We start from the raw sequence: 72089 nt of genomic DNA, 5'->3' as shown, positions 1-72089 counted from the left end.
CTTCTCTCCTGTGCCAATCTAGAGAAGACAAGGTGAAAAGTTCCAAGTCCTTTCTCTTGAGCTATGGGGGTGAATTTATAACAGATAAAGTGACTATCCACCTCCCATGTGACTCTTGACCTCCCTCATGACTCTTGAGCTTCTACTCTAAATTTTCAAATTCCTATGTGACCTTCGAACTTCTACATGACTCTAGAACATCTTAGTGACTTTTCACACTTCATGTGGACCCTTAGGCTTCCACACATTTTATATTTTCTCATTTTTCTATAAATTACATAATTACATTCCATGAATGATGTGGCAAAATACATTGACACACATGAATTTTGTGGTGACACTTTGAGAAACCATGACTTAGCGATGGTAACATAAAAATTCACTTCACATTGGAGAAATTTTGAGGTCTAAAATGGGCCTCCTGAGGAATATTATAAAATAATTATGGAGATAATAAAATAGGATTAGATTACATCATCAAATTTTAGAGGGAAAAAAAAAACACTACATTTTCAACCCATATTTTCAACTTATCTCCCTATGGTTTTACTCAAATTTCAAGCAGGAGCACTCATTAGACGAAAAGTTTGATTTCTCATCCAAGAAGTACCCATGCTGTATACTTTCGATGAACCCTGCTCCACGAAAATGAGAAATACATGAAAAACCATGATTGCAATCATGTTTTTCATGTATTTCTCATTTTTTGTGTAGTAGGGTTCATTGAAAGTATGAAATATGTCTACTCCTTGGATGTGGAATTAGATTCTACGTCCAACGAGTTCTCCCGCTCAAAATTTGAGTAAAAACATAGGGAGATAAGTTGAAAATACGAGTTGAAAATTTATTATTATTTTTTTTACTCCAAAAATGATGAATCATCCCCCATGGTTGACATCATCATCTTGAATCCTATTGGTTCTTGTAAAGTTGATTTTGGTTGTACGTTTTTGTTTTGAGGCCCATTTTAGACCTCAAAATTTCTCTATAGTCAATGCCAAGCTCTTCCCTTTGCTGCTATGACTTTGATGTCTACATGATATATCTTTACTTGTACTTCATCTTTAACCTCCAAAGGGCCTGGACCAACATTGGATCCTTCCAAGTCAACATGAGTTTCCATCTCTTTGTCATGGTCCAAGATTCCTTCATGTCCTTCATGATGGTTCTTCCTTTTGCTCCTTCTTCGAAAGTAATTTTTTATAGCCTCTCCTTGATGACTTCCTTGAACATCAGCTTGCCATGTTGCAATGATGACATCTCCAAATAAATTTCACTCATGACAAGATAACATCAGCCTGTAAATCATCTATTCTACCTCTTCCTGCTCATGGAAATTTTTGACTGTGATGGGACAATGGGGAATTGTTTTGAGAGAGGGAGATTAGGAACTACACAATTGAGCTCGATAGTGACAAATGGATGACCATGTTATCCACTGGAACAATGCAATGCATAATAAGGGTAGGCTCTTCAAGGTTTTACGTAGTGAGAAAGTCCAGGAGACAAGGGTGATGAGATTGCTGACTGAGGATATGAAATGTGCAATGCTCAAGGAAGATGAGGTAGGGATTGCATAATTGAGATTCAGAGGGACTAAGGGATGACCCCACTTTCCACTAGAACTACACAATTTGCAATAAAATGTAAGATAGGACAAGGTACTACATAGTGAGGGGTTTTAGTCAACAGGAGGGACAAGACTAGCCATTATAACCGTGCATTGCACATTGATTGAGGAGTAGACTGCCGGATTATGTGGATGATAATTGTAGTGCCCTAGAGATAGACTTATTATCCATTAAAATTATGCAATTCACAAAATAAGGCTCACTTGGTGAAGGGATTGCATAGTTGACTAGTATAAGCAGCAGAAGGCTAGGTCAATGTACCTTGAGGACGCTCACTTCAACATGAAGGGGAGAGAGCCTTTGTATTATGTAGTTCTCTTTAGCAGTGATCAGGAGGAGGCTCCACTATCCACTAGAATTTTTCCATGTGAAATGGAGGTAAGAAAGAGTTATTCTTGGGCACAGTGAGCAAGGGTAAGCAGGAAGAGATTGAGGCACTGTGGTTCAAGGTTGCACAATGTGTTTGTAGAAGAGGCTTCCCTCATGGTGGAGTAGTGCACAAATATAATAGGTAAGGGATGCATCCTTGCTGGTTAATAATGTGAAATGAACTCATCCAGTAGCTGGGAGTCTAGGTATGCAAAGTGTGAACACACGAGAGAGCCCAAAAACGGCTAATTGTTGGATCAATGGAACAAGAGAGAACACATGATATACACAAGTTCCAAAACAGATACACACATATGTATACCATCAAACACAAGCCAAGAGAATCCACAATACTAAATATCCACATGACCACCTTGAAACGATACCAAAGTGGCACTTATTTCTAAGTGTGATAGTTGAAACGTAGCTTTGTGAGATTTAGAATACAAGTTACGACATAAGTCTCGATTGCATCCAAAAAGTGTGTTGAGCTATGGGAGAATGGTTGGTGCATATTCTTATGATATATAAGATCATCTAATGTTGACGAGTGAACTAGATCACCTCTAATGGAGTGCCAAAGTGCGACACATGCTAGAGTGAAAAATCAAAAGTGACACTTGGGACAATAAGAATCAATGAAAACGACACTTGCCAAAGCTAAAGAAAGTGAAAGTGACACATGCAAAATCTAAAGGAAGAAAAAGCGACACTCAGAAAAGTGGAAGCAAGAAAAAATGTAAGTCACAAAAGTGAAAGTGACACTTGCAAAAAAAAAGCGATATTTTATAGTTGTACTTAGACACAGCAAAGCATTATAGTCTTTGAATGGTAGGTTGTGTTCATCGAGGTAAATCTTGGGTTGGGATAATAATTCGTGCAATCTGCTTTTCCTATTATTTTAGGTTACGTATGGTAAGCCCACGCAATGCAAATTGACACACACAGACACAGACACATATCGTTTGTGTGTGTGTATTGTAATGATGTAATTTGGAAGTTAATTTGGAAGGAAACTGTGTATTGCTGGAACATTTATATGCATTGTATGTGTGTGTGTGTGTGTGTATGTATATAGTTGAGGGTGAAATAGAGATGGCATATTTTCTTATGGATATCAATAGAGGTAATAATATCTTGTTGTGAACAAATCTAAGCACAAATATTTTAGATTGCCACACATGAAACCTATAGGCCTGTGTGTATCTATAGGGTGAAGGCATGAACAATATACTTAATGTTCTATGTGACGATAAATTCATAACTAATGGTAAGACATACATAAACATATGTCTTGAGCATAACCAGAGTAACAAACATTAAATTCGTGTCACACACTAAGGATTGGTGCACTATAAATGATTCAAATGGAATTGCATTCACACAGGTGGATAACATCTAGTATGTTCTCTCGGTCACATGACGAATCATGTGACCAATAAGGAGAAAATTAAGAGTTTTTAACATTTATGATTATAGTGTGGGGCGAAAGGAACAACTCCATTATGGAAGGGATTAACCTTTGTAAGGCATTTCACCGAGAGGATGGGTTAAAGAGCATGTTATAGGAATTTTTGTCACACCTGTCTAGTGAGCCTCCTAATGGGATCAATTAACATCTTATTCCCCCTTTTCACCATCTTGCATAAAGCCCTAAGCATGTTCCCTTCATCCCCAAGAATTTCACTCCTCAAACTGCGTCATTTGAGCCAGTTTTAGGACCAACGCTCCTTGTATGGTTACTAGGGTGAGATCACCTATAGGTTGCTCCATTGTGGCCTACATTTGTCACTAGTAGGTTGCTACCCTTTTCCCCTACGTTGGTTCTAGAAATTTACGAGAATGATTGAGATTCTTGAAGCTTACCCTTCTAGGAGTTTCTAGAATTTGTTTTAACTACTTACCTTGGATAAAACATTCAGATCCTGTCCTACCCTGCTTTGGAGTTTTCACCACTTATTATTTGATCCTATCCCTCCATCAAAGGTGGATCTGAAACCCTAGATTGGTAATTGGATGACGATCAAGTGCTCAAAATTATGCTCAAAATTCAAAGTCGTTAGAGTGGTGTGGAACCTGAATGACCACGTAGTTCTCGTCATCTTGAATTCGACGCAACTCGTTGCACGTGAAATGAACACTGTATGCCCCCAGAAACGTGTTCTATTCACTTTGTCAAACAGGCAAATTTACAAAAAAATTGGACAACCCAATCAATAGTTTGTACTGCTGATGTGGCATTGACTGGGTAGGGTATGAGGCAGTTGATTAGGTCTAATATTCTTAGCGAGTTAGATTGTGCCAAGTGGCACCCTCTGATTAGTTGAAATTGTTGGTTTTTTATTGGATGGTGAGGTGGCCAACCATGGTCTGACACGTGGATCAACCAGACGCTGCCACATGGTAGCCTGGGAGGCCACCAAAAATTGACTATAGATTGGGCGGAGGCAACGGGAGTCAAATCGTCGAGCTTCCATCACACAAACCAACAACTTAATCATTGTGCAAACACTTTGTCACTTAACAATATACTATGGCGAGTTAATGTTAAACTTTAAGGCCGCAAGGTATGGGGGGCCGGGCGGACTTAATCGCCCCTCGTGTGAACAAGTCGTCCAACCACGTATGTAATCGCAACCATTAACTATTCCGTCAAATATTAAATGCCTGACCGCCAACAGTCTTGGCATGTGAACACTCCAACACTTTTTTATGTAACCAACGAAGGGAGGGGGCCAGCGCCGGCGGCTAGCCTATGAGTGCATGGCCCCCCATATGCCCCTAATTTCCAATTTCTAGGCCTCGATGGGAAAGTTAGCCATCTGACAATTCTGCCTGGATTTCGACAGATCTGGTGGTTCGTTAGTGGAAAATGGGGTGAAATTGTAGGGTGATGCCAGATTTTCGGCAATTTGTGGAGCAAATAATGGGAAAACTAGGGGAGGTCATAACTTCTCTAGTTTTCGACCAAATTAGATGCAGAAAGAGGCTAGGTAGCCATTTTTGGACATTTTGGACTCATTGGAGTAGGTTTTAGAAGCATTTGAGCATTTTAAACACATCGTTTTACACATTTGAGCATAATAGAGAGGCCCAAGCCATTGGAAGCTAGACCAAGAAGACGTAGCCTAGGAGGGATGAACTCCTTCATCATGTTCCTGTTGTGATGTGTTTTTGGTGATGTTCTGTACATCTTTATGCTTCTTTTTAGTCTCTTATTTATGTTAAAATTGCTCATAAAATTAACATAAAAACTCCTCTTACACTTGCAAAACTTATGAATCCTTAAACACATGAAAAACATTTTGTTTCTAATCTGATAAGGATCTTAGCACAACAAACTAATATTATTAATCACATCATTTTAGTATCATAACACTAGGTTTTTTTTTGTGTAAGAAGGATTTAATTGTTTGCAAGTTTATGTCATGATTACAAGGTTAAAACACAAAAGAGGAGAAGGGAAGTTGGTTGGAAGCCTTGAAGTTGGGTTAAGGGGAAGGAGGGCAAGGTTGCCACAATCTCCAATACGAGTTCATCTTCAAGTTATACTTGAGACTCCAAGGAGCATGTCTCATGAAGGAGAACCTACAAACATGACAAAATATGATAAGGTCTTCAAGAAGGCTTTCTTTGATATGACAGAGATGGCGAAGGTCCTTTATGAGGAGAGGAATACCAGGCTGCAAGGTGAAAGTCTGAAACCTCTCAAAGGAGAAGGTTCTTTAGGAGGAGGTAATGGAAATGGAGACAAAACTCCACCCTCTCCACCATCTTCTTCATATTCTTCTTCACAAGCATCTTCACCATCTTCCACTAACACAACCCTTACTCATACTCATCAACATACCTCAAAAGGAATTGGTAAATCACCCTTCTTAAAACTTGATGTTAAATTTGACCTACCGATGTATAATGGTGAAGTGACTACAAAGAAGCTTGATAATTGGATTCGTCAATTGGAGGTCTATTGCAAAATTCGAAACCTTCAAGAGGATGACATAAAGATTCAGTTAGCTTCCTTGGGAATGGAGGGTGCAACACTAGTATGGTGGGAATCAAAGGCACAAGAGGAGATAAAAAAACACGGTAAGATCTCAATTTCTTGGTCTGATTTCATTGCTGCAATCAAACAAAAATTCTACCCTCTAGCTTATATGTAGAAAGCCATCATGAATTGACAAAACTTTAGATAGCTTAAAGGTCAAAATGTGCAAGATTACACCCAAGAATTCAGAAAAAGGTCTTTAATGGTAGGTTTAGACTTGCAATCACAAGACACATTGTTGAAGTACATAAGGGGGTTTACACAGTTAACTTAGGCACACTATCTTAATGTTTAATCCCAATAATCTAGATTATGTATGTGTGCAAGCCACTCATCTTGAGGCAAGAGGGAAAAACATTCTAGAATAAGGTAGTAAAAATCCATTTAAGAGTAAGGGAAAAGAGAAGTGTTTCAAAGGGAATGGAAAGAAAAAAGCATCTATCAAGAAAGAAGGAGATAAATTAACATGCAAACATTGTTCCAAAGAGCATCACGATGAAGATAATTTTTGGAAGCTTCATCCCAAAATGAAACGAAAAAAATTCAACAACAAGGGAAAACAAAATACAACTACAGCCACTCAACATGATTTGGGATTTGATTCGGGTGATGAAAATAAAATTACAGCCATGGGTATAAAAGGAAAAGAATCCATTGCTAGCACTAGTTCTTCAAATTCACAAAATCAAACTTCAAATGAAAAGAGGAGGATAAAACTTTTTCACATAAGGGTGATCTCAAAACATAGAAAGATTGATACACTTTTCAATAGTGGCTCTCAAGACAATATTATCTCTGAAAACATTGTCAAGAGTTTAAACTTGGAAACCATTCCACATCATAAACCATATCCACTTGGATAGGTGTGTGACAATGCACAATTGCAAGTTACTAGAAAGTGTAAACAAAAATTCACCATTACTGCAAATTTCATAGATGAAGCGGAGTTTTATATTGTGCCATTAGACATATGTGGCATAGTTTTGGGCAGCCCGTAACTCTATGACAGAAAATCTATCGTCCATAGACATGAAAAAAAATACCATTTCTTCAAATATGGAGTAGAATATATTATGAGAGCTCATAGCAAGAAACTAAATCTTTCACTTGTTAATGCGGGGCAGATGAAAATATTAGTGAATTCAAACAAGAATTTTGTGCTTCTAATGATGAAGCCCAGGATTGATGTTGATAATGAAGCTTTTAAAGGTTGTGATTAAAAATTGAAATCTGAATTGTTGTAGTTAACCAATATGATGAGATGTTTTAGGAACCAAAGGGGTTACCTCCCAAGAGAGGAATCCAACATGAGATACAGTTGCAGCAAGATTGTCCTCTTACTAACATTGGCATGTACAAGATGTCAGTGATGGAAAGTGAAGAAATTAAGAAGAAAATTCAAGAGTTGTTGGATAAAGGGATCATCAAACCATCTTCCTTGCCATGTGGTTCACCTACTGTCTTGGTTCTAAAGAAGGATGGAACATTGCCATGCATGTGGACTTCTGTGCATTGAACAAAATTATGGTAAAGAACCATTACTCACTACCTAGAATAGATTATTTACTTGATTAATTGAAAGATGCAAATTATTTTACTAAGTTGGACTTAAGGAGTGGATACCATCAAATTAGAATAGTTGAAGGAGACATTTGGAAGACAACATTAAAAACATAACAAGGTTTGTTAGAATGGCTAGTTATGCCTTTTGGTTTATGTAATGCTACTGCTACATTAATGCGTGTGATTAATGATGTGTTGAGGCCATTTCTTGATGAGTTTTTTATAGTCTACTTAGATGACATCTTAATTTTCAATAAATCTCATGATGAACATGTCATGCATGTAAGAAAATTACTTAATGTCTTGAAGAAATAACAATTGTATCTTAAGTTGTCAAAGTGTGAGTTTGGAAAAACTTCTTTAGTTTACTTGGGTCATATTGTTGGAGGAGTTGAGTTGAAAATAGATCCCTCCAAGGTTGATGTCATTTTGAATTGGCCAAGGCCCAAGACAGTTATTGAGGTAAGAAGTTTTTTGGGAGTATCCCAATATTGGAGGAAATTCATTGCCAACTTTTCTTCTATAGTAGCTCCTTTGCATGCATTGACAAGTGTGAAAAAGGTTTTTCAGTGGGGAGGCAAATAGCAAAAGGCATTTGATGCATTGAAGGAAAAGATCAATCCAGATCCAATACCTTCACTTCCAGACTTGAGATAGTCATTTGAGATTCAGACTGATGCTAGTGACTACGCTATGGGTGCAGTCCTCATGCAACATGGTAAGCCTATGTGTTTTAATTTGGAAACTTTTAGTGGTGCAATGATTAAATATCCTACATATCACAAGGAATTGTATGCATTAGTGCAAAGTGTGAAAAAGTGGAAACACTACTTGATGGGTAAGGAAAAAATCATTCACACTAATTAGCAACCATTGCAATACTTGCAATCTCAATCAAAGTTGCAATAATCAAGGCATTTCCAATGGATGGGTTTTCTTCAACAATTCCACTTAGTAATCAGGTATAAGAAAGGTATCTACAATAAATTTGTTGATATGATTTCTAGGCCTATTGCTAGTGCAACTACTTTACTCAATCATAATTTTGTTTTGCATGAAAGTTATATTGAGCAATATGCATTAGACAATGAATTTTAAGATGTTTAAGCAAGCTTGAGTCAAGGTAACCAAGTAGAGGAATTGGATTATCATTTGCATGATAACTTGTTGAACCATATTAGCTGTAGGAATTTACAGGGTAAGTTCCTCAGAAAGAATACCAAAAGGACACCGCTCACAACCAGATCTCAAATCAATACACCAGTATTTTTGACGTGGTTAAAACCCTCAGAGTGCAAGGAGGGAAACAGTCCACGGCCTGTCCCAACGTGGGTACAGACAATTTATTAATCAAAGAATGAAAATTTACATAAGCTTCTCTCATGCTCGGATTACCCGAACAATGACCCTCCATGCGCTTTAAATAGAACTCATGGACCAATCGGGTGTCAAGCCACGGATCAAGTGTCGGTAATACCGAGGTGAGAGTGAACCGTCGGATCACTACATATCGTGACCGTCGGATTGTAAGTTACAAAATGTACAACGGTAAAGAAACACACTTTACCTAACTCTAACCTAACTCTATACTAGACCAAGTTGAACTTAACTATATCCTATGTGTCGGAATATCCTAACATCCCCCCTTAAGAACAACTTGGGATAGGATTGAAGGATTTACAAATATGACACAATAGGAGAAGGAAGGAGGCACTAGAGCCTATCCCCCCTTAGTGACAACTTCCTGAACTCCAAGCATATATCGAAGTTTAGTGAACTTCGCCTCTGTGAGAGCCTTTGTGAAGATGTCTGCAACCTGATCATCTGTTGGACAATATTGCACTTCAAGAACATGGTCATGAATGAGCTTTCTGATGAAGTGCATGTGTAGTTCAATGTGTTTGCTGCGCTGATGCTGGACTGGATCTTTGCATAGCTGAATGGCACTTTGATTATCACACCAAAGTGTGGTTGGATGCTGCTGCTCAAAGCCAAACTCTGATAGGATCTGACGAAGCCACAAGGCTTCCTTACTAGCTTCCACGGCACCACGATACTCTGCTTCTGCTGACGAAAGAGAAATGGCAGCCTGTTTCTTACAAGCCCATGTAATAGGTCCTGAACCAAGAGTGAAGACATAACCGGCAGTAGACTTCCGATCATCAAGGTCACCAGCCCAATCAGAATCAGTGAAACCAACTAACAGAGGAGCTGCTTTGGCACTGTAATGAATCCCAAACTGTACTGTACCTCGAACATAACGAAGTATTCTTTTAGCTGCTTTCCAATGACTTTCACGGGGGTTTTGCATAAAACGAGCAACAAGGCCAACAGCAAAGGAAAGATCAGGACGAGTATGGGTTAAATACAAGAGTTTTCCGACAAGTTGACGGTATAAGGTAGCATCAACTTCAGGAGAAGTACAAGAGACTGAAAGTTTGACTCCAGACTGAAAGGGAGAAGGGGCTGGCTTACAGTCTTCCATGTGAAAATGACGAAGAATATCACAAGCATACTTGGACTGGGAAAGGAAAATACCTTCTTGGGATTGCAAGACTTGAAGACCGAGAAAATAGTGTAAGTGTCCTAAGTCTGTCATTTCAAATTTCTTTTTAAGGCTGGACTTCACATGGTTTATAAGGTTGGGATCACTACCAGTAAGAATAAGATCATCAACATAAAGAACAAGGATGATAAGAGAGTTGCCCACTTTCTTGGTGTAGACAGTATTGTCAGAATGACACCTAGAAAAGCCAGATTCTAAAAGAAAGCTATCCATTTTGGCATACCAAGCCCGAGGAGCTTGCTTGAGGCCATAAAGGGATTTCTTAAGTCGACAAACGAGGCTGGAGTCTGTTTGTATGAAGCCAATGGGTTGTTCCATATAGATTTCTTCCTGCAAGTCCCCATGCAAGAAGGCAGATTTAACATCCATTTGATGGACTTCCCATTTTAAAGAGGCAGCAAGGGAAAGAACAAGGCGGATAGAGTTCATTTTGGCAACTGGAGAGAAGGTTTCAGTGTAGTCAATGCCTTCAACCTGTGAAAAGCCCTTAGCAACTAGACGAGCTTTATGTTTATCAACTTTCCCATCTGGTCCATACTTGGTTCTGTAAACCCATTTGCATCTAACAAGTTTGCGTCCCTTTGGTAGAGGAACAAGATCCCATGTATCATTTGTCATCAATGAATGATATTCTTCATTCATAGCTGCTTCCCAATGTGGATGGCCTGAAGCTTCTGCAAAAGTGTCAGGATCATGATTTACTGGAGCTTGAGCCAGTAAAGAAGAGGCTCTTTCAAACTGAGAACGTGTACGTCGCTGATCTGTAGGATCACCGGCAAGATCACCTGCTGCATCCCGAGTAGCACGGACCCATCTTGGAAGTTGAGGATCCTGAGAAGGTGGGGGAGGATTATCATCCTCGCTTTCATCATCAGAAGAAGAAATGTTTTCAAAGATAGAAGAGATAGGAAGAGGTGGCACATCCGCCGGACTAGGCTCGCAGGCCGATTTATTTTCATCAAATTTTACATCTCTTCTAATGATAACATTTTTGGACTTAAATGGAATAAGTCTATAACCTTTTACATCTTCAGAATATCCAACAAAAGTACATTTCTCACTCTTAGGTTCTAAAGCTTTATGCTTTTCATCTGGAATATGGGCCCATGCTTCACTTCCAAACACACGAAAGTGACTTACATCTGGTTTAATGGAACTCCAAGCTTCTTCTGGAGTGATATTCTCTAGAACCTTAGTAGGAGTGCGATTGATTATATAATTTGCACAATTAATTGCTTCGGCCCAAAAACTAAGACTGAGTCCTTTAGATTGCAGCATACAATTAGCCATTTCCTTTAAGGTGCGATTTTTCCTTTCAGCTACACCATTTTGTTGTGGAGTGTATGGAACAGTATGTTGCATTTGAATTCCATTTTCGGTGCAAAAGTTGATGAATGCGTTTTTAACATATTCTCCACCATTATCAGTTCTTAGCTTAAGAATTTGATGTCCAGATTGTTTTTCAACAAATGCTTTGAAGGCCAAAAAAGTGTTAAATACTTCGCTCTTGAGTTTTAAGAAGTATACCCAAGTGCGTCTAGAGAAATCATCAATGAAAGTTAAGAAGTACTTGCAGCCAGAGAATGAAGCAACAGGAAGAGGACCACATAAATCACTGTGCACAAGCTGTAAAGGGGCTGAGGCGTGCCAAGAGGCACGTTTGTCAAAACTGTCCCGATGATGTTTTCCGAGTACACATCCGGAACAAACACCATCTTTGCAAGATACCATAGGAAGACCTGTCACCATATTTTCTTTACATAGATGCTGAAGGGAGCGATAGTTTAAGTGACCAAATCGCTCATGCCAAAGTTTGCTCACTTCATCATTATGAGCAACAAATACTGAGGGAAGATGGGATGACCCAAAGTTGTGAAACTTATACAACCTTTTGGAATCATCAGCAAGACCAGTAGCTAGAATCTGTTTAGGATCTTTTAGATCCTTGATTACAACATCATGAGGTGAAAATTCAACAATTTTACCTTCACCTGAATGAGTTATCTGATAGACAGATAGAAGGTTGCAGGATAAGTTTGGAACACATAATACATCATTGAACTGACCATTGTCTAGATGAACAGTTCCAGTCCCTACAACATTAAGAGATCTATCATCACCAACATATATATTTTTGGTGTTACAATCATTTAAAGAAGAAAACATGGCTTGGTTTTTGGCCATGTGACAAGAGGCTCCAGAATCAATGAGCCACTCATGAGAATGAGAAGAAGAAGAAGATACATTTAATGCATAACCAGACTGAGATGATTGACGATGACATGCAGAAAGTGCCGTTCCGGAAGTTGAAGTTGAAGTAGGCTCCAGATGGATGTTATGTTTCTTCATTGCGGCTTCCAAGGCTTCCATCTTCTTAAAGCATTTAGATTCTAAGTGGCCATCTCGATTACAAAAGTTACAATGTCTGTCAGTCCTCTTCCATTTGTTTTTATTGGTCTTGTCATTTTGCTGAAATGATCTTTCATCTTGAGGCTGAGTTGGTTTAGGACCATTCCTTTGAGGATAAGACTTCTTAGGATTCTTTGAATTTGGTTGCTGCTGGGCGGCTAACGCTTTCGAGGAAGAGTTTCCAAGATTAAGAAGACCAAGGTGTAAGAGTTTTTCTTGTTCTCTTATTAAGGAATCACAAAAGGAGTCAAAGGAAGGGGGTTTGTAGTCTTTGCCTTGACAAATGAAAGCTTCCCTTGTAGAATGGAAAGTGGAAACAAATACAGAGTAGGCTGGTCCCAACTTAGTAAGGATGGAATAAATAAGGTTACCATCTTCTTTCTTAACTTTAACACCTTCCAAGAGATATCTAAGGGTCTTGAATTTGGACAAGAAATCTTCAATGCAAGAAAAATTATTAGGATCCAAAGTAAGCAACTCATTCTCAAGTTGATGGGCTCTAATTTCATTTTTAATCCCAAAAACTTTAGCAAGTTTTTCTAATGCTTCATGAGGAGTTTCAATTTCTGCAATGTGGAATCTAAGATCAGGAGAAACAGACATTCCTATCAAACCACGTGCTTGATCTTGTCTATTTTCCCATTTTTCGGCCTTGTCTTCATCTTTGGGTTTCTTCTCTTGGTCTGTGGCTATTCTGAAGAGACCTTTACTTCTAAGTAAATCTCCCATGTAGGCTACCCATTGGAAGTAGTTAGTGCTGTCAAGAATGACTTGGCATGGACTTTCCATTTTTTGAAAAAAAACTGAAGCTGAAGATGCTGAAAGTAAGTGGTCCAATGGATAGATCTCGAAAAAATAGGCGGTTTTAAAAAAAACGGCTCTGAAAAAGGCTTCCGGATGAAGAAGTTATGGCTTTTTGAAAAAAAATTGTTGACGTTGCCGGCAAAGTGCGCGAATGTGCGGGAATGAAAAAATCCGCCCCCACAAAATGGAGACTTGAACCCAAGACCTCTACTCTCTTAAAAAGTCTTTGAACCAATTGATCTATACAAAATATTTGAGAGAGAGAGAGAGAGAGAGAGAGAGAGGGGGGGGGGGGGGCCTCGATTTGCGTGCTTGCCTTGGGAAGGCTCTTTTCCCCTACAAAACACAAAACACAAAACCCAACACGAATATGCAAAGAAAAACGAACCTTACGGCTCAAAGTTAGCTTTAGCCAAAAAACTAGAATTTTTAAAAAAAAATCTCAAAGTTAGCTTTTAACCGAAAAACTAAATATTTTTCTCAATGTTTCTGATTTTCCAAGATCACACTAAGGTGCAGGGAAAAGAGCATACGCATGAGAAAAATCCTTTCTTTCTGTTTCTGATTTGCCCAGATCGCACAGAGTCGCAGGGCAAAGAGCATACGCAGAAATGAAAGGTATAGATCCGGGAAAAAAAAAAGGCTAAATAAACCGAAACCGAAATAAGCAGAGAGAAAATGACAGTAAACTGCAAAAAAAAACACTGTATACCTCCCGATCTGAAAAATGACGCAGCTAGGGCTACCGGAAACCTTTTCGCGTGAAACGAAAGGGGTTCCTCACTGAAACAGATGCTCCGAACGCAACAGAGCAGTCCTCTCGGCCCGAAAGCAGTCAGAAACAGCAGATCTAGGAAACGACAGCCGCATGCAGTTCTACCGGCTTCAGATTTGGATCACCAACGGACGCGGCCCTCAAATAGCTCTGATACCATGTAGGAATTTACAGGGTAAGTTCCTCAGAAAGAATACCAAAAGGACACCGCTCACAACCAGATCTCAAATCAATACACCAGTATTTTTGACGTGGTTAAAACCCTCAGAGTGCAAGGAGGGAAACAGTCCACGGCCTGTCCCAACGTGGGTACAGACAATTTATTAATCAAAGAATGAAAATTTACATAAGCTTCTCTCATGCACGGATTACCCGAACAATGACCCTCCATGCGCTTTAAATAGAACTCATGGACCAATCGGGTGTCAAGCCACGGATCAAGTGTCGGTAATACCGAGGTGAGAGTGAACCGTCGGATCACTACATATCGTGACCGTCGGATTGTAAGTTACAAAATGTACAACGGTAAAGAAACACACTTTACCTAACTCTAACCTAACTCTATGCTAGACCAAGTTGAACTTAACTATATCCTATGTGTCGGAATATCCTAACATTAGCAAGCTTTGTATTCCATGGGGATAAAGAGTTAAAATAATAAGGGAGGCACATACTTCTCTTATTGTTGGTCATTTTAGTGTATGTAATAGTGGCACATCTACAAAGGTATTGTTATTGGCCTCGTACGCTTGAAAGTGTGTCACATTTCATTAAAGGATGTTCATTATGTGCAGTCAGTAAGGCTAGCAATAGGAAGTTAGGATTGTACACACCACTTCCTGTTGCTTCATGACTGTGGGAGAGTGTTTGTATGGATTTTGTAGGAGGTCTTCCATTGTCAAAAAGAGGTCATGATTATTTGTATGTAGTTGTGGATAGATTCAGAAAAATGTGTATTTTCATGTCATGTAAAAAGAAATTTATAGATGAACAAACTGCTTATTTATTCTTTTAGAATGTATGGGTGCATTTTGGATTTCCCACATCCATTGTTAGCGATTGATATTCTCACTTTGTTAGGAATTTTTTGTCAAGCTTGTGGGGATTCATGGACACAAAATTGAAAAAGAGTACAACTTTTCATCCACAAACATATGGTCAAACACAGGTGGTGAATAAAACAATGATACATCTTCTTTGTGGGTATTGCAGCAAGCATCCTAACTTGTGGGATGAACATTTGCACTATATTCAACATGCTTACAACTGGGCCAAGCACTCTTCAACTCAAACATCACGATTTGAGGCATGTTTGGGATACTTTCCTAAATCTCCTTTGGATTTCATTTTTGGCAAAGATGTGTCTATTGATGGTCATAGTGACATAGATAAATCAAGTAAGTTCATTGAACAAATCCAATTGGTACAACAAAAATTTCAAGAACAACTTGAAAAGAGCCAAGGCAAGTACAAAGCAAGGCATGACAAGCATCGAGTAGATTACAAGTTCCAAGTCAGTGATGAATTTTGGCTTCAAATTAGCAAAGAGAGGCTCCAAGGAGAAGGTAAAAAGCTAAAACCAATTAGATAGGGTCCATTCATAATTTTGGAAAAGATTAGTAACAATTCCTTCAGGTTGGATTTTCCTTCATATATGCAAATTTATGTTGTTTTTAATGTTGAAAATTTAAGGTTGTATGGGCCTCCTTTGATTGAAGATCAAGGAGAGAATGTTCAAATTCCATCTATTGAATAATTTTCTCCAGAATTACTTGATGAGCTTCAACAAGACACTATACTTGACAGAAGAACAAGGACATTGAAAAGGGGAAGTGTCGATTATCTTCGAGTGGGCTCAAGGGAACAAATCCTTCAAAAGTCAAATGGATAGAGATTAGAAAGATGAGGGAACTGTACCCTCACCTACTAGACAACTAAAAGTGATCTTTTGGGTTCTAGAAGGCTTCTAGTGGGGAGGAATGATCAGGTGCTCAAAATTATGCTAAAAAATCAAATTCATTATAATGGCGTGGAACTTGAATGACCACATATTTCTCTTCATCCTTAATCTGGCACAACTAGTTTCATGCAAAACGGACATCGTATGCTCCCAGAAACATGTTTTGTTCACTTTGTCAAACAAACGAATTTTAAAAAAATGGACGTCCCAGTCAGCAATATGTACTATTTACATGGCACTGACTATGTAGGGTAGGAGGTAGCTGAGTGGGTCAAATATTCTCTGTGAGTTAGATCATTCCAAGTGGCACCCTCCAATTGGTTGAAATTGTTGGTTTTTTATTGGATGGTGAGGTGGCCAACCACGGGCTGACACATGGCCCAACTGGAGGCCACCACGTAGTAGCTCGAGAGGCCACCAAAAATTGGCTATATATCGGGCGAAGGAAACGGGAGTCAAACCACCAACCTCCCATCACACAAACCAACAACTTAACCATTGCGCCAACGCTTTGTCACTTAACAATATACGTGGCAAGTTAATGTTAAACTTTAATGTCATAAGGTATGGGGGGCCGGGCGGACTTAATCACCCCCCATGTGAACACGTCGGCCAACCACGTTTGTAACCATGACCATTAACCATTTCACCAAACATTAAATGCCTAAACGCCAATGGTATTAGCATGTGAACACTCCAACACTTTGTTATGTAACCACCAGAGGGAGGGGGTCAGCGCCGGGGGCTAGGCCCTGGGCAGATGGCCCCCCATATGCCCCTAATTTCCACTTGTTAGGCCTCGGAAGAAAATTTAAACATCTGACAAATCCGCCGGATTTCGGCATATTTAGTGGCCCGTTAGCGGAAAATGGGGCAAAATTGTAGGATGATGCTGGATTTTGGGAAACTTGTGGAGTGAACAATGGGAAAACTAGGGGATGTAATAACTTCTCCAATTTTCGACCAAATTGGATGCAGAAAGAGGCTAGGTAGCCATCCTTGGAAATTTTGGACTAATTGGAGTAGCTTTCAAAAGCATTTGAGCATTGTAAACACATATTTTTACACATTTGAGCATAATAGAGAGGCCCAAGCCATTGGAAGCTGGACCAAGGAGGCGTAGCCCAAGAGGGGTGAACGCCTTCATCAAGTTCTTGTTGTGATGTGTTTTTGGTGATGTTGTATACATTTTTATGTTGTAGTTCAGTCTCTTATTTATGTTAAAATTGCTCATAAAATTAACATAAAAACCCATTTTACACTTGCAAAACTCATGAATCCTTAAACACATGAAAATAATTTTGTTTCTAATCCGATGAGGGTATTAGCACAACAAGCTAATATTCTTAATCAAATCAGATAAGAACTCCTAACTTACCCTACTTATCTAGATATCCCCAACCTTCTCTATGGTTGGGGGTTAGATTTTGGAGAGCAATTATGCCCTTATGCTGCAGTAATGAGTGGTTATTGTCTCATGCATGTAGGGTGATTGGAGGTGAATATTGTGACAAGGAAAGGACAAGTAAACAACTTGGAGGAGCTCTTATACAATATAAACTGCTACTTATGGTTGTAATCTCCTTCCATTTATATTAATGCAAAGAATTCATTGTTTTCCTATATGTGGCGTTGTTATTTCATGTATTTCAATACCATGTCGATCTATTGAATGAAGTATTTAAATGATACTATATATATCTCGTAGTTTCTTGGCTTGTGATTTTAGGTTGTGCAGGTTCTAATTTTTTGCATTCAGACCTGGAATTGGAGCTTTTAAGCTGAAGAAGGAGCGAAGTGTTCAAAGGATTCCAGGTAGACCTCACTCTGCCATCTATTTACTTCAAGGAAAAACATTGGGTTCCTTTTCTCTTTGTTGTTCTAGGTTAGCCACCAACCTAGGGGAGATACTTTTGTTCACAATCGTAAATCCCATATAACAAAGCACAAATGACTCAGCACTAGACCAAATAGGGGTCTACAAATTGAATCTTGTCTGTTACATATTTCAACTCCTTGAAATCATAAAATCATTTAGAGGGCCCGCAAATACTACCCACAATGAATATTTTGCAGTGTCACATCATAGGGTATACAATACAACAGTTATATAATGTATACATTTCATATTATATGTGTATATTATAAATAATATATTATATGACCTGGAGGTGAAGCCTGCCATCATTTATTTTACAGGCATATTACACCGTTATATCATATAATTTGAAGGGTATCTCACGAACATTAAAGGCCTGATATACAAATATGTGCAAGGATGTCATACAGTGGTGTTTATATATATATATATATATATATATATATATATATATATATATATAGATATATATATATATATATATATATATATATATATATATATATATATATATATATATATATATATATATATATATAGATATATATATATATATATATATATATATATATATATATATATATATATATATATATATATATATATTCACTTGGTGTTATAACTGATAAGTGGGGTCCTGTGCATTATGGATTATATACGAGCATAATCTTGGATGGGGTCAATTTCATCGAAGTCATAAACACCTTACCACCGTTGGATCGATGTGTGGGTATTGCTCTATATGAATAGGGCTATAATACAAATTCACACCATATAATTACACCGAAGGTGTTCCCTCTATGGATTTGGCTGGGAAGACACTTTTCATCCCAACCAATCCAAACGTCCCATTTTCATCCTCCTTCGTCTAACGAAAATTTGACACTTGAAAAAACTGTGAGCCATTTTCCCCTCATCAGCATTGACTCTCATTTAATTTTCTTGAGGAATTTATTTTTCTAGAGGACACAATTACCTCACAGGTTCGCAAGCTTGGAGGCGTTTATTTTTCTAGAGGACACAACAGGCTCATAGTTTTGCGGGTTCATAGGTTTGATGGGTGCTTGCCAATTTATTGGTCAACATAGTTTTCTTCGCCATTAGAACTTGGATATGTTCTTTTCCATTTTAGAGAGTCTAGTAGAAATCCATGTTGAAGAATACCGGTATTAATACAACCATGTGTTGCAGAAGGTTGGTATTAATACAAGCACAAGGAGTCCTATGCAGATTTCAATTGGGATTAAAAAAAATAGCAAAAGGAAGGAAATGGGTATGTTGAGGGCTGGATTCTTGAGAAAAGAATATGAGGAGGAAGTTTTCATCTTCTTGAAGTTGTGAAGTCTTGGCTTGGTTAACCACCCATCCTCAAAACTTCCAAAACCCTTGAGATGACAACACAATCATACTCCAGAGCACAATGAACTGAGCGCAAGATTTGAGATTTTGGACACAATTCTCAATGAGAGTAGGTGTAGAGATTCATCAAGCATTGGATGTTTTGGGTCGACAATCATCTTTTTCATGATGTGAAGTTCATTCATTAGAGTGTGCCAACCTCACCCTCTACTATTTCAAAGAGAAATTCATGTGTTAGGAAATCATTAGGATCTAATCCTATTATTCGAATTGAGGGTTTTGATTAATTTGATAAGGATACAAGATGCATTATTCCAACAATGGCCTAATCATCTATTACCTCAACCTATTGATCTTTCAACTGATTACTGATTAATTTGTGAGGAAATCCAACAAGAGAATGGAAAAGATATGAGAATCTATAAAATATGTGTACATCATTGTATTCATATGAGGGTCTATTTTACAATGTGGTAGGGTTGTTTGGAGACTGAGAACTTGATTAGAATGTAAGTGGAGTCAAGCTTCATTCCTTACCAAGGGAAGCCACTAGCGAACATAAAGTTTCACATGTTCAGTTTTGGTGTCAGAGTTAAGGCTACCTAAACTTACATAAAATCTTTTGAACCAACAAACAAATCACATTTTACAAAAAGTAAAAATGAATAACTATTTCTTGAAAATCCAAGAAACAAGTTAAAAATACCTACGACTGCTATTCAAGGCCTATTTAAAAGCTAAAAAAAAAGTACATGAAGGAAAAAAAATCCTTTAATTCCATAGATACTCCAAGTGAAAATCGAACCCCAATGTGCAAAAGAAGGAAACTTGAGAACTTATCAGTCACAAAGTTTCTACTCCAAGGGAGGGCGGGGAAGGAGTTTGTTAACTCACTTATCCATTTTCAAATTAATGATTTTTCTTTGGCATTTTCTCTTGTGATGCACCCCGCAAAAGTTTTAGAGCCATTGAAATACCTTTCTTTTTAGTTGCTTTAGATGCCTCAATCAGGAAAGGTAGAGAAATTAAAGAGCGCATAAGGGAAGAAATTTATTATACCAGTGAATCCATTCTTGCATGTTTTCATAAACTAAATAGAGGGATTTATCTTGCAGCCAGTGTCCACCAGCTATTTTCACATCGAGATAGTCAACAATAACAGAGGGCTTGATCTCGCAACCAGTGGTGACCTACATGGACCATAGTAGACAAACATAACCAACTATCTCCATTGAAGGCACAAACATGTCAATAACATCACCTATCACTCTTCCTATTACCAGGGAATTTTCTCTTTCAATTACAAGGGGATCTCTGGAACGAGTCATTGCAACAGAAATGAACCCAATTCTCTTTCTTTTCATCTTCCTCTCAACAACATTCAAAGTCGAAGTCAATTCAAGTGGTGAATGTAGTGCATGTGTCTTATGGCATGGTACACAAATTAATTGAATCAAATGTCTTGACACATCGCCTTCCACATGTGAAATAGAGAGGAAAATAATATACTCTAGATTAGATGCACTCTAAAGCAAGACATGAGACTTGATCATCAATACTAAAGTATGGTACCTAGTTTGCAAGGTTCTTAAACTGGGATGCAATGCTCCCAGTGTGTATTTTCTATGTCTATATTAATGTGATACATAATCTATTATCACTCTTGACAAAGCTTTAACCATTTATGTTGATGGCAATTACATATTAGTTTTAGAATGAATATTTTTACACATGAAAACATAAAATGATAAACCATAATATATGAGATTTAACCACTTATCATTATTAGTTTTAGAATGCATATATGACATATGAAAACATAAAGTGATAGATCATAATTTATGAGATTTAACCACTTATGTTGATAGCAATCACATATCAGTATTGGAACGCTTATGTTTACACGTGAAGAAAGAGTGATAAATCAAAATTTACGAGGTTTTTTCATATTGAAAGGCAACAATGCATGTTCTCTCTCATTACACATATTTTCTCATTGTTTACTTCAACATTATTCATGGTTTATCAACATCATTTCTGATGTCAAATACATAATTTAGATTTAAGAAATATATCTCATTTCATAGGGAAACAAAATTATTATTTACAATCTTTTAAGGATTTTATTAAAAAAATTAATTTCAAAACCTCCTTCCAATCATTTAGACAATTCCATTTACTCATGTAAAATACCTAATATAGCTAATGCATAATTTAGCTTTAAGAAGTATATCTCATTCCATAGAAAAAATAATAAGGAATTATCCACTCATGTTTATTGGATTTATTGATTCGCATGTACCAAATGGAGTTGGAAGTGCGTTAGGAGCAATGCAACTAATTTTGTATGTTGTTTACAAATATTGGAAAAAGGAGGCTACTAATGCACCATGTCCTCATGTACATGAGTATTGACAATGTTAATCCTCTTTGCAGACAAAGAAAATCCCTCTAGCCCAATGAGTGGGTCTAGCAACCGAAGTGACAATCAACTAGACATCTTCCTAGGTTATAATTGAAAAGAAGAACGAAAGAGATGGCCTACCTCGTTCTGATGCTATTCTGATTTCCTTTGTTGAGTTCCTCGAACTGCTTGTGTCACGAACTTGTTCCTGCTTCTCTCAGTGTTTATGTACCCGCACAAGTGATCAAGAGACACCAAATCATGCCAAAACCAATAGCAAATCCAATAACAACCTACTTAACTGATCAATGAATGTCAAGATAAATAATACATGAACATATATATTTTGAGAAGATGAACCAACAGTTGTATATTATTAGGAAATAAAGGGGAGCTTACAACCAAAGCCTTGATGTTGAAAAGCTCTCCTTGAGTGGTAATCCAAATCCAAGCCAAGAACTCTCCAAGCACTCCTTCTCTAAGTCTAATGAATAGCCCTTAGGCACAAGCTTAGCATAAGGGTGAAAATAGACATAGGCCAACCATTTGGAAATGGGAGAGGATGAATTTATAGGCTGGGAAAGGGAGTTAGGACTTCTCCAAAGATAGGATTAGGTCTTCATCTCAAGGAGATAGCTCATAGGGATAGGACCAAGAGGCCAAGATGAGAGGATTCGACCTCATCTACATGAAACAACCTCCAGCTCCCCACTCTTGAAGCTTCTAGATCACAAAGCTTCTCATGCTCTTTGGGAAAATTACCTTTCTGGGATCATCATGGGTATGCAAGGGAACAAAGAAATGTCATCACTAGCAAAGTACAGTGCAACATGCAACCATTGCTGTTTTAAGCCTTATAAGAGCGATGATCCTCATTTTAGGGTTTTAAGAGCTATTTCTTTAGGGAAAGTTCAAGGAATTTTCCAATTAAAGTCTTAGGAGGGATCTAAGTTGTATACATGGATGAGTATATTGTATAATAGTCATGTTTCGGGCACTTCGAGGTATGTCACAGGGAAGTGTAGGAGTCGTGAAAAAATACTATGTAACAAGGAGGGAAAGGCAGGGGCTGATCGTATGAATTCAATGGAGATGGGGTATTATGGGTAGGAAAATGCTCATAACCTTTTCGGAAAATATGTGAATAGTTTTGAAAATTATACCATCTAAATTGTTAACATTATGACTAAAGTGGGACACACTTTTCATAACTCTTTTGGAAAATATGTGAATAGTTTTGAAAATTATACCATCTAAATCGTTAACAATGACTATAATGGAACCCATTTTTCACCCACATATAACTTTAATATTGAGTTTAGCCATGTCTATCCTCACCGTGAACAAATGCATAATATAGAGGCATGGTGGAACTTTCACTTTGAAACTATCCAGTGTCATCATTCTTCACCAAGTTTATCCTACTCTGTAAACACTAAAATTTAATTTTTGTCTCTTCTAAAGCAAAATCGTCAAAGCTGTTGGTGAAATTAAATATTAAAAGTATCCAATGTTTTCCCCACACTTTCAAAGACTTGACTTGAAGTGCACTAATATTATGATTCTTCGAGTGACTTGAACCACATGATAAAGATAAGGTCAATACAACTTCCATCGTTCCACATAACACATAAATCAAAATTCCACTGTATTCAAGAGTGACATATAACCAATTCTTCCATTACTTTTAGTGCAGTTGACGAGTTGACAACTGTAAGGGGGAGGAACTTGCAAAGCTGGCTTGGATGTGCCAATCTTCAAATTTGGTATAGTCCAAAACCTATGGTGGTGGAGCTTACTAAGAGGTAAATATGAGTTATGCTTGAATTCGGAAAAAATCAAAGAAAGGGCATTCGCTTTCAAAAACTTTGACTTGGCATGCACTAATATTCAGAGTCATCGAGTGAGCCAAGCCACATGATGAAGATAAGGTGAATACAACTTCCACGTAACACATTGAAGCGATAGGATAACCTACTATTGCAGTTCCAACATTCACTGATGTTGCTAATTAACAATTCCCAAATCTTTTATTCTTCAGTGTACCTTTGAACCTTTAGGATAAATTGCTAGTATATTATAGGTATATATTAAGCACATGCGGGGTCACCATTGAATGCAAGGTTATAGTGCTTCCACATGGTCACAATAGGTATATATGTATTGTGTGAGAAAGCAAGGTTCGATAAATGTCATAATTATACATACATTAAAGGTTCCACGATCTTAGGCACATGTAAACATTGAAAAGGGAGTCCCCAAGATTCATAAACTACTTATATATATAGATAAGGGACATATCAGACAAGCCTAAGATTATAGAATTGTGATAAGTGTAATTATGTCACCTGGATCGTCACATGCATAACCTCTTCTGATCATTGAATCATTATAGGGATCCGCATATATAAATGTGGTTAAACTATACCCATGCGAAGTAATATAAGTCGATGCTACCTCAAATATACAATTTGGCATACATCATTAAATGTATATATAAGGAAGGCAAGCGATTCCAACTATGTGCACTGTATAATTACAGGTTTATATACATAAAAAAGGGGTTGCGTTTCATGTTCCACTAGTGGGCTACGACAGTGTGTGATGGGCCCTATGAAATAAGTTTCTTCACTATTGTAATACCCACATCCTATATATATATATATATATATATATATATATATATATATATATATATATATATATATATATATATATATATAGATATATATATATACACGATGAGTGTGAGGGGATTCTAGAAAGGGGAAGTTTATCTATATAAATAGGTATACATACATATATGGTTAACCTCAATTATAGGTAGAAGGGGGTAAATCCCTATAATATGCATATGATGACCACAGGGGTAATATGTATGACCATATCACCAAATTAAAGAGGAAATGGCATGCCACAAAAGCTTGTCAGGATACCGCCAAAGGTACCACAATTGTGGAGAGGCACTAAAATAGTCGCCTATATGGGCACCAAGTGAGGTCCATATGGGTGCTATCTAGCATGAAAAGATGGAACTGCATAGGGATGTAACAAAAAATTTAAAACCCCATGAATTTTGATCCTAGAATCTAAATAGGATAAAATTTTAAATCACCAAAATCATCTCGATGGACCGATAGAAAAGTGTCACCCATTTCTGGCTTCGAGTAGTTCATAAATAACAAAAAAAAGCGAAAAGAGAATTTTTTAGACCCCATTCTCATAACCAGACATTAGGAGTCATATCAACTTAGTAACTAACTCCTTTTAATTAGGCTAGTAAGGGAGTGTGTTACACAATAGGCAAAAAATGTCAAAAGGTGGCAAGAAGGAGATCAACTAGTAAGGACAATGCCTCTACATGCTTTTAAGCAACCATTATTGGTGAGAAGAAAACAAAATTGGAGCTCCTGGATTAGCAAAGTTAATCCATGTAACAATTGAGGCTAAGGGGTATAATCCTGATCCTCAACATTGATTGTTTTAGACCCTTCTCTCCTTCTTAGACAACCTACCATAGAGCAACCAATACTTGCAGGTTTTGTTTCTTGGTCTTACCCCCTTGGACTTTTGTATTCTCTTACTAATGACATTCTTTCATTCTCTGCTTTTATAGGATTTTGGTTTTTTCTCCCCTCATTGGGCTTAATCATATTGGGGGGTTTTTTTTATGTCTTAGCTTTCTCTCCTAGTCCCTCTCACTACTCTCCTCTCCCACCCCCTCTCTACTCTCCTACCCTATCCCTTTGGTCGACCTTTTGGTCACCCCTCCCTTCCTTGCTTCCACCTCCCCCTTGTTCATTTATCCTACCTCTCGTTGCAATATCTTTTCCCTCTCCCTGTCTTGTGCTATTAAGCTTCGCGTTTTCCCTCCTTTTTTGCCATTCCCATATCTCAATTGTTTTATCAAGTCACACTCTCGTTATGCCTAGCCCCTGGTTGTCCTTCTCCACTATAGGGCTAGACAATATTATTTAGGCCACCTCATAGAGATAAGCGAGGATGATTTGATTCTTCCTCTCTTGCTGACTTCAGTCCTCCATTCATGGTACTCGTGCACAATCAACTTCTAAATCAACCATGGGAAGATACAAGGGTATTATCCATGTGATTTCTCAGAGAGTAGTGCCTGATGTGGAAGAACAAGTCAGGAAATCCCGAATGTACATTCCTAACATGCACATGGAGTAGGATAGCAAAGACTAGAGCCCAAATCCCTTAAACTCTATCAGAGCTAGAGCTTGCTCCTCCATGCAGACTCTCAATTTATAATGGCATATAAAAAATATAATAGGAAGAGTCCTCATGGATAGGGCAGACACTCAGTAGGAAATCATCATATCCATGGTAGAGCTCTTGGTTAAAGTAGAAAAAATCAACAGGAAGGTCACAATGTTAACTAGGAGACTGACAAACATTGAATCTTCTACATCAAACTCGGATAGAGAGCCACAACCACCTAGCCTAGAGGACACTCTTGTAGAATGAATGTCAACAAAGCACTACCATGCAACGACCACTTAATTTTTAATAACCTTTTTATTTTTTCTAATTTATTTTTATTTTCCATGTAACACTTAGTATAGTTTTTGGCTATGAAATTTTCAAATTAAAAGCAAAATAGACCATTAAAATTTTTTGTACTTATACTACTAATGTGGTTTCCCAAATCATAAAGATATTTTTAATAATAATATAACTATTTTTATCATATATATAAATATTTTTTACTATAAATATAATAATTTATGTTAAATGATTATATTTTTCAAGGTTAAAAAATTAGTTCTTTATTTATTTTAATTTTAATAATTTTTAAAAATAATACAAAGGCTTATATTTTAAAAAGTTGTAATTTTTTCATAATTTTATATTTTTAAAATACACTTTTTATTATAATTATGAATATAATAATACATAATTTTATATTTTTAAAATACACTTTTTATTATAATTATGAATATAATAATACATATTTTTGTTGTTTTAACCGTTTAATATTTTAAAAGAAGATTAACAATACACTAAGTCTAAGGGAACTTTGAAATAACTTAAGGGGTTCTTTAATATAAGTATTAAATATAGTTAAAGGTTTTGCATATTTTTTTTTTGGAGTAAATTATAAATTTAAACTAACACAATTTTGATTTTCAATTTTCAAATATTATTTATTTAGAATTATTATAAATGAGATTTAAAAGTATTAAATTTATAATATTATTAATTTATTTTGAAAAATAAAAATTATTTAATTTTGATTTGAGAAAAATTTAATATTCATTTTTGTTTGATTAAGTGTGTGTTTTTTTTAAAATAGGAAATAGGTTTAAAGTTCATAATTTAGAGATATTCAGTAAAATTGGAAATTTATTTCTTATAAATTATAAATAAGTTATTATAAATTGTAAAGTACTTTTGAATAATGGCAACGAATTAATTTTTAAATGTGAATAACAATTTATGATATTTTTTATATGATATTTTTTATACTATGGGAAAATGTGTCATAATAGTTGTCAAATTAGTGGTGGGACAATTATTACTCACTGTATAAACGCTCATTTATCACAGTTGTTTAAAAAAAGTCATGCCACCTAAAATTACTCATGATGGTTTAGAAGGGAGTAAGCTTTCACTAGTATTAGATGCTTTTGGCTCTTAGACTATTCACCTATTTCTTTAGGTCGAAAAAAAACCAAACTCTTAACCAAATAAAAATAATTTTAAAATATACTCAAAATCCTAACAACTCATAATACTTATTTTCACTAATAATTTAACAATTAAGCTATAATATTATAACATTCTATAATATTTATTTTCAATATTAATTTGACAATTAAACTATAATAAATTCCCCAAGTAAACTATAATAAATATTTCCACCATCTAAAAAAGAAAGGTTAAATAAAAGCATTACAGCGTGATAAAGCGGTGTTGATGTTACATGCAAAAATGGTAATAGTCGGTAAATTTGGAGTAGATGGACACAGGTTATTCATGAAAGAATACTCACTTCGTAACTATAATATGTGGTCCACGCTGTACTACTTTAACGTAGAAAGTCTAGGAGTATAATCAGCGATATCTCGGGGACTACATTGAATGTTATTAAGAAAAGGTGTATGAAGTCACATGGTAAGTTGGAGTTGACATTAAATGCAATAATGTTAACCATATGCACATGGGATGCTGTATTAAATGCTACTGAACTTTACCAAATAAATTAATATCGAAATATTTTTCAAGAAAGAAGATAAGAACACATTGGGCTACATAGGAAAAAAGGGCAAAATCAGAATATTAGAATATGTAAATAGGTTTTGTTATAACGCTGGTTTTTTTTGGAAAAAATTACATGGCGTGGCTGAAATGCAGATTACTTATATATGGACATTGTTTACAAATATTTTTGAAAATTTTTGACTTTTCATAATATTAAAATGTGTAAATTAGTTTATTTATATAATTAGAAATTTAAAATATATATATATATATATATATATATATATATATGTGGTATGTTGATTGCTTATATATATAATGTATGGACACTGTTTCCAAATAATTTTGGAAATTTTTGATAATTTATTATTTTTTGCTTTTTAAGAAAAAGTAGAAATGGATTTAGTTTTTATTTATATAGTTTTAAAATTTTTATGTAATTAAATTATTTTTTCATTGGTATGTTATACAGGTAGAGATTTCATGTTTGTTAAATGTTTTTTTTGGGTAGTTAGGTTTAAGAAAAGTGAAACTTTTAATAATTAAAAACACTTTTAAATCATACTCTAAGATCAAAGGCTTCTGTTATTATTTATTTTGAGACGGTTTGTTTTTAATGGAATTTAATATTTTTTTAAAATTAATAATACTTTTAATGTTTTATTATTATTATTTTTTTTTTTTTGTTTAATTTCAATATTTTTAGAGTTCTGGTTTCAATTAATATCTTGTATTTATGAGGTTTTCAAATAGTGAAAAGTAGAGTCAATATACTATAGGTATTGGGAGTATAAAAAGAGGTATTTAGTGAAAATAGAGGATATCTATTAAAAATAAGAGTTATTTTTATTAGAAAAATGTCTTAGAAGGGGATTCATGAAAAAAATTTTGGGGGACTTTTTAACAATATCTAGTGAGATTAGGGGTATTTTTTAATATTACATGAACACATGTGCTATGACAAAGATTGACTAAGTGGAGAACCTATGACCCTATGATTTCACACAAATGTTATTAATCAAATCTCTCTCTTAAAAACTTTTATAATAGCATTATATTTTGCTTCTATTGTAGATTACGTAATTACTTGTTTTCTTTTGCTCAATTTTATAACTTCTCGAAACAATGCATAAATAGAAGCACTCACAGACCTTCCTTTTGCACACTAGCACCAAAGTAATAATCTACAAAATCATGCACTTGAAGCTTGTTTCTTCCATGCCCATAATATAAAATAATTTAATCCTAGTACCTTGTAGATATCTTAATTTTCTCTTAAATCCAACCCAACTTTGATCATCTAAATTGCCCATATATCTACTAAGAATTCCCGTTGCATGAGCTAATTGTGTCCCTGTGTATACCTATACATGAGTTTTCCAACCACTTTGGAATATGGCATTCTTTCAATTTCTTCTCCTCCCTCCTTACTCTTAGGACTATTTCCATTTAATAACAACACTCTAACATAAGATCAAGGAATTTTTTAAGGATGGAAGTTTATCTTAAAGTTTAGAAACCTTGGTGAATCTTACTAGTCCCTAATATGCAAATTATAAAATGTTTGGCAATATTTTTGTAAAGATATTTATATTTATAATGATTTTACATTAGTCTATATAAAATTTTGGTGATTTTTAAGGTAAGATAATTGTGTACTATAAAATGCAAGCGAATCATTTTTATAGAAATGGAAATTGGTGAATCTTTTTTTGGAAAAAACATGGAAAATTAGCCCACCTGCGAATATTAGCCCCTAAAATTTTCCCTACTTAAGATGGAGTATTAAATGGAATAACTGTATCCGTCCTAAAAGTCCATACATGTCTTCAACATAATTCCAATAGCTAAACCATAACTTGTTCCACATCACTATCACTTTCACTTTTTGGGTTAAATATGAATGGAAAAAAGAAAAAGAGCTAAAATTAATGGATTCAAAAGTATATAGTGAAAGAAACTTCTTTATAAAGGTTTATTTAAGGCCCTTGATCTCTTTGGTCAATTATGGAAGGTAAGCATCAATTTCAGGGTCACTCAACATCATTTATGAGATGATTATTCACCTCATATTCTTCCCTATATATGATAGTATGTTGACTTGTACATGATTCAAATACACATGGTGGGATCTATAATGATTGTCACATGCACTCACCAGATTTAATTATGTTGATACCTAATGCTCAATTCTATACTAATAATTTTAACTTTTAGAACTACCCCATGCTACCCCATGTTGTACATGATCTATATGTCTATTATTGGAAGCTCTTATATGGAGGTCACATCATAATTATATGATAATGGCGGTGGAATACACAAATCCACAATCTATATCCTTTCATCCCTTCACTATAGACAAAATGAATGAGCCCAATAGAATTATTTTCATGTTGCTTATTGTTCTCCTTAGGAACATGCATGTAAGTGTCATAACACAAAAATTGATGGTGTGATAGAGAGGGCTCTTTTTCACTTCAAGCTTCCTTTGGTGTCTTACTTCATAAAAAGAAGACAATTATAAATCTTTTACTTTATTTGTTATATGCACAATTTCAATCCAAGATCCACTATTAGGTATATTATAGCCTTTTATAACAAGGTTGCATTCAAATTTTCAACAATGGCACAATTTTATTTTGTTGAATATGGAGTTATATTCTACCTTTCAATCCCACATGACTCACAAATTCGTTCAAGTTTTGGAGTAATGTGCGCCATCATTATCACTCCTCAAGGGATTCACCTCCTTTTTAGTTTTCCTTTAAAATAAAACTAGAAACATGTTGAACACATCAATAAAATTTCCTTTTAGGGTTTCCAAGCATACCCATGAATTTCTATAGAAGTCATCAATGAAGGTAATAAAATATATAGATTCTCTAATGGAAGCCACATCAATTAACGCACAAAATGTTTGAATATACCAACTAAAAAATATCTTTAGTTCTATAGTCACTATCAGTCAATTTAATTGTGACTTAAATTTAGTTACCTTAAATTATCAATCCATGTTTGTAAACTTACAAAGTACATGACACAATATATGCAAGGATTCAATTTCTAATTCTATCAAATGTAAATTGCAATGAAAGGAAATTTTAATCTAGAGCGCAAGTAATTTGACATGAAACGAAATATTAATATATGAAAACAATGGAAATCTAAAATAGGAAAAAAATGGAAATTTATTTTAGGAAAGCATTGGAAAGTTAATCTAGGAGAACATTGAAAATTTAATCTACGAAAACAAGTAAATCTAGTCTATGAAGGCATGTAAACTTAATCTATAAAAGCATTAAAACTTAGTCTATGAAAGCATGGAATCTTAATCTATGAAAGCATGTGAACTTAATCTATTAAAGCATGGAAACTTAATCTATGAAAATGATTAAAATATAGTCTATGAAATGCATTGAAATCTACAACTATAAACAAAGAAAGGAAAGAGTGAACATGTTTGGTAAATGGATCCCCTTCAATGCTTCAACAAGCACACTAGAATTTAAAAATTAGAATAACGTCATATATTAAGTGAAATAGGCTTGGAGCAACATAGCTACAAAGATATCTCTTCAAGAATTATGATTACAAATTCTAAATTTCTTCTCCCTTTCTCTTCTCTCAATGCAGAAAACACTCCTATTTATACATGAGTTTCTTTGAAAAGTGATAAGCAACTAATAAATTCAGATCCACTTTTTTCTCAAGTAAGTATAACCAATTTGCTAAAATTAGGAGATCATTAACTATATACATCCTCTCATAACTCTCTAATAGCTTTGATAGGAGACATTTATCAAAACTTTCATGATTCTTCTCCATGAAATGTGCTTGAATAATGATCTCCAATCTTCAAGAGTTTGAAGAGGAAACTCAAATTTGAGAGTTGGAGGCCAATTATGACTTTGTTGGCATCTTCAAATATTCCTACAAGCATCACAAAACTCGTCCAACTTTTAGATACAAGTGAATATATGCTATTTTTCTAATATTTAAACATAACTTTACTCAAAATACTAAAATAAATGCTTTTGAAAATAATAAGTCTAAACCATATATGGTCATGAAAATGGTCTTAATATAAGGTTATGGTGCCGTGGAATATGGTTAAAACTGAAGGAAAGTGAAATAAAAGAGAGTGAAAAGGATGAAATTTTGGAGAACAAACTATCACTTGAAGAAAATGCATATTATTTTTTTTGTTTTCCAAGGATAGGCTCTTCATAAAACTCAAAAAGACAAATATTTAGATGTTATAATTTACAAAAAAAAATATTCTTCATGTGCATCTCATGTGGGATGCTCTCTTTAAGATGTCCCATCCTTCAATGCCACATCATCAGGTATGATGTATTCATTGATCTCATTAGTTTTTAATTCTCCACAGATGTTTAATTAGCACAATACATGATAGAAATAACCATATCAAACTTATATAATGTTCCAAGTACTACCTTTTGGTTGAACTAATTGTTCAATCTTGCAAATTTACAACCTTATTTGGTAGATATTTTTTTGACTCTAGTACCAAAAAATTGCCTAATTTAGAGTAAATTGCAAGATAGAGATAGAATATGCCTTATATTAGCCGTCCAATTTACTATTATATGTTTATGCTTAATTTTGATATAACATTTACCAACAATTTCATAATTAAAATTTTCATTAGAAATGACCCAACGATCATGAACCTTCTCATATTCCTTGATCCATTCCCTATGTGGTATCATGTGAAAAGAATATCCATCTTATACCAGACATGTCTTCTCTTGGATATTGACTATTAAATATATATACAAATATGAAAGATGCATGTTTCCGTTTACACTAGACACTATTATAGATGAGATATATTTATCCTAAGGAACACCAACAATATACTAAATTTTGTTATGCCAACACTTTCAATATATTGTTTTTTCTCTATTCATTCCTCTACATGAAGATCTCTCTTTCTTTGGCTCTACTCTTTCCATATTTTTCACCATTATTTGTACACTCTCTTGTTAATAATACTTATAACTTCATGATGAATTCAAACTTTACTCCTTGTTTCTGCTTATAAGTATAAATGACAAACAACATTACCTATCCTCATTTTCTTCACATTACTGGTCCAACTAGTTGAAACAATAAGATTATTTCAAGAATTAAGCAGATGGAAGAAGTAAGAAAAATTCATGGCTCAACATTGTTTCACTCATCTATAATGGTTTTCATTTGATTTACAAGAGTATTGAAAATTTTTAGGAGAACATTGGCCTTATAACCATCCTTCATGTTAAGGGCATACAACTTTTTTTTTAAACATGTTGCATCGTTAACTCATTGGAATAATCTAGGTGAGGCCCAAGACCAAACCTAGTCTCTGTCACTATAACAACATGAGTATATCCAAAAACCCATAAGCCAAATATAATGGGTATTTATGACTTAGCAAGAGTTGATACTCCACGAGGGTGAGGGAGCTTACTCCTTGAGCCTTATCACAATGGGCCAAAGATGTCCTCCCATGGGATTTGAAACTAGATGGAGGGGATAACATCCCATTGTGCCAACCACTAGGTCATCCCATGAGGAGATGTTAAGGGCATATAAGCTATTCATTAGGAATTTCAAGTTCATGAGATACTTGGATTCATATGTCTTGTCAAGGTTATCCCAAAGGTCCTTTTCTATACTTTCTCTTCCCAACATTGTTGCAAATATTTGTGAGCTTTCCATTAAGAATTCTTAAAGATTCCTTTCAAAATATGAATAGAATTGATCATTTTTAGTCATAAGATATTTAAAACTCCTTTTTTCAAATTAATCTCTAAAATAATAATAATAATAAAATCTTGTTTACATATAAATCATATTTATTTTTCAAATTTGTGAAAATTTTTATTTGTTTAATTCCATTTTTCAATTTCCCTAAAAAATAATTTTGATTTTTTTTTTAAGATAAGTAATTCAAGAATTTTTTCATAAATTAGATTTTCCCCTATTTTATAAAATAAATAAATAAAATATTTTGTAATAAAGATCAAACTAAAAGTGTTTCAATTCAAATAAAATTGCCAGCAACTAGATAAAATAATAATGTTATTTGTAAACATTTATGTTGATTACAATGTTTGCCATCAACTCAATCAAAAATGTTCAAAACTAGTTTGTAATAATGTCATTTGTAAACATTTATGTTGATTACAATGTTGGCTTTTGTAATAATGTAATTCATAAACATTTATGTTGATTACAATGTTGGTTTTCACATAATGAAAATAATTGACCAATGCTTAAATTGCATAAGAGGCATGCAATATTCTTCTAATCACCTTTCTACTGAAATGGTTAGGGATGCATATAAAACCTTGAAACATTAATACACAGGTGTTTCAATGGGGAGCAATACCATACCACATGCGTCCACATTGGGAGATATATATTGAGGAAAAAATGACATAATATATTGAACATATATTAGAGGGTAAAGGGTTTTTATTTGTTTTGTATAAAACATGGAGCTCAAAGTTAATGAACAAATATAAATGGGTATAAAAAATGTTAATGAAAAATTGGATCCCTGCAATATCTAGTGAAAGTAGGGGTTTTCTAAATTGGGAAGGTGTATTGGGTTCATATTGATAGGGGGTTAAATAAAGTGATTTTTAGAGGTATTTTCCAATATGTAGTCAAATTAAGGGTATTGTTTAGTATGCCACGAATGCACATGCTATGTTAGAGGTTCATTGAGTGAAGCCCCGTGCATTAATAAAATCACTTGTACTCATTATTTTATCCTATCCTTGAAATGTTCTTGTCTAATGAACTATGCCAAAGAACTATAAACACCTGAATTCACCACTTTAAAAGTTCATATTTTTTTAGTGAAACTCTTGCTATCATCTAAGGATGTGAGAGATTATAATCTCAATCACTTTACATCATCAATTCCAATGTAGAAAACACTTTGGAATTATAGGATAATGGCTAAGAGGAGTATAAAGTAAATATAGATGACAAGGTGAAGATATTCTATGCAAATGAATGTTCAAATTTTGTTATAAGCAATGTATACTAAGCAAAAGAATTTAGTAGCAATACAAGATTTATTTGGACAAAGATATAAGCATAACCCAAATGATTTATAGTAAAGAATCATTCCATCATGGAATCTCATACATCTATATACCAATGAAGACATTAACATAGGGAAAGTTGTGCCAAATCGGTGTCTTCAATATTTATTCTCATTAGTTAGACATCAAATACATTGATTGAAAAAGTTTATGTATAGAAAATAAGATATAATACAATAGGTATTTACAAACTATTACAAACTAAAAGAGTGAATCTATGAGACTGAAAAAATACAACTACTAACTGTATTTTACAATTCTCCAAACTTTAACTTTGATCCCTCAAAATTCCAAACCCTTGGACTTAAACTCTTACTTTCTTTTATACTTACTAATTTTTAGGCTAGAATTTCCGAAAATAAAATTCAAATTATATAATTTAGGAAATGTAACAATAATGGTTGACATGTGGAGAATCACTACTTGACAGCTAATGTTATTTTATCAATCCCCATAATATTGAGTTATTCTTCTCCTACTATTACCTGTAGGATAACTATAGATCACCACTTTTTTGAAATTTATATCTATAGTATATTTCTTGTATGATGGAACATTTCAAAAACAAAATTTTGATTTTCCATAGTAAATAGCAATCATCTATAAATTTGTCAATCATGGTTTGAATTTTCAACACGCCTTCCATGTTTTCAAATTTAGATGTATCATTCCTTGCTTTCAGTAATATTTCTTTATTTTCTTCATATTGAATGAGATTTCCTTCCTTGTTCCAACAAGAAAGTAGTCCAATCTCTACTAAATTTTGGAATTTATTCATAAAAATATTAACATTTTTCTAAATTACATTAAATTTTGTTTGAGCTTGTTGTATTAAATTTCTTCTTATCAACACCTTAGTAGCCTCCATGATCAAAGAAGTATGATCCTTGACATCTAAAGCTTTTAATTCACTCCAAGTATTCAAATGGAAAAACTTTAGATATTTTTGAATACTTGTGTCTTATTTCCCAACTCTTCTTGAATATTTTTAATGTTGTCCTAAACATGTAAAGGTAATCTATCCATATGAAGGAATTCCAAAACTTTGTTATTTGTGAAATAATGTCATCCCAAAGAATATATTTTGCTCCAACCAAATATGATTTACCAATTATCCTTCCATGTCCTTAGTCTAAATCTTTTGGTATTTTTCCTTTGACATTTTACTCTTTAGTCAAAATTTCTTCCTTTTACATTGATCCTTAGTAAAAATTATCAACTTTTTAAGATCCCCAATATCGATCTCTGTAATATCTAAATCATATATTGTCTTTGTCAATTTCTCTGAAGGTTCATCTGGTGTAGGTGATTTATTTGACGACGATTTTGAACTCAAGAGTTTGTCATTTTCTTTCTAAAATGCTTGAGATTGGTGTTGATACAATTCCATCTGACTACTCATTTGAATTATTTGTTGCAATAATTTACCTTCTCTTGTTGTATTGCTTAAAGTTTTGCTGTTTTCACGTGATCGATATTGGGCATCTTAAGCTTCTTTTTTAATACTTGGATATTAGTATCTTTCTTTTTAATTAAAGCTTGTATATATTCTACATTTTTAATATTTTCAGCTAACTCAACTATCCACTGTTCTTATTCATTGATTCTTATTTGTTTTGTTTTATTGCCACATTCTCTTACTTTCGTTGTTTTCAATTTTGATACAATTTTTTGAATCCTAAACACGTTAACTGGAGTCTACATCATATACATGCATTTCACTTGTTTGTCTATGTAGATCTATTTTATTCACCATATTTATTTTTTTCAGCTTGAATTTTTTCTCGGTGGTTTCATTAGGGGAATTTTTAAGCCCATAGAAAAAAATCAAGTTGGAAGAAATCCTCGATTCTTTATCTTTTTAAATTTTCACTTTATTCAATATTTGAAATAGTTTGAGATGATTTTGGATATATTATTTTATTTGTGTACTCTTTTTCCCGACAAGTATCAATAAATAGTGAATGATGTATCATTTCTTCCTAATCAAGATTACGTGTTTGATTTTTTAATAGTAAAATTCCACCTTCTTATAGTATATGTTGTACATGTTCCCAATGGTCTTATTTACAACTTTCTTCAATGCTAGCTTTATTTGATGTTCATAATGGGTAGATTTAAGTTTGCATCCATTTATTGGAATTACCTAATAAGGCTCATAATTCACTTTTCTCCTTACTGAAGATGCAAATCTAGAAGCATTTTTTCATAAGCCACTCTTTTGTTCACTATGAATGGACTCACTTCCATTTTGATCTAAAAGTAACTTTATGTTTCTTAGAAGCAAAAAATAATGTTGTTTGAGTAAGTTTTTATCTTATATACTCCAAAGTAAATATTTTGGGTGTCAAGAAAGATGATAACTTAAAAGGTCCCAACTATGAACCATATACTCTTATAATTGTATGATTTTCTTATAGAAACTAATATCCAACTTTCATCTACGGACTTAGCTCTAAAGTCCTTTTAAATTTTGGAAACATTCTTGGTGTTGGATTTCCATGTAAGTTAGTATATGCCACAAACTTAAATTTACTAAAAAAATCAACAAATCCTTTGTTCTATGCCATGTTTCTCACTAAAGGTGCTCATTATATTGCTGACTAGGGATTTCTTAATTCATCTTTTATTTTTAGCTAGATTGTTTGAATTTTGGAGCTTGACAAGAAAATACCAAAGATACCAAGCAGCACTGGTATCTCTTATATTTATTTGTTCAAAATTATGTCAAACTGGAAATGAATGATTTCAAACAAATTATAAGCATAGTTGCATTTAGCAATAGATGTCACACCTGGAGGACAAATCGCTGACAGAAACCCTTAGATATCTTCATCTACAGTTCAATAATGGTAATACCCTAAAATCATACACATCATCATTTTAACTTGTCTGGAAATTCTATGGAAAATATTGGATTTATATGGAGGAGGGGTTTTAGGAGCAATTGCATTGTTATCTAGATAATACTATAACATTACACTTTTTTTCATCTTGACTAAATTCATTCATTGTATTTGGAAAAAAAATTGTCTTCATGTAAAGTATACTATTGAAGAGTTTGAGGAAGACATAACATTCTCAAAATATAATCAACATCAACATAATGTAAAATAGACCCATTTGTAGACATTGTAGTTTTTTTGTCAAATGGTAATTATGCACATACCAAGAGACAAATTTAGGAAAACAATAGATTTGGGGAACTATAAATCTACCTAGGTTTTACTCCCAAATGTGTATATATTCGTCTAAATATACAAACCTATCACAAGCTACTTTTTTTAACTCAATAGTATCAAATTGGGAGAGGATAATTTTAAAAACATCAAAATCTCAAGAAATTAAATTTTGCTTATCTTCAACTAGGGTATAATGACTAAACTTTTTTCAAAGGACTATTTAAATTGGATCTCTATCTCTATTTATTCTTATTTTTTGAAAAAAACAAGAATAAGTAAAATAAAGTATGAATAGTACACGAATATTCTCCTTTGTTGTTAATCTAGAGTCTTGTGCCATTATATCAATTTTCACAATATTCTTTACTACATAGCAATGTTTACAAGGTAATATTCCATATAACTTAAAGTTATATCTATGCAACACCTTCTTAATCGGTGAAGTTATAACTATATAACACTTTTTATGCTAATGTCATCCTCAAGTTGTAGTGTACCTTGCTTAAGACTTTGTGCAACTTATTCACATGAGGTTTATTTTAGGGGTGCGTTAAAATTGTATGAGAATACCACTTGAGGGTACCAAAATGAACCCGATTATGCCACTTTGCTACTCACTGAATTAGTGGTTTCAATTTTCTCCCCAACCTTTGTTAACCTTTAAGCATGTTGATCAACTAGAATAAATATGAGTTATTGATTTGATTAAATAATGCAATCATTTACAATAGAAAATTCTTGAATAGGTACTTTTATTTGGTGTAAACTTCATATTATTAGGTATTAGTGCCCAAATAATCACTTCCCAACATGCCTTATAATCTATAATCAAAATTTTAATAAATTTTTTACATATGTAAGAAAAAGTTAAGGCCTTTTAGTTCTAACTACGGATGGCGTCTCCTTGTGAGCACTAAAGAAATTACAGAGCTTTGCTTTTATAATTTCATAAAAATATATCCTTGCTTCTTTATGATAATTTATAAGCTATACTATGAAGCTATATGCTCTATTTTTATTCTCAATCCATACTTATTCATCCATTGACACAAACTATATATATTAATTGTTGACAAATTTCTCTACAAATTAAACCACATGCTTAACTGCAAGCTTATTTACATATAAGCTTCTATTTTGCTAATCAACTCCTATCATCAATAACTTTGAATAAATTAAGTGAAATTTTAATACAATCACTAAAGCTTAATTATCCATTGGGCTACATAGTCAACCCTTTGAATATATTACGTAGACTATTAAATCACACACTTATAAAATACATTTTTAATGTCACACACTTATAAAATACATTTCTAGTGTCAATCATCAATGATTATATATGATGATGCAAAAACCATTGAATAAAATGTTTTAAATATATCCCATTCATGGGAGCCTCTAATGACTCACCATTTAAATTTTAAAGAAGGAAAGCATTATTTCCTTCCGTTAATGTATTTTGAAAGGGCCCAAACCACAAGTCATCAAAATTCCCATGAAGTTCCATAATCTTCTCGGCCCAAACCACAAGTTTATCAAAATTCCCATTAAGTCCCATAATCTTCTCTTTGGGAGTTCCATCTTAGAAGTAAATCTCTTGGAATGTAAATTCTTTTTTAAGTTCTTTTATCAATAATGTTGTTTTTAATTTTCTCTCGTTAGTTGCACTTCAATTATTTGATTATTTTTTCTAATAAAATCATTGGACTCTCTCTCGGGATTTTATAATTACCTCATAACTAATAAAGCGAGTTGAGTGGGAAACACAATTATCCGTACCATATACTAATTAAAAGGGAGAAATTCATGTAGATATTTTAGTACTTATCCAAATTTTCTAAAAGGCATACTCAGGGTGAATCTCATTGAGCTCTTTTGCTCATTTAAGGTGAATCTCATTGAGCTCTTTTGCTCTCTCATAACATTTTATTGATCGTTGTCATTATCCAAATTTTCCAAAGGGCATACCTAATATGTGAATATTTTATTGATCATTGTCATTACAGTTTTATTTGATGATTTTTCTCGATCATTACCATAATGAAAATATATCGCAATATAATGTCCAATAATTATGTTATATTTTTTTACGATAATTCATTATAATAATAGACTTGAAAGATGGGGCATTATCAGTTATAATTTTTCTGGGACATCTAAATTTAGCTAAAATATTATCTTTACGAAATTTGATAATAACTACATCAATAACTAATCTTGCATTATCAGTGATAATTTTTATGGGACATCTAAATTTAGCTAAAATATTATCTTTACGAAATTTGATAATAACTATATCAATAACTAATCTTGTAGGAATATCTCTCCAACTATTTGGTAAATAATTAATAGTTGTAAGAATCTATTTGTATTGTCAGCTTGAAAGTCGATGAATCTATTCAGTAAAATCTAAACTCTACTACATAAAATGTGCTTCACTTTTAATTGATATAAGGGGTAAGGGAGGTGCATTTTGTTTTCTAGTGAATAATTAACATTCAATATATACTCCGACTTTTGCATTTACTTTAATAAACATTTTTGGCAAATAAAATCCAACCCTTAAAACTTTGTATGTTATAACTTTCCTAGCATGATGTCCTCTAAAATCTCCTTTATAAAATCCATTAACTACTCTTTCGACTTATTTTTTTAAGTTACACAATTCAACAATTCAATAGGATATCCAAAAGATCTTTCCAATAAAGCTTTTGATCAATAATGTGCTATTTAATTTCTTGCAATTTTAAAGATCTAAATTTTTGCTCTATCAAAATCTAGTGGGTATTAAAATGTTTGCAAATAATAAACCATATCATTCTACCATAATGATGAAGCAAATTTTTGGTGTATCTTTAAAAAGGTTCTTGTAGATTTTCTATCAGGTTCTAATATAAGAACTATTCTCAATACTTTGTAATTTGATTCAACCATCAAATTTGGTAATTCTTGACCTTTAATCAGTTCTCAATTCAGTGAGCTTGATATCCATATCATATTCTTGAATCTTTACTACCCATTTACCCTTTCTTCCATTAGTGTCTAGTTGAATTATAACTTTTTTAGTTATGTTGTTTGGCACATATGAAACTATTTTGGAATGCCACATCTGTAATATATGAATGATTTCAAAGCCTATGCAAGTGCATAGTCTTGCTTTTTTAGTTTATTATACTTCAATTTTGTATTTCACAATTTTTTGCTAAAACATTATAGGTTACTCAAAACTTTCTTTTTTTTAAAACAAAATACCATAGTGTTTTTAAAAGAAGAGGGAAAAAATTAAAAAAAAGTGGTATAATATGGGTTATCTAAAACTAGTTTTTATGCTAAAAGATTTATTTATATGATGAAATGAATTCCTAGCTTTTGAATGAAATTTGATTTCATGATTCTTGTTACCATATCTTTTATATTCTTCATTTTTCAATGTTTGGGATAAATATTTTAAAAATAATAATATTACCTAAAAATGGTTGCACTTCTTTCTTATTTATGGGTGAGCCAATGACTTTTATCACTTCCATTCTTATTAGATCAATGTTCACACCTTTTGAAATATTGTGCCCTAATCAAATTTCTTTCCTACATTGTAAAATGTGTATTTTTTTGGTTTAAGGATATACCAAATATTTTGCATTTTTAGAACGTCCAAAACTAATTCAAATCATCCTCATCTGAATTCGAGAAAATTGTCGAATTATCTAAATAAACAACAACGAATTTGTCCTTTTCACCAACGAAAGCTATATCCCTAATTTTTTGAAATGCTACTCACGCATTAATCAAGCAATCTTAGTGTACATGAAAGTGCCCCAGGTGTGATAAAAGCAATCTTCTTTCTATCTTCGTCATGCATTGCCACCTAATTATATCTAGAGAAACCATCTATCATGGACATCATGTTTTCTCTAACTACTCTTTGTAAAATGTATTCCATTTCAGGAAAGGGAGAATTGTCCTGTCATGAAAACTTGTTAAGTTTTTGAAATCAATATACAATCTTCTTTTTCCACTTTTCTTCGTAACAAGAACTAAATTTTCCACCATTTTAAAATTATGAAAAGAATTATAAATTTGACATCCAATAATTTATTAAGTTCCTTCATATCATGAGTGAAAAAAAATGAGATTAATTGACCTTAACATTTGTTTGAAAATATTTAAGCCTAATTTAAAGAAATTCTATATTGAATAATTTCAATATGATATGTTTTCAAATCCTCACACTTTCATATAAAAACATCAAAAGATTTTTTAATACATTTACATATAGTTTCCTTTGATGAGAAGATACAAAATTTTAAATAATGAATATATTCGAAGTTGAGATATCCACATGATAAATGATATTAAAATTGGAAATCTAATTTTTAAATAATTCTTTAATTAATTTTTAATGTAACATAAAATTTTAAAATAAATAATTAATAATAGATCTATTTGATTCATAATTAAAATAAATATGATAATTATAATTATATGTAGAAAAACGTATAGATTCACAAGCTCATTTAATGTACTAAAGAAAAAGATAAGAATCTATTTCTACTCTTTACAATGGAAGCCCATAAACATCGACCAAACAATAATCAATAGAGGAAGAGAATCAAAGGCACATAACACAATAAATATCCGAGGAAAGCCACAGCTCAAAACCCCACTATCTATTTTGTATTAATCCGGAAAATCAAGATGAAATTACAATGCTTGTTCTCTCTAGAACAATCCTAGCACTCAACAAATTCAATCTCCAACTCATAAGCAAGCTCAAGGCTAAATCTTAGCCAATTCACAAGCTCTCCAAGTCTCTATTCCAATGTGTAATTCCTATGAAGGATAGATTGTATTTAAAGGGAAATAAAACCTCTAAAAATAGCGCAATCCCTCAAGGATCAGTTCCTGATTGCATGCACTGTCAGTGCAACTCAGAAAAATCTAAAACAAATAGTACATTGTCCCTGCACTCTAGTCTCAACTAGGTCTTTCTCAGAATCAACATGCATGAGTTTCTGATGGTGGAATCTTCAGTTAACTAGAGTAGCACTAATTAGGTCACTAGTGTCCCAATTGACTGTTTACTCACTATTAGTTCCTGAAACTGATTGGAACTAATTTAACTGGACTTAACTCAATAAACCAAGTTAAATAATTACAACTCATTCATAACTCATCCTTAACTCCTATAAGTTAGGGAGAACAAATACATGTCTTCTAAAAGACTTCCCATTCGAATTTCCTAAATTAATTAAGTTAACTAAACTTAATTAATTATTTTCAAATTGCTATGAGAAAAGAATTCTATTTTAATTCACAGTTTAATTCAAGGGCAAATTAAACTTGAATTTCATGTTGCCATTTCTCAACACTCCCTCTTAACAAGAAAGTGATTATCCACTACCCCGATCCTGTCTATGTGAAACTTGAATTTACATCTTGGCAATGCCTTTGTCAAGATGTCAGCACCTTGCTCCTCCGTGGGAATGTAATCTAACAGCATGATTTGTCTCAATACACAATCTCTCAGATGATGATACCAGATATCTATATGCTTGGACCGATCATGAAAAACTGGATTTTCAGAGAGTTTGATACAACTATGATTATCACAATAAATCATTGTTGGATCCATCTGCTGACCAAACAAGCCAACCAAGTTCTTCCTCATCCAAATAGTCTCACATGCTGCTTGACTTGCAACCATGTACTTTGCCTTTGTCAAAATGAGTGCAATCAATCTATGTTTCATGTTGTACCAAGAAACTGCAGCTGACCCAATACTAAAGATCCCTCCTTATGTGCTCTTCTTGTCAGATGGACTCCCCGCCAAATCTGCATTGGTTAAGCCTTGAAGCTTCACTCCTTCTGTCCAACTGTACCATAACCAAAGCTAAGTAGTGCCTCTGAGGTATCTCAATACGTGCTTTGTCACCTTCCAATACAGCTTAGTAGGCCTAACCATCACTTGACTAAGCTGGTTAACTGCATAACACATATTTGGTCGTGTGTTCACCAAATACATGAGTGAACCCACAAGCTACCTATAAACAGTAGCTTCCACTACTTCCATTGAAGTAGCATCCTCCTTCCTCCAGTTACCAGCTAGAGGAGTCTCCATGGGTTTACTTCTCTCCATGCAGAATCTCCTGAGTATCTCATTGGCATACTTTCCTTGAGAAATAAACAACTCCCCATCTCCCTGCCATACCTCCATGCCAATAATGTAATGCATGAGCCCCATGTCCTTCATCTCAAACTCTCTTGCAAGGTCCTCCTTGTAAGATTTGATGAGCTTCTCATCACCCATTAGTATGAGATCATCTACAAAAAGTACAATGATCAAAATCTTACCTTCCACGATATGTGATACAGGTTCGCATCTGCTTCAATTTTCGAGAAGCCCAACCCAATGAAGTAGTTATCTATCATGGTGTACCAAACACATGGTGCTTGCTTCAGCCCATACAACGCTCTCTTGAGTCGGCACACATGTGACTCACGGTCCAAGGTTTCAAAACCTCGAACTGCTCTATGTACACATCTTCCTCAATCATGCCATTGAGGAAGGCAGTCTTCACATCCATCTGATGGATACTCCAACCCATCTGTGTAGATAGTGCCAAAATAGATCTGATAGACGAGTACCTTGCAATAGGAGAAAAGGTCTCATCATAGTCAATCCCCTCTACCTGTGAAAAGCCATGGGCCACAAATCTGGCCTTATGCTTCTCCACACTACCATCTACAGCTTGCTTTACCTTGTAAAGCCAATGGGAGCTCACAACTGACTTGTCCTCCAGTCTCAGGACCACATCCCAAACATTGTTTCGAACTATGGAGTCATACTCCTCCACCATCGCATCAACCCAAACTAGCTGCTACACTACTTCCTGAAAGGAAGATGGCTTTGTCACAACACATGCACCCATAAGTTCCATGTATCTAGTGTACCTCTCTAGTGACCTCCTCTGTCTGCACTGAGAAGAGGGTGCTCCCACATTCTCCCGTGCATCATCCAACAATCTGTCAGCCTCTCTAGTGTGCATTCTTCTCTCTGTGGAAGACTCTGCTTGAATGGATGTCTCCACTCCCAGAACCTCTGCATGTGGCTGCTCCACATCAATCTGAGGCTCCTCAACCTTAGGAACTAAAAGTTCCTCCTCTGCATGTAGCTCAAGCTCCCTCTCAAGGGATACTCACATGGCCTTCTCCTCATCAAACTTGACATCCCTGAGAACCACTGTCATATGACTCGTTTGCATGTACACCCAATAGTTGTGGGGAGTATCAGTGTACCCCACAAAGATCCCCAACTCTATTGTTGGCTCAATATTCTTCCATGCATCTTTGTCACATGGTAATAAACCAATGACCCAAAAATCCTTAAGTGACCAACATCTGGCCTCTTATCGGAATAAGCTTCCTCTGGTGTTTTACTCTCAAGTATCTGATGTGGGCTACGGTTATGAACATAAACCATTTTGTTGCATGCCTCAGACCACAAGTGTAGTGGTAAGCCCTGATCATGCAACATCGCCCTTGCTGCCCCTATTATGCTCCTGTTCTTCCTCTTGGCAACCCAATTTTGTTGAGGGTTATGCGGTGCCACCAACTCTCATTTAGTCCCTTCTGTTGCACAGAAGTTCTTAAACTCATTGTATACATATTCTCCACCGTTATCACTCCGTAGAGCTTTAACCATATTGCCTGACTCTTTCTCAACCAATGCTTTGAATTCACAAAAATTTGTGAACGTCTGATCCTTTCTCTGCATGAAAAATATACAACATTTACAAGAATAGTCATCTACAAATATAACATAATACTTGTTTTTGGCATTGGATACTGTCGAGAATGGTCCACACACATATGAATGGACTCTCTCCATAATAGACTCTGCTCAACTATCTCTATCTCCAAAGGAAGACTTGGTGTATTTTCCCAAAGTACAACCCTTGCATGTATCAAGATGCTCAAGCGTACCTTTGGGAAGAATGGTAGAGATTTGTTGCAATATCTTCAAAGCCCTATGATGCAAGTGGCTCAATCGCCCGTGCCACAAATCGTCGACATCTCGGCTCAACATCTTTTCCGCTTTTGAAATAAAAGAAGTACAATCCTCTACCTCTAGCTAGAGATTCTGAACTTGAATCCCTATCTTCTTTACTTGACCCGTGGTTATGTGTCGACGAAACACCTTTCCTTTCGAAAATATCACATCATAGCCTCTATCCTCAAGCATGGAAATAGATACCAAGTTCTTCGTCAGTTTGTGTACATGCATAACATTCTTCAAGGTGAGTGGAGCCACATGCTCCCTCTGAAAAGTAATAGTGCCCACACCAGTAACACTATACTTACCGTCATCACCCATCTCGATATGCATCTTGAGATCTTTCTCCTCCAGTTCACTGAATAACTCTTTGTCACCAGTCATGTGGAAAGAAGCTCCACTATCTAAGTACCAGACACTTCCCATCATTGAAGACACCATGCATGCAATGAGGGAAAATTCCAATTCGAATTGGGAGGCCAAAGCCTCACCCACCGCTCCTCTTGAGGACTTCTCCTTGGACTTCTTCAATGGACAATTTGTAGCAAAGTGACCCATCTTGTGACAATGAAAGCATTTAACTTTCGTCATGTCCTTTTTCTTACCTCCATGATAAGAATCTGATTTGGAATGAGAAATTTTACCTTTCCCCTTCCTTGCCTTAATCGCTAAGGCACAGTTCTCTTCATCACCAGTCTTTGATGAAGAGCCATCCTTGGTGTTTCTCCTGATCTCATCCTACATCAAATCCAACCATAGTTGTTCCCAATCTAGCAGCTTCTCCCGACCATTGACAGAGTCCTGATAGCTATGCCAACTCTTTGGGAGTCTAAGAAGAGCAAGTCTCACCATATCCTCCTCGGAAACTATGAATCCAACACTTCCAAGTTCATCCCGACATTGAGTGAACTTGGTCAAGTACTTTGGAATCGTCCCGCCTTTCTCCATCTTGATTTTACGTATTTTATCCTTCAGTGCCAACTTCCTTTGATCACTATTGTTCTGATACAAGTTCGTCAATGTTTTCCACATAGCATGCGGAGTTTCCTTGCCATGGAAACTTGAGACAATGTGGTCTTGAACTCCCTCAAGGATTATCCGCCTTGCCTTCACCACACACTTCTTCCATTCATCCAAGTTCTGTGCATCCGTAGTTGCTGGCTTGGGGACTTCATGATCAATGAATTCCTTCAAGCCATTATTTTCTAGCACAACCTCCATCTTGTCCCTCCAGGCTATAAAATTTGAGCTTCCTTCCAAGGCATACTCAAGCCTCAACCCATGGAACACCATTTGTCGATCTAGAAGTATGTATGCAAATTCGACTTTAACCTGTAACCTAGAAATTTAAAACTTTGAAATCTCCTCTAGAGAGATGATTTTAAATCAATGATATCTCCCTCATCCAAACTCTGGTTTGGCTGATTTTTTTTTTTGAATTTGGGTATCTTTCCCCAAGGAATCCAAAGATGCAATTTGTTTTTGAAAATTTTGCACATAAATTCTTAGAACTTCTTTGCAAACTCTCGACCCAAAAAACATTCTTCCTCATATATCATCTACAAAAACCTGTAGATTCACAAGCTCATGCAATGTACTAAAGAAAAAGACAAGAATATAATTCTACTCTTTACAAAAGAAGCCCATAAACATCAAGCAAACAATAATCAATAGAGGAAGAGAATCAAAGGCACATAACACAATAAATATCCGGGGAAAGCCACAACTCAAAACCCCACTATCTGTTTTGTATTAATATGGAAAATCAAGATGAAATTACAATGATTGTTCTCTCTAGAACAATCCTAGCACTCAACAAATTCAATCTCCAACTCATAAGCAAGCTCAAGGCCAAAGCTTAGCCAATTCACAAGCTCTCCAAGTCTCTATTCCAATGTGTAATTCTTATGAAGGATAGATTGTATTTAAAGGGAAATAAAGCCTCTAAAAATAACACAATCCCTCAAGGATCAGTTCCTGATTGCATGCACTATCAGTGCAACTCAGAAAAATCTAAAACAAATAGTACATTGTCCCTACACTCTAGTCTCAACTGGGTCTTTCTCAGAATCAACATGCATGAGTTTCTGATGGTGGAATCTTTAGTTAACTAGAGTAGCACTAATTAGGTCACTAGTGTCCTAACTGACTATTTACTCACTATTAGTTCCTGAAACTGATTGGAACTAATTTAACTGGACTTAACTCAATAAACTAAGTTAACTAATTACAACTCATTCATAGCTCATCTTTAACTCCTATAAGTCATGAAGAACATATACATGTATTCTAAAAGACTTCCAATTCAAATTTCCTAAATTAATTAAGTTAATTAAACTTAATTAATTATTTTCAAATTGCTATGAGAAAAGAATTCTATTTTAATTCACAGTTTAATTAAAGAAAAATTAAAATGTAATTTTTTGTTGCCATTTCTCAACATTATAAATATACTAATTTTTCATTATTTAAAATTTACATTATTTTCCCCGAAGGGGAGATCATGGATGAGACTAGGGGTCAGGACGAGGCAATTAATCCCCTCACTTGCAATGATTAACATGTTGAGGCATGTCGAGAAAGCCATCATTATAGAGCGGGCTATGAAGGTTCGAGATAAAGACATGATTATAAGTCTCGCTTGGTTAGCAACGATTTACAAATGTGGGTTTCAAGGAATGGGTTGTGAGACATTGGTGGGTGTTTGCATTCTTGGAGTGTAGGGTGGTTATCTACTACATCCATCTTTTTCCTTTTGCTTTGAGAAATCTACATGGTTAAGTAATGTGGATGCTAATGGCTCCAACTCTGCAAAGGAGGTGGTTCTAGGTATATTAATTTGGGACCTTAGTTCATAGTGGAAAGTTCAGGTTGGGGTGCTGGGATGTTCTGGCATCCAGGTTGTGCAGGTAATCTTCATGCCTGCCTACAAGGGCCCCCTTCTCAACTCTATGCTGGTAAAAGTTACATGTATAGTTTTATTTTCTATTTAAGAATTGTGCTTTGTTAAGTCTTGTAGTGCAGAGTCCAGTGGTGCTTATCATAGTTTTGGTGCTTGTCGGTGTGGTTGAGGGTGGCAGAGGAGGCCCATTAATGACTCTTTCTATGCACCTTTGTTGTATTTTGCCTTTGGTAGACTAGTGCGGTGGTGGGCATGTAGACCCAGGGTTCTTAGTTTCTAGTGGGAGGCATGGGTGTCATTTGTTGCCTTCAAAGGCCTATAGAGGTTGATGTCTCTGGTGGTGGTGGGGCTCTAGAGAGGGTGGTTGCTAGAGTGGCCCTGGTAGGGGAACACAAGTCAATTCTAGGCTCACGAGTGAGTTTTCTAGCTCATGTTCTACATTTTTCTCTGGATGGTTATATAGGAAAGTGCCTGGGGTTTCATCTAGTTGTTGGGTGATTGGGAGGAAGACCTTGCATGGGAGTAGTGTGGTGGTTACCGAGGGTGGTATATAGTGTCAGCATGGATGCGCCCATAAGGGTGCGGGTCTTCGGGGTCAAGGTTTGGGGCACAAATTGGGACATCGAGACGATGAGGAGGAGGTGGACCAACAGGCTGCACCCTCGCTTAGACTTGCTGACTTGCCTCCTCACTTCAACTTCCTAGAAGTGTAGATTCAACAAGTTACAACGTTGGTGGAGCAGTGTTCTTGTGACAGGCATGATGATTGTACTGAGCTCATCATTTTTCTGAACAACCTCCAACCAATGGAATATGATGGATCATTTGGTCTCCATTCATCGTAGATAGAAGAGAATATAAGAGAGGTTGGATTGGCTTAAGGGTCGAATGGCACATATCAAAGAGCATGTGCATGAAGACTTCTACCCTCTTCCACCACCTAGCAATGGTCGAGATGATATTGCTCGAGGTAATTTAGTTGCTTGAAGATGATTGTGGGTTGTATTTTGATTCTCAAGTTTTTTTGTTTACTTTGGGCAATTTGCTTATGCTTCTTAAGTTTTCTACTATTGTTGTCATTGTATTTTTGTCATTACCTTATGGTTAACAAGTCTGGTTGGAATGAGGTTGGAAGGGCTTTCATCCAAGCTTCTCATGACGTATCTTCATTATGCACTTAATAGAAAATTATAAACTTACAAAAAAAGTTACATTATTTATTTAAAAAAATTACATAGTTAAAATTTCCATATTAAAAACTTTCCTATATATAATAATTACATCGATAGATGTGTCTATTTTGAAATAGGTCTTCCAAAATTTTATTTTAATTATCAATAATTATTAGGTGGATGGTAGGGATTTCATCTCCACAAAATATTCTAGAATGTTGTTAGTAGTATGCATAGATAAAAGGTAGAGATTTATCTCAAAAGTAGTTATGCCTTTTCTGTCCTTCTACTTAAAATTATTAATTAAAAAAATCCATATGAAAGGTTTCATACGAAATGAGTTAAATTTTTTTAAACATGTGGTGTTGATAAGCCATGGTATTGGCCATGATGTTGTAAAAAATCCTATTCACAAGTTAAAAATTTCCATGGTAAAGTGGGGTTAAATCTAGAGAGTTAAGAAGTGTGTGTGTGTGTCTATGTATATATATATATATATATATATATATATATATATATATATATATATATATATATATATATATATATATATAAAGTTATTTATATATTTATTTATTTGTTTTTTTCCAAAGAAAAGAATGTAATTTTATTCAACCTGAAAACAAGGAATAAAATTATATTTTGCAGATGCTTGAAATCATTCAATCATGTCAGCTTGTTGGTTGATGCAAAATATAAGAAGAAACTATACCGGATTATATAATTTTCAAGGCTTGTTGCAAAGGTAAATCCCCTATGCAGACAGAGGTGATCCCTCTAGCCCAATGAGTGGGTCTAGGAACAAACCAAGCAAACTAACACACACTTTCCTAGTTTATGTTTAACAAATGCATAGGGAAGGAGAAACCTACCTCGCCCTGATGCTATTCTCTCAATCCTTTGGAGATTACTTTGAATCTTTCACTCTAGGCCTCGCTCCTTACTTGTTCTTCACGTCTGTGTACCTGCAAGGAAGATCAAAGAGCTATGTAAAATACAAGAGCATATATGACATACATCAAACATGAAATACATAATAGATCAAGGAGTATTAAGATAAAATCATAAACATTTACACAATTATGGAAAGTGGACATCAAGGGAAGCATATAACCTATGCCTTGATGTTGGAGACCTCCTTTTGGCAGATGTCCAAGTCCAAGAAAAGACTCTTCAAGCACTCCTTCTCCAAGCTAGAATGGGTAGCATGTAAGCATAATCTCAGCATAGGGATGCAACAATCAATGACCAACCATTTGGGGATGGAAGGGAGTGGATTTATAGGAAGGGAGAGGGAGTTAGGGACCCAAAAAACAGGGAGGAAGGTCCACATCTCAAAGGGAAAACCCATGATGATAAGATCGAGAGGTCCAAGTGGGAGAGCTCGACCATATACGCAACAACCAATATCTAGCTCGATGTTCTTGAAGGTTCTAGTGCATGAAGCTTCTCCTCTAATTTTGGATAACCTGCCAGAAGAGTTTTAGCACAGGTTTTAATATCAAAACCCACGCTGGAAGTGCTAGGGTAGAATTGTGCAAGCTTCCTTCAACATGGGTAGGCAGTGTAGCAAAATGCATTGATGCTAAAATTTAGGTTTTCAGTTAACCTTCTTCAGAATGGATTCAAGGCAGTTTTCCTTTGATTCTTCGGGGAGGTTTTGGTATGTATATCATGATGGATATGTTGCACAGTTGTCAATGTTTTGGCACTTCGGATATGGAACAGGAATTGAAGAGGAGGTGTCACAAAATACTGTATAACAAGTCTAAGTGTGATAAAAATCACTTAGTTTCCCCTTTTCTCCTTTCTTTTTGTCCACCTTTCACTAGACTCCTTGATTTGGGGTAGATGTTACTATTTCTAGTTGATTACCATCTACCTTCGGGGGAACTTCTTTATCAGAGTCCAAACTATTATATACATGAGATATCTTTATGCCTCTTGATTCCTTTTTAGTGGGTGCTTCTTCTTTTTGTTTCTCTAGTACTATGATCTCTATTGATTCAGTGCACTTCTAGCTTAGATTCATTATTCCTGACCGATCCCCCATTCTGCCATTTGATTGGATTCCAGGTTCAGTCTATGCTTCTATATTTGGAGTATATTCCTCGTGCTCTTATTTTTATTCTTTTGAAAATTTAGGAAACTGTTATCCCCTTGGATTGCCTCCATTTTGTTTTGGGCATTTTTTGTTTGAGGGTAGCTATTCTGCAAATGCCCTGTTTTAAAACAAGTTTGGCATATGAATGTCATATTCTCATAATCTAACACTTGTGTTCATTGAAAGTTTTCATGTTTGATAAGAAGAAAATAAGGAATACCTTTCCTAAGGCCGATATCTACACACATCCTGACAAATGTAAAGATACATTTAAATGTTCTATCTAGATCCATTCTTTTGTATTGGCCCAAAATATTTTCGATATCCTCCAAAACTTAATGGTGCTAGAGAGGAGGGGGAGGTTTGGAAACCTCAAACCAACATCGTTGTTACCACCATGCATGTAACATCAAACTCTGGGAATCATGTGGTAATAAAAATATCAAATCTACCCCAAAACCATGGCCCTTCATTTATAACTTTTTCCATATCTTTTAGTGTATGAAATTGTACAATGAAGAAGCCTTCAAAGAATAAGTAGATATCACAATTTGTTGTCCAAGAAGAAAACACCCACTGATATAAGTCTTTTAGTCTCATCCAAAAACCATTAAACCGATGCTTTTAGTTTGTAGATCAACAAAGCATGTTTTTACGTTTGGGGTTTTTTTATGTCCATAGTTGGTGCCTTGTCCATTTGCTCGAAAATTTAAGGTCCTGGAAGATTTTGGGGCCAATTGGCTGGAGTGACGGTCTTCCCTTTAAGTGCATTCTTAAATGAGATAGATCCATTAGTGTTTTTGGGATATGTATTAGGGCTTTAGAAAGTTATAAAACCCCCTCACAACCTCATATTTAATATTATGGAGAGAGTCTCATAGCAAGTTTCCTTCATATATCAATACTGGAAGTAATGCTAGTATTCCTAGATCGTTTTGTATGCTTTTCTTCAATTATTCCATGAGATCCGTACCTTAGATCCATTGGATCATGGCCTTCCCATTTAGATTCTTAACAAAGATCTGGTATTTTTCTCTTTTTTCTTGGCTTTTGTCCAGATCTAGATATGATAGATAGAGAGGAGACCCATAGAAAGGAAGATATTGGGATACGTTCCAAGGTTTTTTAGTATCATAGGCCAGATCCATGTATTTTTTTTATAGCTGCTACATATTGTTCCCTCATCCACCCTAGATTCTGCAAAAGGAGCCTTACATAAGCAAGTGACCTTGTAGGGAAAGCCAAATCTGACCACTGCAAAAAGTTCCCATTGCTGCCATGTCTTTTGGCCATATCTGGGTGTAAGAGACAATGAGAACCCTTCTAATCTAGTTTTTTACATAGATCTACTTTAATGTGTAGATCTGAAGACCAACATCATATAAAAAAGGAAAAAGACACATACCCTACACTCAAAGGGTAGCACCATATGAAAAACATATACCACATCACAAATTGATGAACTTCGATATGGGGATAACAAAGGATATAAAATTGAGAAAAGAAAATGCCCAACTCTGACATCCAAGAACATATATGTCTAGATGTACCATTGCAAAGGAGAAAATCCTCCCTGGCTGGCTCACCCATTACACCATCTTTCATGTGAACATCGATGTTATATATATATATATATATATATATATATCTATATCACAACAAAAGGATGGTCGATTTTATACAAAGAAGGAATTTTGGAGCCTTTGATTGAATCCCAAGTGAATTCAAGGAGGCTCTTCCCTACACCGTGGCACTATCTCAATGCGAGAACTTGTTGGAAATAATACTGAGAGGGGGGGGGGGGGGGGTGAATCAGTATTATCAAGTCAAATATTTCCTTTTTCAATTCCAGATGATATACGCTACTTCAGTTAATAAAAACCGCGTATATACGCAACTATAGATAAAGCAACCCGCGTATACAAAGCAGACTTATAATTTGATTTATCTTTCAGATGTCAGTTATTAATCTGTGTATCAGAAGCAAATAAACAGTACCGAAATAGTGAAACAGAGCAAAAGATTGTCACACACAAGAACACAAGATATAAGGAGGAAACCCAATGTGGGTGAAAACCCCCTGCTGCAATTCGTCTCTATCTTCTTTTTAATTAGAAACTTCTCTTTACAATGTTTTGTACTGGTGTAGTCTTTACCAGTATGCAGGCTGCAACCTGCAGAGAGCTACAACACTCTCTTGTTCTCCAGCTTCCCTGGAAGGGAGCTCCAACCCCCTAAGTTCTTGTACTAGCTTGAGATACTAGTACTCAGGCTCCTACCTGCAGAAGGCTGCAACCTTCTCTTTGCTTTCAGGGACCTCCTTTCATTAATTTTCAGACTGGATCCACAAGTAACATCAATCAAACATCAAGAATTTCTGCATAACCCAAAACTCCTTTTCACCAATCAAAAGCTGAAACAAATAAGCACTTCTCTGACCACTGTACCCAGAACACAGTAACTATAATCAAACACCAATTCTGAACCCAGAACACTGTAGCAATAAAACAGAAGCAGCTAGAACATAAATCAAGATATATACGCTACTTCTTTGTTCAACAACCTGTGAGTATATGCATCTGTACCACAACCAACCTGCGTATACGCTTCTTTCATTCACAGAAAAAGCGTGTATACGCACCTGCAATTCACTGAACCTGCGTACAAATCTATAAAGGATAATTTATTCTTTTAAGCATTCAGACATTAGTTAACCCATATTTATAGATCAAGAGTGCGCCACATATAACAGATCAAAACCATACAGAGATACCAATGTTCAAGCCTTGAGATTTTGATCCATCAATAGTCCTTATCCTTCTTGCGCTCAGGTTCCTCCTTCATTCAGATCTAGATCTGCACCATAACCCTATCACCAGTATTCCAGATCTATCACAATATCAGATATTCAATAATTCAGATGATGCCTTGCCACATGATCTCCTTCCTCTTATATAGTTTTAGGCCTTCCACAATACCACGGTCCAAAACCATAATAAACAATACCAAGGGCCCAAAACCTGGGGTCAACTCTTCTGACGAGATACCATGGTCCACAACCATAGGTTCAAGTTCCAAGGACTAACAACCACGGACCAAAAATAAGTTTTCCACCATGTACGCGCTTTTATGTGCATAAAAGTGCGTGTATACGCATACGCGACTTCTGAACGTATAACCCACGTGTATACGCGTCTTCGGCAAGGTGTACTTGCATATACAAGATTCCCTTCATTCTGAGCACCTGAACTGATATCTGTCACCAAAGTGAGTTGCCATCAAGGACAACACTTGTACCATAGTGCCACACCTGTGCCAAAATGCCAACAATCTCCCCCTTTGGACTTGATGGCAACCCCACGATCCTCAAATTCATTCTCCCCCTTTGTCATCAAGGGCAAAGGACTGTGCTCCCCCTGAGTACATGCTGATATCTCTGCTCTGCTATGCTGACCATGCTCCCCCTGACTGTAGGCAAGATCTGAAAAAAGATGTTCTTCAAGAAGAACCATATACATCATAAAAGACCTTCCTATCACCAAAATACTCAATACTTACATCCATCATCCAACCAAGTGGGGATCATCCACCCAACCAAGTGGGGATACATCAGAAATTTACATATAACAACCAATCACATCAACCATCCCAGGCATAGTGGGGAAACCAAAGTAGGCCGTTACATGACCTTGATAAAATAATATACATGACATAGAGACAAAATATCAAAACTTATGCAAATCACCAATAACAATTATCAGAAGCATCTGACAATCGCTGTAGATATCAGCAATCATGTTCTCCTTCTGATCTCCTTTCTGCAGCTGATCCACCTGAACCGAAACAGCTTGAGTAAGAGAACCAAGAACTTCTAAGGTAATGCCAACAATGCATTATTAGAAGATTAACTGCTCCCCCTGAACCTGTGCCCGATGGTCTCTGACAGACCCATCTCAGACTCTCTCCAACCATAGTCTGCCCTTGCTGATTTTCTTCAGAACTCCATATACGCGACTGAACCTGCATAAATCGGCGTATGTACGCGGATACCCCTCATCCAACTCGCGTACACCAACTTTTCTTTGGAACAGACAAGCTTCAACAGCAGGATGAAGCATCAACGACTCCCAGCTTCTGTCTGAGATATTCAAAAGTTTCCCTGGGCAGTGGTTTGGTGAGAATATCAGCAACTTGTTCCTTAGAAGGAACATACTCCAATTTGACCTTTTGTTCCAACACTTGTTCCCGGAGAAAGTGATACTTGATCGGTATGTGCTTGGTTTTTGAATGCATGACTGGGTTCTTTGAAATGCTTATTGCACTTGTATTATCACATAAGATAGAGACAAGTGGAGTACAAGTGATTTGAAAATCCTGCAAGGTTTGCATCATCTAAAGGAGTTGAGTGCAACAAGATGCAGTAGCCACATATTCCGCTTCAGCTGTAGATAAAGCAATCGAACTCTGTTTCTTGCTGAACCAAGATACTAATTTGGAACCCATAAGGAATGCACCGCCACTTGTGCTCTTCCTGTCATCCACGCTTCCGGCCCAATCTGCATCTGTGTAAGCATGAAGAGTGAGATCTGTATCTCTAGGATACCATAAGCCATAGTTTTGAGTTCCTTGAAGGTACTTGAAGATTCTTTTGATTGCCTGAAGATGAGTTTCCTTTGGGTTGGCTTGAAACCTTCCAACTATTCCCACTGCATGCATAATATCTAGTCGGGTACCTATCAAATAAAGCAAACTCCCAATCATGGATCTGTAGTTTGGTTGATGCACTGCTGCTGATTCATCATTTTCACTGAGGCTGCATCCTGTAATCATGGGGGTACATACAGGTTTTAAATCTTCCATGCCATACTTCTTCAGAATCTGCTTGAGGTACTTGGTTTGAGACAAGAAGATACCGCCTTCATTTTCTTGGATTTGCAATCCAAGAAAGTATGTCAGTTCTCCAAGCAAGGACATTTCGAATTCTTTCTGCATTACCAAGGCAAAGCATTGACTCATAGCTTCTTCATTGCTTCCAAAGATAATATCATCTACATACACAACAAGTATTAGCAATTTGTTATTTTCAATTTTTATATAGAGATTGCTATCTGCTAATCCTTTTGAAAAACCTTGTTGATGAAGGTATTTGTCCAATCGATAGTACCAAGCCCTTGGAGCTTGTTTAAGCCCATAGAGAGCCTTTTTAAGTCTGCATACAAGATTTGGATCATTTCCAAGGATAAAGCCATTTGGTTGCTCAATGTACACTTCTTCTTCTAAGTCGCCATTCAAAAAGGCTGATTTCATGTCCATTTGAAATACTTTGAATTTTTGAAAGCTAGAGAGGGCAAGGAACATTCTGATGGCCTCAAGCCTAGCTACGGGAGCAAAAGTTTCTTCAAAGTCTATTCCTTCCTATTGATCATACCCTTTGCAAACAAGCCTGGCCTTGTTTCTAATAACTTCCCCATTTTCATTCAACTTGTTCTTGAAGATCCATTTTGTTCCTATGACATTCTTATCTTTTGGTCTAGGGACCAACTCCCAAGTGTTGTTCTTTTCGATCTGCTCGAGTTCTTCATCCATTGCCTTGACCCAGCATTCATCTTTGCATGCTTCTTTTACATTTTGTGGTTCAGTGGAGGAGAGCAATGCCAAATAGCTCGAGGCTTCTGCAATTGTTCTTCTAGTTTGTACACCTGCTTCTTTCTGCCCCAAAATCTGAGATTCTGGATGATTCTTCTGCACATACCTGGATGGAGTCTTCTCTTCTATCCTTATCTGTTCCACTGGTGCCTCTTGAGGTTCTTCTTCATCATCAGTTTGATTTGGAGGGTGGTCTTCATCTTCTTCTATATTTTCATAATTTACTTGCCTAGGAACTTTTCCTTTTTCATCAACCACAACATCAATGCTGTCAACAATTCTTCCAAGTCTTTTATTGTAACATATATATACTTTGTTGTGGGGAGAATAACCAAGAAGAATGCCTTCATCAGCTCTAGGTTCAAACTTTCCAAGATGTTCATCATTATTCTTAATGTAGCATTTGCTTCCGAAAATTTTGAAATGTTTTACCGAGGGAGTCTCACCATACCAAAGCTCATGAGGAGTTTGAGTGCTATTTACCCGAACATTTGTTTTGTTGAGAATAACCACCGCAGCATAAGCTGCTTCACCCCGAAGGTTGCGGGAGCTCTAGACTCATCAAGCATAGCACGAGCCATTTGTTGAACCGTTCTGTTCATTCTTTCCACTACTCCATTTTGTTGAGGAGTCCTAGCTGTAGAGAATTCCCTTCTTATTCCATGTTCTTCACAGAAGTTGAAAAACTCATTTGAGGTAAACTCCCCACCTCTATCAGACCTGAGGCATTTAATTTTGCGATCTGATTCATTTTCAACCAATGCTTTGAAAGATTTGAATTTTTCGAACGCTTCATCTTTGTGCTTCATCAGTCCTATCCAAACCATCCTGGAAAAGTCATCAATGAATAATATAAAGTATTCTTCTCCTTGAGGTGACCTTTTCCTAGATGGACCACATACATCTCTATGAACTAGCTCAAGAGGCCTGCTAGCTGACCCTTCCTTCTCAGGAAAGTTAGTTCTGGTTTGCTTACCAAACTGACATGATTTGCATATGGTGTTGTCTGGAATTTTGATATCTGGAAGAGCATGAACTGCCTGGTATTTGCATGCTTTCCTTATTTGTGAAAATCTTAGATGCCCCAACCTCCGGTGCCATAACCAGTGTTCATCATCCTTTCTCAAATAGCATTGTTGTTGTCCTTCTTCAAATATGTATAGATTATTTGGAGTTCTTCTACCTTTGATCAGTGTTTCACCTGTATCAAGATCGCGAACACGACATCCATTTGATCTAAATATTACCTCGGTTCCTTGATTGCACATCTGACTGACACTCAGAAGATTATGCTTCAATCCATCAACATACAACACATTTCCAGCTTTGACCTTTTCTTTCAACTGAGAAATACCTTTTCCTTTTATGGCTGCAGGGGAATCGTTTCCAAAAGAAACCTTCTTCCCTTTTTCTAATGCAGTATATGATTCAAGTTTTTCTTTATCCCCTGTCATATGCTTCGAACATCCGCTGTCGATATACCATAGATTTTCCTGTCCTTCTGCATAAAAGGCTATCCCACATCTTTCTGGTTGTGGTTCCTTCATTCTCCATGTTCTGGCACTTGAGGTTTGTTCCTTCTGAGTTGTCTTCCAAAACCTGCTCCTGCATTCAGAATCTTCATGACCAAAGTTATTACAAATAGAACATTCAACTTCATTTTCAAGGGCCGAAAAGTTGTTATAGGTCCTTTTCGTGATCCCAGTCATATTCCTTTGTTTTTGGACTTCTCTAGTCATGATTGTTTTATAGGCAACACATTGAGCTGCTTTGTGACCAAAATTATGGCAAGAGAAACATTGGCCATTGAAGAAACTCCTGCGATTATCAAATCTATCATCCAACTGATTGTAGTTTCTACTGACATCCATTCTTGAGGCAAATTGAGAAGATTTTACCTGTGGCTGATTGTAGCTTCTATTTGTCCTTAAGGTAGCTTGCCCCCGATTTTCTTGATAGTCTTTGTTTGTTCTTGAGGTAAACTGTCCCTGATTTACCTGATGATTTCTATTAGGCCTTTGCTCGCTCCTCCTTGCTGCATCAAGATAACTTTTGGATGTGGATGCTTGAGATGTTTCTCCATTATATCCCTGACCTGTCTTGATTAGTGGAGAATGCTGCACATTGATAATCTCATCCAGAGTTTTAGATCCTTTAACAAATTTAAGATTAATAGCTTTTGTTTTCTCAATCTCCTTTCTAAGAAAAAAAATTTCACATTCCAATTTTTCAAGATGTTTTTCCCTTTCAGCCAGTTGACATTGTAGAGAATCAATAATTGCACTTTTCTCTTCTAAGCAAACTTTGAGATCTGACATTTCATTATAAAAACCCTCTACATCTATAACATCCATGTACTCATCATCTTCAAAAGCCATTAAAAGTTTATACTCATTACCTCGTTCATCTTCGTCACTATTTGAGAGTCCATCACTATCTTCATGAGTGTAATAGCTTTTCTTATTTGGATTCTGTTTCTTGTTCCATCTAATAGGTTCCTTTCCTTTTTCAATCTTATCTTTATGAGGACACTTGGTAGCATAGTGACCTACTCTTCCACAAGAAAAGCACTTGAAAGGTAACTTACCTCGGAATCGTCCAGCACCTCTTTGAAGATTTTTGACAAAATTTGATTCTTCTTCTTCTTCTGACCCATGTCCTGATTCATAGTACTCTCCTTTGCCTGAAGCCTTGAAGGCAGCTTCTCTCCTGTCAGATGGACCTACTTTCCTCATTTCATAAGCAGTTAGAATTCCATGTAGTTGTGACATTTTAAGATGTTGTAGATTCTCCTTTTCTTCTATAGAAGAAACTTTAGATTCAAACCTAGGTGACAAAGATCTTAGAACTTTTTCAACCACAACAGCCTCTTTTATTTCTTCACCCAATTTTTTCATGCAATTAACAATCTCATCCACATGAAGAAAATAGTTAGCCACACTTTCATCATTATACATCTTGAGATTTTCATACTGAATCCTGAGGGTTTGAAGTTTTGCTCTTTTTACCTGATCATCTCCTTCATAGCTCAGAACAATCTTGTCCCATATTTCTTTTGTAGATTTATACTACATAACTTTGACAAATTCAGATTGCGACAGACATCCCAATAGAGTATTGACCGCCTTTGCATTTGTTTCATATTTCTTCTTCTCAGCCGAATCTGTAGGAGTTGCTGCAGGAAATGTATATCCTGTATCTATGATATCCCAGACTTCTGTACCCAGAGATTGAAGATAGACAGTAACTCTTACCTTCCAATATACGAAGTTTGTCCCATCAAAAACCGGTGGCCTGATTGATGCTTCCTTCTCGTAGTTGCTCATGATGAAAGATCTTCCTTCAAGCGATCAAGCTGTTTCAGAAGGACCTGCTCTGATACCAATTGTTGGAAATAATACTGAGGGGGGGGTGAATCAGTATTATCAAGTCAAATATTTCCTTTTTCAATTCCAGATGATATACGCTACTTCAGTTAATAAAAACCGCGTATATACGCAACTACAGATAAAGAAACCCGCGTATACAAAGCAGACTTATAATTTGATTTATCTTTCAGATGTCAGTTATTAATCTGTGTATCAGAAGCAAATAAACAGTACCAGAAATAGTGAAATAGAGCAAAAGACAGTCACACACAAGAACACAAGATATAAGGAGGAAACCCAATGTGGGTGAAAACCCCCTGCTGCAATTCGTCTCTATCTTCTTTTTAATTAGAAACTTCTCTTTACAATGTTTTGTACTGGTGCAGTCTTTACCAGTACGCAGGCTGCAACCTGCAGAGAGCTACAACTCTCTCTCGTTCTCCAGCTTTCCTGGAAGGGAGCTCCAACCCCCTAAGTTCTTGTACTAGCTTGAGATACTAGTACGCAAGCTCCTACCTGCAGAAGGCTGCAACCTTCTCTTTGCTTTTAGGGACCTCGTTTCATTAATTTTCAGACTGGATCCACAAGTAACATCAATCAAACATCAAGAATTTCTGCATAACCCAAACTCCTTTTCACCAATCAAAAGCTGAAACAAATAAGCACTTCTCTGACCACTGTACCCAGAACACAGTAACTGTAATCAAACACCAATTCTGAACCCAGAACACTGCAGCAATAAAACAGAAGAAGCTAGAACATAAATCAAGATATATACGCTACTTCACTGTTCAGCAACCTGTGAGTATACGCATGTCTACCACAACCAACCTGTGTATACGCTTCTTTCATTCACAGAAAAAGCGTGTATAGGCACCTGCAATTCACTGAACCCGCGTACAAATCTATAAAGGATAATTTATTCTTTTAAGCATTCAGACATTAGTTAACCCAGATTTATAGATCAAGAGTGCGCCACATATAACAGATCAAAACCATACAGAGATACCAATGTTCAAGCCTTGAGATTTTGATCCATCAATAGTCCTTATCCTTCTTGCGCTCAGGTTCCTCCTTCATTCAGATCTAGATCTGCACCATAACCCTATCACCAGTATTCCAGATCTATCACAATATCAGATATTCAATAATTCAGATGATGCCTTGCCACATGATCTCCTTCCTCTTATATAGTTTTAGGCCTTCCACAATACCACGGTCCAAAACCATAATAAACAATACCAAGGGCTCAAAACCTAGAGTCAACTCTTTTGACGAGATACCAAGGTCCACAACCATATGTTCAAGTTCCAAGGACTAACAACCACGGACCAAAAATAAGTTTTCCACCATGTACGCGCTTTTATGTGCATAAAAGTGCGTGTATATGCATACGCGACTTCTGAACGTATAACCCGCGTGTATACGCATCTTCGGCAAGGTGTACCTGTGTATACAAGATTTCCTTCATTCTGAGCACCTGAACTGAGATCTGTCACCAAAGTGAGTTTCCATCAAGGACAACACTTGTACCATAGTGCCACACCTGTGCCAAAATGCCAACAGAACTAACATCCTCGTTCATGGAAGTAGGAGGGAAAGAAATGTAGCCAAAGAAAACCCTACACTCCATTACGCTCACTGACTTTCACAATGCATTAATCATAATACACTCCTCTATATAAGTTAATTTTGTATTTCCTAAAAAATAACATGAAAATCAAATACAACAATCCATTAACTAGCATAAACATGTCACTGTGTAGGTGGTTTCAATTCTCCTAATGGGAAACCAGATATTTTTGACCACCTACTAATTGAGTAATTAGTTTGAAATTCTAGTAGTTTTAATAGTTCCAACATAATGAAAGCATAAACTATAGTATTATAAAAAAAAATCTAGAAGATAACATTATGAGAATCAAGATTGAGAAAAGGTGACCGATGCTAGGTCTTGGCACTAAAGTCCGGAGGAGAAATAGCACATTAGAGATGGAACTCGATATGGGTTAGTCATGCATCCATTTTTTCTAAACATACCCTCTAGCTTCTCTGAATTCATTTGAAATCTTCTAGACAAAAAAAATATATTATATATTTCTTCTTGTTTTTCCTTAAGCACCCTGCTAAGTAGGGTCTTCATCTTCCAATACAAAGATAAGGCCTGAAAGTAATGCTTCCTTCTTTCCTTGGTGTGTCTAGGGTCAAGAATCCAGATGGAGACATCCTCTAGGATTTTAGAGTCTAAAAAATATTATCATTCTCTAGCTGTAATGGATTCCATTTGATGAATCTCATTTCAAGATTCAACAACCCCTTTGGCCTACTCTTCATCTCATTTATCTCCCTAGGGGCTACGACCTCCCCTGCCTCTTCTACTCCACATTATTTTTCATTTCATATATAGCAATAATAATTTACACTAGTGGTCTACATAGGGATAATTTGGGATAGAGACTTGTAAGTGACAATGACGCAAAGTCCTAGCCAAATGTCAAGCAATAACTAAGAAGATAATAGGACCAAAGATGCCCACAGGGCTCGGAGGATTAGTGATCTGCAATTTATTAGAGGTGATGCTCTGTGAGGTTTAGAGAGCCTCACCTCTAAGGTGGATCTTACAAACTCTGCTGAAAACTAATGAATCCAACACAATCACACAAGATAAGATAAAAGAATCAAATATTCACTTGTATTATCATGAATATTAATAGCCTTTTAAAGAGATTACAAATACATTTTTAGAACTTGCCTCCTTTGTTGTGAGTTTCCAAAGAGGAAAAAACTAAATACATTATTTAAATATTTCCTTTCTTGATATAAGTTTCCTAGGACTAGATGTTTCCTTCCTCATTAGATGTTACCATTATGATCCAGGAAGCTTGGCTACCCAATTCCTCCTAGTTTGGATGGAAAGCATCCCCTATTTTCCACCTCCTAGTTTAAGATTGAAGATATGGAGAAACATGACTACAATGAAACTATGGATGTTGATGCTAATGCAATATTGAAGATGGTGATGAAGTAGATGCCTACATAGTCAAAGGCAGGAGGGCACATCTTTGCAGGAACTTGATCCAAATGTTGTTTTTTTGAATTGAATTTGATATTGTAGTAGGTGCCTACTAATGAGGGGTGGGCACATCCCCGAAAGGAACCTTCTTTTAATGTTGTCAATGTTATCCTAAAGAGAAGGTAACAGGTGCATATGTAGCCCAAGGTGGGAGGGAACATCTCCAACAAAACTCAGGCCAAATGATGTTGTGTTGACTGTTGATGAAGTAGCATGTGTGTACATAGCCTGGGGTGGGAGGTAACATCTCCAATAGAACTCGATTCAAATGATGTTGTGCTGACTTTTTATGAAGTACATGTGCCTACATAGCCTGGGGTGGGAGGAAACGTCTCCAAATGAACCTAATCTAAATGCTGCTATGCTGAAACTAATGAAATTTGTGAACTAGGTGCCTACTAAAGTAGGGTGGGAAGGCACATCTCCAAAGGGAACCCACTCTGAATGCCACTCCTAATATAAAAACTCATGGATTTTGGTTGAGGTACGAAACCGGGCCACACCAAAGATATACCTGAACTATCAATGTGCTGCAAAATTGTAACAAAAGTGGCCATGGGTGTTGTAGATGTTATGATGAGGCAGAGGAAATGAGACAAAAAATGAGTAGATGGGCCTTAATTATGTGTGTTTCTTCTATGTGGTGGCAATATGTTGAATAAGATGAGAGGAAGTGACCACCAAGACCTCCAAAATGTGATTAACAGATTGACATATGTGGGGAATAATTGAGCAAAAAGAGGTGAGAACTAAGTTGTTGTAGATATAGAGATGAGACTATTGGCATGGCTGATGAAGCATGAGATGGCATGCTGAAGAAATTATGCTTAAGAAAATAAACTAAAACCTTGTGGTGATGTGTTTGTGAGCTAGATGTGGGATAACATTATACAAAATGAAATCGTAGCTATGGAATATGTGAAGAGGATGAAATGCAAGTTGTAGAGGGAAGGCAATGAAGAGTACATTAGAGAGATAATGACGTATAGGATTTATATGTGAAATGAAATGAAAAGAAAAAAAGAGTGCATGGAAAAGAAAAGTGGAATAATGCGAGAATGTGTTGTGCACAATGAGTTTGGATGCAGAGAGGGTTGTTGGGATGTAGTTTTGAATTAAAATTCTTGAGGAGAAGAGTGGATCCATGAGAAAGAAAAAATGGTGTAGAAAATTTAATGGAAAAGTAGGGCATATGGAGGGGTGGTGTCTAAGATCTTGGTAGTGGTATACGTATAAAATGGAGGTACAAAAAGGAGAAAACAAAAAAAACATAATGGAAAGGGTAAATATTGTAAATATACATGGAATAGTGGCTGATTTGATTCATAGTTGGGTGAAACAAATAGAGGTAGAGAAAGGTAACAATAAAAATAACATAATCTTAGGTAAGTGAGGAATTTCATGAGGATGGATGAGAGGTTGTATGAAAGAAAGACAGGATAAGAGATTGAAGAGGGGTAAATAGATAGAAGATGGAACTGGGGGTTGCTGAAAAGAATGAGAGGATAAACATATGGATGTGGGAGAAAAAAATGAGTTTGGATGATGTAAAAATAAAATGTTAGAGTCATGAGTGAGCGAGAGCTTTAAGGTAGGTAGGTGTGGCTCGAAAAGGAAATGATAAAGCTACAACAAACTGAAAATGTGTGAAAGGAAGAAGAAGGCATGGGAAAAGAGAGTAGAACATTGTAATGTGTTGTGGCGAGGTGTAGTGGCTGAGGTAAATGTAGTTGTGTGAAGAAAAGGATAAATATCGAGAAAGAAAGTGAATGTAGAATGGCTGTAAAATAATAACCTGTAGCGACTGGAAAATAGTGAGGATGCTAGTAGAAATAATTTAGAGAATATTTTCTTTTTTTTAGATCAGGCCCCAAGGGGTGACTTGCTCTGATACCAATTGATCTGCAATTGATTGCAGGTGAGGCTTTGTGAGGCTTAGAGAGCCTCACCTTTGAGGCAGATCTTAAAAACTTTTCTTAGAACTAATGAATCCAACAATCACAGAAGATAAGATAAAATAATAAAATATTCACTTGTATTATCACAAGGCTTGATATCCTTTTAAAGAGATTACAAATACATATTTAGAAATTTCCTCCTTTTTTGTGAGTTGACAAATAGGAAAAACTAAATACATTATTTAGATATTTCCTTTCTTGGTATAAGTTTCCTAGGACTAGATGTTTCTTTCCTCATTAGATGTTACCATTATGAACCAGGTAGCATGGTGTTATAACCCTATTTTCCACTTGTGATAAACCCAATATAAAATTACCTCAGTTGTTTGGCTAAAATGGATCCCTTCTCACATTTATTTTACTTATGTGAGATTTATCTCATGACAAAAGGATGAAATCACATAATTGAGTAAATTCTCATAATTATTTTGCCAAAATATTATAATTATGAGATAATAATTATTTCATAATTGGGATAATTGAGAAAAACTCATAATTATGAAAAACATTTATAGGGTTTTCCATTCCCAAGGAGATCAACTTGACCCATTTGTGTATGAGTTGGCTTGGGGTCCATTATTGTAGAAGTTTCCTAGCTTCTCAAGCCCCTAGATGTCTAGATACATTCTCCTGAAGGATAGAATGAACCTTTATAATCTCACCAAGAAGAAAGGGGGTAAAAGGGGGAGTATCCAAACTATAGCACTAGAGCTCTATTGTATTGGGAGAGGAGACCATATTACAACCTGGAGGAGAGGATATTATTTGTTGAAGGTATATTGATGTACTTTCACTTATATGATTAATGGAAACCCATGTTCCTTCCCTATATGATTGATGTTCAGCATGCTATATGGTCGATTTTATTACATTTTGATCTAATGATCTTCCAAGGAAGGTCACTTGTTGTCTTTGTTTGTTTTTAGTTGTGTGTAGGGATCAAGATCAGGTGTGGATGAGGTAGATCACTCGAGTGGAGCGCAAGAATCTACACTAGACCCAAAATCCTTCCCCAACCTACGAGGAGGCCAAGTGCACACATATTTACTTGTAGTATATAGAACCGACTGCTCGATGCATGTTTGATCATTTGGGATTGGGGCTTCTCTACTATTCTATTGGATTTTTTTCTCTCTTTTTGGTGATTTGATCGAACACAAGATCACAGAGAATTAGGTCCCTGCAAATTTAGATGCAACCAAATTGGTGCTTTCAATGAGATCATTTTTCTTTTGCCTTCTTTGTATTTAGATCTCTTCTCTTTTGCTTTGGATCTGGTTATTTTTTGGTCTCACATTTAGTTCTCTATGGATTTTTGGATTATTTTTTATCTCCATTGGTTTTACTTGCTTCAGATCTGAGGGGATATTAGATCTGGAGTTTTTTTTTTATGAGAGAATTATAGGCTAGGACTATTTTATCAATTTCTGCTTTTTTTTGTACATCATTTCATAAAATAATCATAGATATGGATTCCTCTCATATTTCTACCAAAAAAAAAAATCATTGAAAACGAACTCCGTATGAGGATTTTATAGCCAATTGAAGTTAGATAGTCAAAATTATTTCCCCAGACGTTCCCTTGCAGTTGGTGTGTGATTTTCTGACCACTCTCTTCCATGTGTTGTGCATGCATCTGAGATTTTAGCACTAAAAAAAAACCTTTTCTTTCTGAAGTTTTTGCTTCTATCCTTGCTTAGTCTAAGCCTCCTACTCACCTGCTGGATTTGGTCCAAATCTATTTTTGTCTGATTGATTTCCTTAGATCGGTTACTTTTTATTAAGAAGTATTTTTTTTATTTGATTTCACTTAGACCTTGCCATCTTTCCTTGACCTATTGGAGATCTGTGTGATTCATGGTTTGTTGTTGTTGATCAGTTGTTGTGTGTGTTTGATATGGTCTATTTTGACCATTTTATCCAAGGTCTTCCATTTCTTTTAGCCTTTCAAATTGTTCTTGAAATTGTGTTGGATGCTTTGGGATGAGGATTGATTTTCACCTCTAGATCTCATTTTTAGATTTGATTGGCTGTTTTTAGAAACTATTTAGGCTTAATCTACACCTTATTTTCAAACTTTTGTCACTTTCACTCAGTTTTGTTGTCTCATGTTGAGCGATTTCTTTCCTCTTTGGGTCATTTTTGTCTAATTTGGTGGTGTTGTGATTGGTTATGCAGTTGTCATATAAAAAATTTCTCTTGAGTCTGTTTTGATTATTTTGTATCACCGTCATTTGATCTTGTTTAGGCCTTGCGGCCTCTAGGATCTGGTTTTGATCTTTGTAGAACCTTAGCCTTAGTTGAGCCATTGTCCTACAACCTTATCTTGTTGACATTGCCTTCCTTCTTTCACTTTTGGATTTTGATTTGACCACTTTGAGTGTGTTTCTTTGATTGTGCTTCGTTTTCCTAACTGTGATGCTTTTGTTGTGGTTTGCGTTCTTGCTTGGGAATTTTTTCTTTGGTTTTCCTTTTTGGTTTTTTTTGGGTCATTAATTCATGAAATTTGGGATAATTTTAATTTAAGAAGATTTAGTAAGAGGTGCATCACAATAGGCATTGATGTGTTAGAAGGCTCTTACCCTCATGTAGTTAGTGTTCATCGAAATGAAAATAAAAAATTGCATATAGTTGCATTAGGGTGACTAACTAAGAGTCATTCACACCATCTCAATTTCATGTCACATCCCACTTGTGTAAAAAACAACCACTAAAATCAACGCGATAATAAAATTAATTAGATTTGTCTTTTGTTTTTGCTGGTAGTACACCAACACTAGCTTAGACTAGGGTCTTGGAGATAGGAGTGTGAGCTAACTACTCCAAGACTACAAAATTAACTTAGCAACTTGTAGTAGGGCGTTAAATCCATTCGGTGTAATGTGGTGTGGGAAGCCCTCCTCACAAAATGGTCAAGCACAAGGTCACACTTGGGGTAGGTGGGGTTACATGACCTATTTCGCTTAGTTTCAGGTTGCACGATATATCAGAATTTTCACACATACAAATGGTGTTATGATCACTTAGGGATCACTTGGGAGGAAAATCTCAAGGGGGTTTCATTCTTAGTTTTGTTGAAAATGCAACAAGATGATGGAGCTTAGTGAAAAGAAGTTGCCTTCACTAAGTGGGCCCGCAGACTATTTTTGGCGCAAAGTCTATTTTTAGACTATGTCTATTTTTAGACATATGGATCATGGTCTATGAGTTGAAGGATGCTATTTATGGATGATTGGTCATGTTGGTAAAAACATATGGAACTCTATTTTTAGACATATGGGCAGAGTCTATTTTTATACTGCCAGTCAAAAAATAGAACAGTGAAATATTATTAGCTCTTAATAATATTTGGACTATAAACATTATCTTATCCTCTTGCAGCACTTCAGTTCGAGCTACGGATGTGGCACATGCAACTGCCAGAAGGAAATATGCTTTTCGTATGGGTTAGTTGAGCTATTGCATGATGGAATTCAGTTAGAACTCAAGTGATTGAGTTTGGTGGAGTTGATTGAGGAGTTGATGGAGTTGTGTTCAGTTTGACTTAGTTGAACTAGTTGTATTTAGTATAACTGCCAAATACACTAGTGATGAGTGATGTGAATTAATTCTTAATTAATTCACTAATTATTAACTCATAAATCAACTAAAGAATACATCAGTTAACTCAGTGCATGGATAGTTCAGTGGAGACAAGTGTTAGAGGTGGGTGAAAGGGTGAGACTACTATCAGTTGTGACTATAGCTGTGCATGAGATTTGCACAATCATTGATTGAGATTGCCAATGAGGATTGCGCAGTACAAGGAAAAAGGGAATTCAAACTTGGATCTGATCTATTCTCAACTTGGATTGCGCAGTAGAGGCAGGCAAATAGTGGAGGAGATTTGAACCTGTGACTTGTTCAGATCTAAGCTAGTTTGTGTGTAGCCTGTAGAGATAGTACTGAGTACTTGTGAGGAGTATTGTACTATGTATTGTTACATATTCTCTATCATTATAATATATAGATAGTTGGGGGTTTTCAGCTGTATGCTTTCCCCATTACATACTGTGTTGATATGTATGATTGATGTTTCAATGTGTGCATGCGATTGTTTTTTTAATTCTGCAAATTGATGATCAATGGTAGAGGAGGTTATGTATTATGCATGCATTCCACAAATAGTGTATAATCAAGATAATCTCTATGAATAAGTGTTATATTATTCAAATTTCTACATGGCATCAGAGCGAAGTTTATCATCAGATCTATTATTCAGAAAGTTATTACATTTTATTTCTTCAGGCAGAGTCTGTAATCGGGCCAGGCAACCTCTGGATTCATCGTTCTTTTGGAAGGTGAGATATCTGGTAAATGCCCATACAGTCAATCTCTGTACGAGAAATACTTTGTTCTCACGAATTTTAGATCAGAAGCGGTTGAGTTTTGAGCTGGTGGAATTTGAATTTGCGGCAATGTTTTCTTGGTGTCAAAGTTGAAATGTCTTTCAACGGATTGCGATTGGAGTATGCCCTTGAAGGTAGCTCGAATTATATTGCATGGAAAGATAGGATGGAGGCAGTGTTAGATGACAATGGGTTGAAGGAGTTCATAGATGCTGAGGTCCCAAAGCCTACTGATGCTGCTCATGTTGAGGCTTGGCAAAAGAAGACAGCAAAGTGTCAAAGGATTCTGTTGGAGGGTGTGAAGGATCACATTGTATCTAGCCTGCATGGAAAGGCTTCTCCATACTTGATGTGGAAAGTGTTGACAGATTTATTCCAAAGCAAGAGCGACCAGAGGAAGTTGGCGCTCAAGGATAAAATTAGAAACATTAAGTGTGAGAAAGGAGATAGTATGCCCAAGTATCTCACGAAGTTCACCCAATGCCAGGATGAGCTGGGAAGTGTGGGGGTGACTGTCGAGGATCAGGACTTGGTGAGCTTGGCTCTCCTTGGTCTTCCGAAGAGTTGGCATTCCTATCAGGACTCTGTCAATGGTCGGGAGAAATTTCCACGATGGGAGAGACTTTGGTCTGATCTTGTGCAAGAGGAGATCAGGCGGAATACCAAGGACGGATCTTCATCAAAGGCATCTGATGAAGAAAATTGCACTTTGGTTGCCAAAGCAAAGAAGGGGAAGAACAAGAAAGCTTCTCATTTAGGTGCGAAAGGCAAGAAGCAGGACATGTCCAAGGTGAAGTGCTTTCACTGTCACCAGCACGGACATTATGCCACAAATTGTCCGCAGAAGAAGAAAAATAAGCAAGCTGCTGGATCTGCAGTGGGAGAGGCCTTAGCCTCACAGTTTGAGATGGATTTTTCACTGATCGCATGCTTGATATCAAGTGTGATGGGATCGGTATGGTTCTTGGATAGTGGTGTCTCTGTTCACATGACAGGAGATCGAGATTTGTTTTCTGATCTGGATGAGAAAGATATTGGAGTGCACATCGAGATGGGCGATGATGGTAGATACAATGCGACCAGTATCGGTACCATTTCTAGGGGGCGCAACTGAAATG

Source organism: Pinus tabuliformis, chromosome 1_2, assembly GCF_031772625.1.
Source record: "Pinus tabuliformis cultivar Carrire ecotype Pingquan chromosome 1_2, CPIR1, whole genome shotgun sequence".
Taxonomy (NCBI): domain Eukaryota; kingdom Viridiplantae; phylum Streptophyta; class Pinopsida; order Pinales; family Pinaceae; genus Pinus; species Pinus tabuliformis.
Note: the sequence above shows the minus strand (reverse complement) of the source record.